This window comes from Alnus glutinosa, chromosome 3 (assembly GCF_958979055.1).
Source record: "Alnus glutinosa chromosome 3, dhAlnGlut1.1, whole genome shotgun sequence".
Taxonomy (NCBI): domain Eukaryota; kingdom Viridiplantae; phylum Streptophyta; class Magnoliopsida; order Fagales; family Betulaceae; genus Alnus; species Alnus glutinosa.
Window position 1 is genome coordinate 23,046,128 of NC_084888.1, and position 60,948 is coordinate 23,107,075.

Here is a 60,948-nt window from a genome sequence, read left to right on the forward strand (position 1 = left end):
ATTTTGGGCAGGCCTTTAACAACATCTTTGCCTGCAATTTTAAACGTATCGGAGAAATTGAGATGCCCTAACCTCTGGTGCCATAGCTCACTGTCATCTATGGTTGCTTTATTGCAGAAGATCTGAGGGTCTGCAGTCAAACTAGCAAGGCCGTAGCAATTGTCAGCAGTTCTTTCTCCTCTCATGAGCCATCTGCCACTGCTGTCAAATATATTACATTCCTTCTTGGAGAATTGCACCACCAAGTCATTATCACAGAACTGGCTGATGCTGAGGAGATTCGCCTTGAGCCCTTCAACATACAAGGCTTCTTGAGATGTTCCGAGGCCTGGGATGTCGATGATCCCTTTACCGATGACTCTGGATTAGCTCCCATCTCCATAGGTGATTCGCCCGCCTTTTCCCATCTGAACTTCTTTGAGCAGAGTCTTATCACCTGTCATGTGTTTAGAACAGCCACTATCCAAATACCACAAACAAGAATCAAGAATTTTTAGTGCAGTTTGAGAAACTAAGCAAAGATTATCTTCCTTTTTTACCCAGACTTGTTTGGAAGTTTTCCTATGTTTTCTAATCAGGACAGACTTTTGCTCATTAGGGGTGAGGTATGCTAACTTCTCACTAATGAGACTAACCTGATCACTTAATATGCTGACTTGTTCTTCAAGACCTGGTTCTTCTTTTCTAGGGATAAGACTTTTGTTCCAAGGTTGCTGAGACCTAATTTGGAAACAATTTGGGCGAATATGACCACTAATACCACAATGATGACACGTAGGTATAGATTGATTTGCCCTTTTATCCTTACTGACAGAATGAGTATGATTATGAGATATGACAGGCTTAGTAAACATGGTTCTATGCACATACATATCATGAGAAATAGAAGCAACATTGTCCATACTCAATTTAGACATGGTAGAAGTAAAAAAAAAATAACACTCAAGAATTTAATCTTCTCAGAGTGTACCAAGCTCTGATACCAATTGAAAATTGAAATTTGACTTCAAATATAAGTGTCAACAAAAATTAAGGCACAGCGGAAAGTAAATGACACAAAGATTTTTGTTGACGAAGTGGAAACTCAGTTAAGAGAAAAACCACTCCGGGGCAGCCAAACCCAGGAATTCCACTATTTAGAAGACAAAGCTAGATACAAGATAGTAACACTCGCATGTACCGATGCAGTGGTCGTACCTTGATCTCTGACGTGTAACCCAACACGAACGCTTCCCAACCAGGTTCACCTACTTGAAGGGGTCTTCAATGAAACTCCTTACCTTAGAGCCGACCTCTAAGATAGACTTCGATTTATAGCGCAACACACTTGAAAAAACGGCTCTAGAGGAAATAACACGTCTCTAAGCTCTAATGGAATTCACACCGAATTCTTGCAGCTCTAAGTGCCCAAGGACCCCTATTTATAGTCTGGGGGTCAGAATGGGCGTCAGGCAAAATAAGCTTGTGAGCCGTCCGGACGGTGGACCATGACCGTCCGGACGGACAACTGTGCGATAGAGTTTTCCAAAAATTCCGTGGAGAAATCTTTCTTGTATAAGACCATCTTCCGGACGGGATGGCTCGATCGTCCGGACGGACACACGTCCGCTACAAGTAATTTCCATAACAGGCTTCGCGCGTCCGGACCAAGGGGCAGGATCATCCAGACGGCTAAACTTCAACACGCAATTTCCATATCTGATGCGTGTGCGTCCGGACCATAAGGGGGAGACGTCAGACGGTTGAAGTCGAATCTTCAGTTACCATATACGATGCACCAGCGTCCGGACCACAGCTGTCAGATGTCTGGACGGTTCATTTTGAACTGCGATTCTTGCCTTACGGAGATACGCCTCTGGACGGTATACCACATCGTCCAGACGGTTGATTGATCTTCCCTTTCTTGGAACTTGGAAAGAATCAGTGAACCGTTCGAGAACTGATAGGCGTCCGGACGTGCTGCTGAAACGTCCAGACGGAGCAAGCTGGCACAGAAACTTCTCGATACAATGAAGTGTCCGGACGGAAGAAGCACGTCGTCCGGACGGATGATGCTAGACTATCTGGCGTCCGAACGGGATGACACATCGTTCGGACGGATGGAGCAGTAGACAGATGGGCGTCCTAACGGGATGACACATCATCCGGACGGCTGACAGGGAACTTTGAAATTCTTCTGACTTCACTCTGAACAGTGGAATCCCTGTTTGCAGCATCCTTACATATAAGTGATTTTGTCCAAACACAGAATGAGGCCAAAATACTAACATAAGATAATATTTTCATACGATCTACGCATAATAATATGATATAAGTATTATCAGTAAATAGTTAGGAATTAGGATAATTATGACTCATAATGAGTGCCAAATATTGTGTATTTGGACCCCTTGATTTACATTAGTTAGACCTTTAGCCCTGTTATTTTCTGATGCTGTGGTTAGTTTTTGTGTTTTTATGTTTTGTAGGTCAATAAGTGAGGAATGGCAAAATTCATGTGGAATTGCTTAGAAAATTCAGAAGTTCTGAAGAACTCGATCGATCGAACTTAAATTCGATCGATCGAATTTTGCCTGAAGTCGATCGATCGAAATTTCCCAGAACTTGCTTTTGTAAAAGCGCGCCAGAACACCTAATCAGGGGCTTCTCCATGACAAAAAGCAGTTCTCCCTCTGATTTTCGCAGTAGAACACACTGATTTTGTAGCCTTGGTTGTCTCTAGCAAGAGAGGAACCCTAGAGGGGGTTAGAGGAGTCATTTTACATGGTTTTCTAGCCCTAATTTCCTTCTATAAAAGCCATAGCCATGCCTCCTTGTTAGGGAGTTCAGAGAACAGTAGATAGGTTTAATTTCGTGCATTTTGTAGTGTATTCCAGTAGCTTTTGTTCTTAAACACTTTCTCTTTGTAAAGCTTTTCTTTTATTTCCATGTTTGTTCTTTATTTTCTTGTGGTGTTCTTAGTCATGGAAGGCTAGTAACCTCAACTAAGGTTGAGGATGAAACCTTTCCATTGATGACACTCACACTCTTGTTATACTACTTGCACATTTGATGATATATCATATTTGTTGTTCAAATTCCATTCATTTAAATGCTTTATCTTTTGCAATGAATGTGGTTGTTAGTAGATATAGGACATTTAATATGTTTCAACCGATGGATACATTGTTTTATCGATTTAAATGATGATATCCATTGTGATTTGTTCATTGAATGAATACATTGAATGATTTGATTTCTAATGGGTACTCTTTGTGATTTAGCTTTGAGTTGGATTCATTTAATGGTTCTAGAGATTGTGGTTAAGACATTTGAATGACATCCAAAGCTTAATGTTCTTTGGGTGTTCAAGTGGAAACCAAGAGTGTGAGTTGTTGGATTTGGTTTGGTAGATTCCTTAGCCTTAGTTCCTTTTAATTTGCATATTTCATTTCATCTCTTTTATTTAGTATTTTGTTCTTGAATCAATCCTCAAACCTTTGGAACTAGGTTAAAATGAGGTTGATTAAACAAGACACCAATATTTGACCATTTCCCTGTGGATTCCACACTATATTGCAAACGATTCGTGCGCTTGCGAGTACTCATTAAAACACACATCAAAAATTGGTTTTTGTTTGATTGATTTTGTTTTTCTACTAGTTAGATAGATTTTTGTTTCATTTTTTTTTTCTGTTGTTTAGCTTCTGTTCTGTATTCTAAAGTTCTTTCTTTGTTTCTCCCGGATCTATTCTGCAGCTTCTGCAACTTACTAGGTGCCCTGAAGAATCGATCGATCGAAAATATATTCGATCGATCGAAATAGACTTCGATTGAACAAACTTTCTACACAGCAGCAGCTCGGAACAAGGTGAGTATCTCTGTCCCAGTATTTCTTTTAGTCCATTTTGTTCATAATTTGTTTCTGTTCAATAGTATTTTGCAGTTTGTTTAATTTTCTTTTAGTTCATTATAATTTAGTTCAAATTCTGTGATGTTTGTGTTTCATATTACCCTCAATTTGTTTTATTTTGTTCTAACAAAAAGAAAAGAAAAGAGAGTTTCTGTTCTGTTTTTGTTCCTGTTTCTGTTTCTGTTCCTGCACAATTTCAAATATTCGATCGATCTACTACAATTTCGATTGATCGATTTTATATTCGATCGATCGACCTCAACTCAGAAGGCAGCTCCTGGATAAAATCAATAGCAGAAATTTTTACCAAAAATTCTTTTTGGTCCCAATTTGTAAGTATTCTTATTTTTACTTTTGCTGCTATCTTTGTGTAAATTGTATGCATTTTTGTTAGTCTTTACCTTTTTAGTTGTGTTAATTTTTCTTTTGATTTAAAAAATAAAAAAATAAAAAAAAATAAAAAAAGAAAAAAAAAAGCATTTTTTGCTAGTGAGGGTCTACTTAGCTATTTAAGGACAATGACAAGGCGAATTCTGGAAAGGACAGGTCTTGGGATTTAAGTGTGTCCAATGTGACCCCCCTCACCTACTTGGGAACTAGCCTAGATTGTACTTTAAAGAACTTTGTTCCCCATTAGCAAATTCTTTTCTTTATTTTTGTTTGTCTTTTGGTTAAACATTTGTGTATGCTTGGTGTATGCTTGGTAGAAGATCATTGAACCTAGACTTGACATCTTTAGATCCCGAAATTGAAAGAACTCTTAGGAGAAGTCTTAGAAATTATGTTGAGATGGGAGATAACTTGCATGCGAATGAGAATGAGAGGAATCGGGGAGAAAACGTTGATCATACTAGGACACTTAGGGATTTGTTTGCACCCGTTGCAACAAATTCTCCTTCATGTATAGTGTTACCCCCAACCAATGCCACTCACTTTGACCTCAAGCCTCATGTCATCCAACTCCTACCCGCATTCCATGGCTTGGACCTCGAAAATCCTTATAGCCATGTGAAGAAATTCAAAGACATCTGTGCCACCTTCAAATTTTAAAATTTTTCTGAAGAGTCTGTGCATCTTAGGCTTTTTCCTTTCTCACTCCATGATAGAGCCAAGGCATGGTTGGATTCAAACATGCCTGGTTCCATCACTTCTTGGGAGAACTTGCTAAACAAGTTCTACCACAAATTCTTCCCCATATCCAAAGTCAATGAGTGTAGGAAGGAGATAAGCTCATTTACTCAAGAAGAAGATGAGAAATTTTCTGAGAGTTGGGAGAGATTTCAAGATATGCTGATTAAGTGCCCTCCACATGGATACGAGAAGTGGAGACTCGTGCAATTTTTCTATCAAGGATTAACTCAATCCAACCGTAGCATGATCGAGTCGATGAACGGAGGCGCATTTCTGAGTTTGACGGGAGAAAAGGCGTATAGGACCTTAGATCAGTTATCCGACAATTCCCAACAGTGGGATTTTTCAAGCTGTCGAGATAAAACTGCTCGCATTCAGAAGAAGGGAGGCATCTACGAGGTTAAGGAGGATATAGAATTAAAAATGAAGATAGATGCCTTTACCAAAAAGGTCGAAGCCCTCGTTGTTAGCAAATCCATGAATGTTGCCAATCCATTCCATGTTGACTGTTGTTCCATCTGTGCTAGTCCCATGCACTTAGCACAGACTTGCCCATCATTGTCGGCTTTTGTCGAGTCACCTATGGAGAAAGTAAACGCTTTCAACGATTATCGGAAACAATCCAGTGGACCTTTCTCCGAATCATGCAATCCAGGGTGGCGGAACCACCCTAACTTTTCTTGGAAGCAGAACCAGCCTATGACTCAAGGGGGAGTTCCTCACCAATCCCATACTCAATACCCCCTGGATTTCATCAGCCGGTTCACCATCAAAGCCATCCATCCCAGCCAGCACCATCATACCAGGCCCCTACTCAAGCCCCTGCCTCTTCTTCACAGTCTTCTTTGGAAGACACTCTTAAGGCTTTCATCTAGCTTACAGGCCAATCCATCAATGACGTGAAGAATGCTACCATGGTGAACACTCAAGCTATTGCCAAGATGGAGACCCAGATCGGGCAAATTGCTAGTCACTTGGGGGAGAGAGAGAAGGGAAAGCTCCCTAGTCAGCTTGTGCCAAATCCAAAGTTGCAGTTCCATGAGGGAAGTTCATCAAATGCAGTGCATGGGCGACCATTCTTAGCTACGGCTAACGCCTTGATCAACTGTAGGACGGGGGCAATGAAGATCTCTTTCGGCAATATGACAGTGGAGCTGAACATCTTTGACATCAGCAAGAGGCCGAGGGAATGTGATGAGATCGGAAGTGCCTGCTTGATTGAGGAGATCATAGAGGAAGAATCAAGCACCAAAGACCCCCTGGAGGCATGCTTTGCTCAGTTCGGAGAAGATCTGGACTTGGATGAGTTACTTGAGCAAGCAAATGCCATTTTAGAGTTTGCTCCTCTGGTGAGCAAGGAAGAAGAGGAGGCAACAGTACCTGAGCCTCCTAAGAAGGAACTTAAGCCCCTGCCAGACAATCTTAAGTACAAGTTCCTAGGTCCAGCCAAAACTTTGCCTGTAATCATAGCTTCGGATCTACATGCTTCTCAGGAGGAGAAATTGTTAGACGTGTTGAGAGAGCATAAGGAAGCTATAGGCTGGACCATAGAAGATATTAAGGGAATCAGCCCCTCGGTGGTTATGCACAAGATACATCTGGAGGAAGACACCAAACCATCAAGGGAGCCACAGAGAAGGCTAAACCCGACCATGCAGGAAGTCGTCAGAGGAGAAGTAATCAAGTTATTGGATGCAGGAGTCATCTACCCAATCTCTGACAGCAAATGGGTGAGCCCCATTCATGTCGTGCCCAAGCGAGCTGGAGTAACGGTCGTGCAGAACAAGGAAGGCGAGTTGGTCCCAACTCGAGTACAGTCTGGATGGAGAGTCTGCATCGACTACCGCAAGCTGAACACCGCCACCAAGAAAGATCACTTTCCTCTTCCGTTCATTGATCAAATGGTGGAGCGGTTGGCCGGGCACGAGTATTACTATTTTTTGGATGGTTATTCTGGATATAACCAGGTCCTTGTGGACCCTGAAGACCAAGAGAAGACGACCTTCACTTTCCGTTCGGGACGTTCGCCTACCGACGCATGCCCTTTGGCTTTTGCAATGCACCCGCTACTTTTCAGAGGTACATGATCAGCATCTTTTTAGACATGGTGGAGCGTTTCCTAGAGGTATTTATGGACGACTTCTCGATTTTTGGGTCATCTTTTGAAAAGTGTTTGCACCACCTCACGTTAGTCTTGGTGAGGTGTAAAGAGAAGAACCTGGTACTCAATTGGGAGAAGTGCCATTTTATGGTACAGCAAGGAATTGTGCTCGGGCACGTCATCTCTCTTCGGAGGATAGAGGTAGACAAGGCGAAGGTAGACCTGATATCCAACCTTCCGCCCCCACGGACGGTGAAAGAGGTTCGCTCTTTTCTGGGCCATGCAGGATTTTATCGATGATTCATCCAGGACTTCAGTAAGATCGTCCGGCCCTTGTGCAAACTGTTGGTGAAGGAGGCCCCTTTCATTTTTGACGAGGACTGCAAGAAGGCATTTGGGGCCTTGAAGGCAATTCTGACGTCCACACCCATCATTCGGCCCCCGAGCTGGGGTACACCTTTCAAGATCATGTGTGACACGTCCGATTACGCCGTTGGAGCTGTGTTGGGGCAGCGCATTGACAAACTTCCCCACGTTATTTATTATGCAAGTCGAACTCTGAACGACGCCCAGCTGAATTATTCGACCACTGAGAAGGAGCTGCTGGCAGTCGTATTTGCTCTGAACAAGTTTCGATCCTACCTACTAGGATCGAAAGTCATCATCTACTCGGATCACGCGGCATTGAAGTATCTTTTCTCCAAAAAGGATGCTAAATCTCTCCTCATCCGGTGGATTTTGCTCTTACAAGAGTTCGACATTGAGATTCAGGACAAGAAGGGTTCCGAAAACGTGGTGGCTGATCATCTCTCGAGGATAACCGTGGACTTCACGGAAGAAGCCGTCCCCATTTCTGAGACCTTCCCCGATGAGCAGTTAATGCATATTGCTCATGCTCACTCACCATGGTTTGCTGACATAGTGAACTATCTTGTCACCGGTCAAATGCCTTTGCATTGGGGGCGGCAAGATAAGTCTAAATTCATGTCCGTGGTGAAGAATTTTTTCTGGGACGATCCTTACTTGTTCAAGTATTGTCCCGATCAGATCATTAGGAGATGCATTCCCGAGGCTGACCAATCCAGTGTCATCTCCTTCTGTCATGATCATGCCTGTGGAGGCCACTTCAGTGCAAAGAAGACCGCTGCAAAGATTTTGCAGTACGATTTTTACTGGTCGACCATCTTTCAAGACGCTCACACGTATTGTGTTTCATGTGAGCGCTGTCAGAAGCTAGGGAGGATTTCACGTCGAAATATGATGCCCTTCAACCCCATTCTTATTGTTGAGATTTTTGATGTGTGGGGCATCGATTTCATGGGACCTTTCCCACTCTCCTTCGGCTATCTGTACATTCTAGTTGCAATGGACTACGTGTCCAAATGGGTGGAGGCGGTTGCCTGCAAGACCAATGACCACAGAGTTGTGGTTCAGTTTTTAAAAGACACTATATTTGCTCGTTTTGGTACTCCTCGAGCAATTATTAGTGATGGTGTAAAGCATTTCTGCAACCGGGTCTTCGAGCAGCTGATGAAGAAATATTGCATCACGCACAAGGTTGCCACTCCCTATCACCCTCAGACGAGTGGACAAGTGGAGGTTTCAAACAGAGAGATCAAGAGGATTTTAGAGAAGACGGTGAACCCGTCAAGAAAAGATTGGTCTCTCCGATTGAACGATGCATTATGGCCGTACCAGACAGCTTTCAAGACGCCGATTGGCATGTCACCTTACTGTATCATGTACGGGAAAGCATGCCACCTGCCTGTGGAGTTGGAGCACAGAGCCTACTGGGCCATTAAGCAGCTGAATTTTGATCTCACAAAGGCGGGCTCACAGAAGAAGCTCCAACTCAATGAATTGGAAGAGCTGAGGAACGATGCTTATGATTGTGCTAGGATGTACAAAGCACGGATGAAGAAGGTTCACGACCAGAACATATTGAGGCGATTCTTTGAGCCCGGTCAAAAAGTCCTTCTTTACAATTCACGTATGCATCTGTTTCTAGGGAAGCTCCGATCTAGATGGACAGGCCCTTTCATAGTTCGATTAGTGTTTTTTTATGGGGCTATTGAGATTGAGGATCCAAAAAATGGTAGAACGTTCAAGGTGAACGGGCAACGACTGAAGCCATTTTTGGAGTTACAGAGCTCAGAGGTTGAGACGACCCTTTTAGAGGATCCGAGTTACTCGGAGTGATTGTCGTCAGGATGGAAAGTCTAGCTGAAGACTAAAAACTTAGCGCTTGTGGGAGGCAGCCCTCATCATTTTTCCTTATCATTTGATTTTATTTCTTGTGTTTTAGTTGTGATTTTTAGGACAGTGTCTGCCATTCAAGTTTGGGGGAGCGCTTCTCTTGCAGTGTGCCCAACTTACATCACCATTTCGGTATTGTATCTCTAGCCACATTAGGGACAATGTGTCATTCTAGTTTGGGGGTGGGGTAGACATTTCTGTCTATTTTCATTTAATGTTTGCTTTGTTAATAATTGTTAATATATATACCTTATTGTTAGTTGAGCATGGTTACATCTTACTATGGTTTGCATCTCATTTGTTTGTTTAACATGTTGAATTTTGCATATCATTAAAATCTGAGATCTTTTGACTCATCTTTGGATTAGAGAGACTTGACATGTTTAAATTGTTTATCACAAGCACATTAGCATTGTTTCTGTGGGGTATGAGATTTGAATTCAAAATTATATGCCTTGAGATTTGTAAGATGACTTATTGATGAAACCTTGGCTTATTGTATATATATATATATCAAAAAAAAAAAAATATCTGCTTAGAATAATATCACCAATTTGACTTCTCATTGAGTAACCGGGTCCCTTGCCTCATTAAGCATTGGGTGTTCGCATAAAAAGATGAAAATTTCAGCTTGGATGTTTGTTTGGCTAATTTGACTTCGTAGCCTTTTTGACTTGAGTAATTAAGCCCTTAGGGATGTTTTTACATCTAGTGCCCTAAAACCATCTGGTTTGGGAGTCACTGGCCCAACACTCGTTACATGGGTCAATTAGAAAGCTTAATGGAGTCAAGCATTGCACAGCCGACACAAAAATAATAAATAAATACTAATAAATGTAAGATAAGCCTTGGTTATTTGATGGAAGTCCTGCGAATTTTTGGATATATGTGCTTTGAGGAAAATCGAAACCCCATGACTCTATGTTATTCACACCTTACACTTTTGAACATGAGTTGTCTCAATTTTCCATCTATGAGTTGATCGATTTTTGATAACATGGTAATATGATATTCATTTTGTTAAATATACTCATGATGTGTGAACCATGTGTTTGAATGATGATTTTTGCTCAATTGATAATTCAGTACTTCAATGTTTGTGGGTATCATTTCTGACAAACCCTCACGAGACTTCACTCGTCCACTAGGGAGTCCTAGGGGTTTAAAAGGTTTGTTGCATATGCTAAATGCAATCGTTTCTCCCACGAAAGAGGATTTATGTTTCATGCTTTGATTTTGTTTTCCATTTTGTTTTTGCTAAGGGACTAGCAAAATGTAAGTTTGGGGGTATTTGATGAGTGCCAAATATTGTGTATTTGGACCCCTTGATTTACATTAGTTAGACCTTTAGCCCTGTTATTTTCTGATGCTGTGGTTAGTTTTTGTGTTTTTATGTTTTTATGTTTTGTAAGTCAATAAGTGAGGAATGACAAAATTCATGTGGAATTGCTTAGAAAATTCAGAAGTTCTGAAGAACTCGATCGATCGTCGATCGATCGAAATTTCCCAGAACTTACTTTTGCATAAGCGCGCCAGAACACCCAATCAGGGGCTTCTCCATGACAAAAAGCAGTTCTCCCTCTGATTTTCGCAGTAGAACACGCTGGTTTCGTGACCTTGGTTGTCTCTAGCAAGAGAGAAACCCTAGAGGGGGTTAGAGGAGTCATTTTACATGGTTTTCTAGCCCTAATTTCCTTCTATAAAAGTCATAGCCATGCCTCCTTGTTGGGGAGTTCAGAGAACAGTAGATAGGTTTAATTTCGTGCATTTTGTAGTGTATTCCAGTAGCTTTTGTTCTTAAACACTTTCTCTTTGTAAAGCTTTTCTTTTATTTCCATGTTTGTTCTTTATTTTCTTGTGGTGTTCTTAGTCATGGAAGGCTAGTAACCTCAACTAAGGTTGAGGATGAAACCTTTCCATTGATGACACTCACACTCTTGTTATACTACTTGCACATTTGATGATATATCATATTTGTTGTTCAAATTCCATTCATTTAAATGCTTTATCTTTTGCAATGAATGTGGTTGTTAGTAGATATAGGACATTTAATGTGTTTCAACCGATGGATACATTGTTTTATCGATTTGAATGATGATATCCATTGTGATTTGTTCATTGAATGGATACATTGGATGATTTGATTTCTAATGGGTACTCTTTGTGATTTATCTTTGAGTTGGATTCATTTAATGGTTCTAGAGATTGTGGTTAAGACATTTGAATGACATCCAAAGCTTAATGTTCTTTGGGTGTTCAAGTGGAAACCAAGAGTGTGAGTTGTTGGATTTGGTTTGGTAGATTCCTTAGCCTTAGTTCCTTTTAATTTGCATATTTCATTTCATCTCTTTTATTTAGTCTTTTGTTCTTGAATCAATCCTCAAAACTTTGGAACTAGGTTAAAATGAGGTTGATTAAACAAGACACCAATATTTCACCATTTCCCTGTGGATTCGACATTGCACTTGCACACACTATATTGCAAACGATTCGTGCACTTGCGAGTACTCATTAAAACACACATCAACTCATAATGATCATACTTATCATAGGTTATCTCATAAGTCGTATGATATGATATAATTCGTAATTTATAAAATATTATACACACACACATAAATTAAGCACAAGTATAAATTATAGTCACATAATGCCATATAAGTATAAAAATCATACTAATACAATGATTAAATATCTAAATACTTAGATACAATGGTTAAGTATGATTTAAGATTCTAAATATCTAACAATTCCTAATCATACTTAAATATAATAATTAGGTATGTAGATTACATACGTAAGTATGAATTCACATTAATCATATGATGTAATGACAATTCCGAAACTTAATCATACTATTCATATAAAATACTATTCATATAATCCCAAATTAAGCGATTAGAATTAGAATCACAAATGTGTTAATCATAATCACAAATTAAGTATTATCATTAGAATTTAGATCACATGATCATATGATCTAACATTATGTCATATCATCATTAGATCATATGATCGATCATGTGATCTGGGTATTACCATTAGACTAAAAAAAATATTATCATTAGATACATATGACCATATGATTATATAATAATTATCATTGTTAATGTTATTAACTTAATATATGTTAGTTAGTATTTATATTGACTATTATTACATTTTCTATTATTAGATACTTAAAAATCGTTAAATCTCATTATTTAAGATCCAAGATTAAATGATAATACTTTTTTTGTTCAAGATATCTAATATTTTATATTTTTTTGAGAATATCATGTAAACTATATGATGAAAATGTATTAATATCTATATTCTAATCTAACTTATGTGATACTTGGTCTAGGAAAAAAATTTATGTATAGCTTTTTCTTATATGCTACAATGGTTCAGGTTCGGAATATCCAGTGATTAGTGGGTTTTTAATAGTTAATACTTCTTATTAAATTTTATGGTAGTATGGCACTTACTATATAGCAATTTTATAACGTAAACATATGACTTAAATGCCAATCAGCCCAAATGCGCGTGGAGGAAAATTTGTTTCAAACTTTATCACACTGCCATGAATGGCAGCCCGACGTTCATGCTTACCGAGCATAAAACAAGTGCTTAAAATTTAATCTAAGTCGTTCAATTATTTTACTATCGATCTTGACCATTCGTTTCTACATATTGGTATACAGCTGTAACGAATCACCTTCAATTGAAATTATATTGTGCTTTAAATTTACATAAGCACACTCGTATAGCTATTATCAAATGTCTTATATTAAATCGTAAATCAGTGATTACAATTAATGGTCAAGATCACACGCAACACTGATTTTAGTTACAGATGCGCATATTATATTAAATTTCAAAAAGTTTCTTTCTCAATTTTGAATGGCACGTGGAACGATGTACTGAAAACCAAAGAAATCAAATGCTTTTTTTCAAGAGTGTTCTTAGTAGTGCAATGAAAAATTCTCTTCAGTCGTAGCCGTTGATTTTTAGTCCTAGTTACAATTGTAACGCTTGGCTTACACAGGAATTTAAACGATGTTTCTCACATACAGTCATACATCTCATTCAATGACTACGATTGAATATATATATACATCTCTACGCTTGAAATCATTGTATTAGTGACGTGGAGCAAGTCTCACCAAAGATACGTGTGTAGGAGATTTTTTTTTTCTCAAAACTTATCACTCTACCAAATTTCACCTCAACTGACTATAAATTTTTGTTTTGGTTGAATAATTGACTCTAACTTCGTCCCTTCTACGCACTCCCATCAAGCTTGCCTAACCGTTCTTCTTCTTTCTCTCATTTTCTTCTGCCGTTCAAGAAACTTACACAAAAAAATACCATGTTTACCCATTCTGCATCTATGATACACTTAACAATAATCTTATCGTCTTATTCTTTTCAATCATAGAGATGGAGCTTGTGATCGAGTTTCCTCACATGCACATACATCGGCGATCTGCGAAGAGGGAGTGTCTGGGCTGGGATGCTCTTCCTCAGGTTCCAAAGGCCAAAGGAATAATCTTTCCCCTACCATCCTTTAGATCTCTTAGAGGTTTCATTGTACTTGTTTAAATTTGATTTGTAAGTTTAATTGATTATAATTGTATAAATTTCTTTTGTAATTGTTTTTTGAGAAATTATCGTTAATTAATTTTGTTTCTTTTTATTTTTTAATTAAATAAAAAAAATTAAAGAATCTTACTCGGCTTGTAAATATCGAGTGGTCCCTAGGAACGATCGATCGATGTTGGCAGTAAGTGTAAGATTAGGGTTTCACATGTAGGATTAGGGTTTTTTTTTTTTTTTTCGATTTTTGACTAATATTATAGTATGACTTGCAGAAATGTAAATTTTAATCTTTTGATATGTCTAAGATTGGGAACGAGCATTGGCTCGGACTATGGCTTAGCAGTTTAACATTTTATTATGGGTTGTATGGTTCCTCCAGTCTGCTTGTTAGTTAAGATTGTTCTCCATAACATTTATCTCATTGATCACCATTTTGACATAGGGTGACCTAGGGCATGTTTGCTTTATGTCATTCTAAAAGGTGCCTATATTGATTTCACCTTGCTATTCAAATCATACATGATATTTTAATTGAAAATACCACCTCCCATTTTTAGTGTCATCATTACCCGATTATCAATCGTTTTGAGGTTGAGCTTTCTCATGTTGAACCTAAGCTCAAACCTATGGGTCCATTTTCTTATGCCACCATCCTTACGTCCATAGATTAGCGCCCATGCATTTTTGATCTAGTGAAGCAATTGCGTAGACTTATTTGTGAATGAGTTACTATTTTCAGTCCTTGTGCATTGTACAAGTTTGTTTGTGATTTTAGTAATTAAACATCAAGACTTTTGTTTTTTATCCTAGTTTTGTGGTTTTAATAGGCTTAGATGAGATGTTGTTTAACTTTTGGGAATTGTGATTGTAATTTTTGGGGGAAACAAAGGTTTTGTCACCGAATTGTCAAAGTGAGAGTTTGGTAGTTTTTAGGTTTGTTAATTTGGTACCCAAAACACTTAGTAGTAATTTAGACTAAGTATAGACAAGTTTTGTACTTAAGATTTTTCATAAAACAGAAGTGATGCATTCAGTTCGAATGAGGTATGTTTGAAGTCCAAACGAACTACTTTGAAGAACTCTCCTAAGTGAAGTCAGTACTGCTCATTCTAATGCAAGTTCGAAGGAGTTATTAGTTGGAAGTGTTTCTCAAATCAGGTGGCGATGTGCATGCAAGTTCGAACAAGCTATGTTCAAAGGAAATTGAAGTTCAGAGTAACTACACAATGCAGCTCATTCTAAGACTCGTTGTTCGCTATCAAGTTTGAACGAGCTTCTCATAGAATGGCTTGTTCCAAAGCTCGTTTGTAGAAGGTTCGAACTAGAGTTGTTTTGAAGAAATTGGAAGGTTGGCAGTGTTGCTCGTTCTAAATCTTATTTGTAGTAAGTTCCAACGAGATGTATTTTTGAAGGGTTCCAAGACTGGCAGTATGGCTCATTCTAAGTGGTATTTGCAATCCAGTTCGAACAAAGATAATACAGAACAAGATGTTTCAAGCTCGTCCAAAGTCAAGTCCGAACGCGCCTCTACAGTAAACCTTGTTTTTCACTCAAAATGTACTGAAACCCTAAGCAAATTCAAACGAGATGTGACCAAGTTTGAATGTTGACTTGAAATCTGCATTAAATCAGATTTCAATTTTCTTCTTTGAGCTCAAGTTTTACAAGTCTATTTAAGGACTTCTCATGCACGATTTTTCATAGACCAAGAGGCCTTAGTTCATTGTGCTAGAGATGATTTCTTTATTCTTGAGCATTCATGATCAACCTTTATTAGAGTTTCGTTGGTTAAACCACACAAACCTTTTTTTACACAAAAAGCCTTCATTCATCGGAGTTTTGAGATTGTAAGAGAAAGCTCAATAGAATAATTGCCCAATTGTTGTGGCAGTAGGAGCAAGGGGGTTGTTTGCTTGATACAAGGGAGTGTTTGTTACATAAATTTTATATTATTTGGTAATTGTTTGTACTGTGATGCATGATTTTTAAATTTGTTATAATTTATATTCCACATTAATTTTGTATAACGCCTATTCATCCCCTCATTTAGGTATTATTGTTAAGAGTCATTGGGCACAATATTGAAAGCTTAAAGAAGGTACCATACTGCTCGTTAATCTAGTACGTACATAACTATATATATATATATAAGTAAAACTAATTAGCTGATCAACTCAATTGGTCAGTAATTAATACAGACGGAGACATGTTACATGCATATCACGTGTACATCTTTTGCACACCACTTTTTTAAATCAACCATTAGATCTGTAGGACTTACGTGTGAATTCTTGTGGGTCCTACAAATCCAATAATTAATTTAAAAAAAATGATGTACAAAAAATATAAAAATATGCAAAAATCATTTTTTGAGCTCAAAATACTCATTTTGTGGGGAAGAGTGGCTTGATTTGTTGTTGTACGTCACTTGCCACACCTTTAAGACACCATCAAGACTTCCAGTACAAATTGTGCAGGCATCCTCAGTGTCGACTTCTTGAAATGCAGTGACACACCTAATCGGCCCTCTGTGACCCACCAAGATTGCAAGACACGTGTGGTGCCCATCTTGTGCTCTAACCCAAACCCTACTGGTTAAGTCAGCTGATCCACTAACAACATAGTCACCCACAGTGGCTAGGCACATTACCGCGTGGGTGTGACCCTGGAGCGCCCCACCGTATTGGTATTGCCCTGAGAACTTGCCCTTGACCCAATAGTGTATGTAACCATCTGTGCACCCACCGTACAAGAACCCGCCGTCTTGGGTTAGGGCTAGGGTTTTTACTGGCGAGCACCTGGCCGGGAGGGTCACGGTGAGTGAATGTGGCTGCTGGTCCCCTCCGTGAAAGTTGTGGCGCCACACCTTCACAGTGGTGTCATCGGACGCAGTGAAGAGTACCCCGTCGTCGGCCACAATGATGGCATTGATTGGCTCCGGATGGGCGTTGATGGTTCCAATGCATTTGAGGTCTGAAATTCGCCATAGTTTCACTGTTTTATCCAGGGAAGCCGAATACATTACGTCGTCTGATACATTGACAGCTAGGGATGTTATGGGTCCTGTATGCTTCATCTGCTATATTTTTTGATAAAATAAATTATTTTCTTTTTCTAAATATTAATAACAAGGTATATATATATATATATAGATTTCAGATGATCGATCTGGGAAATTAAAGGCAGATGAAGTGGGTCCAAGCTATTAATAGTGCACCATCTACTATTTTTAGCAACAACACAATTTCTGGAGCTAAAGTAAATTTGGAGCTTCAATCTTATCTTCCTAAAATAATAAGCACTTAAGGTACACCAATATGTACATATGGATTGATTATAAAGTGGGTCGGACGGGGGACATGCATTCTTATATATATACTATATATTACTAGTTAGCCATCAATAGAATAATGGAGGTAATTAACTTGAGCCGATCCATCGATCGATAGAGTTAACGTACTGTTGTCGGCTGGTACGGTACACAATTTGTGGACTTATTAATAATTCTTTTACCAATATTTCTAAAGAAAAATGAATAAATAATAAATATAACTCCTAAAATCATATAATTAAGATTTTGGTCACAACTCAGTTGTGCTATTTAGATATATAACTTTTCACATAACCTATATGCATATATATATGTACACAAAAAAAGAGTTTGGGTAAATATTGATGATATATACCCACTAAAAATTAATTAGGCAATCCGGCCAATTAAACATTTCTTATCGTGACGTACAGGATACGTACTTGGGTGCCTGAATTTCCACGCATGGTTGGTAGATATATTAACCAGTGAGATCGACCTAGAGTTATATGATAGAAGAAGAAATTAAAAAGGCTTTTAGATTTCTCTCGCACTATATATGCATGCTTCCTACGTACACATTTTCTAAAGAAAAATTAACCCTTTTATACAATTGTCACTTTTACACGAGCAATTATAATTTTGAAAAAAAAAAAAAAAAGGAGAGAAAAGACAATATATAGACTAGTTGACATGATGATCGATCCAACTAACACCGACAATAAAATAAATAAAGCCATAAATGTAAATTAATAAAGTAAAACTGATGAACCATTACCATTTTATCTTTGCCAGCAATATAGCTCCGGACAAAACTTCCGGTGGTGGGGATGGTGGCCAATCGGATGTGCTTCCAGGCGCCATGCCATGTTCTGCGCCACACACGAATCTTGGCATCACCATAGGCTACATAAACTCTTTCATTGGAGACCTGTAGCGCAACCACCATGCAAGCCTTGGTCTTGAGCTGCCCACACTCGATGAACTCCGAGAGTCTCCAAATCCTTACTATGTTGGTATCGGAGCCAGTGTAGGCGAAGCCGTTGGACACGGCAATGGACAAGATCTGGCCGTCCTTTTTGAGGACCGAAGAGACGCAGCGGTAGGCAGAGGAGGGGACGTCGGTGGGCGTGTGAGAAGAGTGGAGAGGGGAGGAAAGTGGTGAAGTATGGAGGCTCTGGGAGAGTACTGTCGAGCCACTTAGGCGAGGTGGGGTGTTGGGGAAGTTTGAGAAGGAGGCTTCTTTGGTGGAAATGCTTCTTGAGAACTTGTTTTGGGTGGTGGTTGTTCCTCTTATTGCAAAAGACAGGTTTGGAGGGGAGTCTCGTGATGATGCCATCTCTCTCTCTCTCTCTCTCTCAATGCAAATTAGAGAGGGCTGGTGGTGTAATGTTTCCTTTGTGGGGTAATTATGTGTATAAATGCATCTCCCCTTGGGATGCATAATGTGTAATATATGGTTTGGGTAGGATGTATAAATGCAGTACTACTAGTTCCACTTTTTCCTACCCTACCCTACCCTAGCCCCTTTTCTTTTTTTTAATTTTTTTTTGGGGAGGGGAGGGGAGCAAGAAAAAGGATTTCCTAGCCTATAATTAGGGATTTCAATTCGACAATTCCCTTTGCTCCCTACCCAAGGTGCATGAGAGGCGTCCTGGAAATAAAGCTTTTGTAAGTGGAAATATCTAAATTTATTATGTCAAGCTATTATTTGTAGTGACCCAGATTTTAAGATATAAAATATAAATATCTTAAAATAAAATTTAAAGTCTAATGTCAAATAATATAAAGATTATATGAATATTTATAGAATTAAATATTTACTAATATGAACTTATAGGATTATATATCCATTGGTATTAGAGACACGTTTACAGTTTCAAATTAATTAGACAAGATTATTGGACCTTAAACTATAAATCGAAATAAAAATAATTATCTGGAGATAGGTGCTCAAGCACCAAAACCGGCGCTCGATCTCATGGGCAATCGATCGCCATAGTTTTGCAGATTGCAGATAAACTGAACACCTGTCTTTGTTTTTGAAAAATATCTCTTATTTCCAATCCTTTACAACAGTTGAATGCGATCAAAATAAGCTAATCTCCATCGTCCAAATGTAACGACCTAGGAAAAAGCGCTAGCCACATATGCCCTATGACCCCAAAAAGACTAGTCAATTTGGAGCTTTCCTAGAATCCCTTATAAATCCCAGTTTCACCTAGTAACTAGGCAATGTGGGACTTAGCAGCCATTAGTATCTTTATAAACCACTCACTCTATGTGAGCTATTCATCTCTTTCCAATATGGGACCGAGGTGTTACACAAAATCCGTTTAAATTGAGAGATACCCCTTCGGTTTAACACGCACCATCCCCTTCTTCTTCCTCTCTCTGCTTCTCTCTTGAAAAGAAGCTGCAAACCCCCTCTCTTCTTCTTTGTTTCTCTGTTGCAGCAGTAGCAGAATTCCCTTCTGTTCCTTGTTTCTCTTTCATGTAAAGCATAAGCTCTCCCTATGTGTCTCAGTTTAAATCAAAAAACCAGAAATCTCTCCCTTCCTCCATCACTCGGTCTACACCCAAAAACAAAGGAGGATTTCCTCTCTTTCTCGGTCTCCTCCTCTGCTGTTTTTGCTGCAAAACCAAACTCTCAAACTCTCTGTCTTTATCTCAAACAGCAGATCCTCTGCATCTCACTTGGTAGCAACTCTCTTTGGAAAACAAGAAAAGAATTTGAAAGCTCTCAAGCAAGTTCTCTCTCTTGCTCTCCCTCTCTTTCTCTGGTACAGAAAAGAAAAAGAAAAGAAATACAAAGAAACCTCCCTCAACTCTCCTCTCTTTCCTCTCAGGATAGCAGAAGGAATATAGAAAACTCTCACTTTAAACTCTTTGTGTGTCGACCAACCCTCTGTTTTTAAGAGAAAAATACAAAACAGAGCTCTCCAAAAATCTACTCTCTCACGGCTCCTCTCTGTCTCGGCTTAGGAATAAAAGAATACAGAAGAACAACAATAGAAAGAAAAGGAAAAATAAGAAAAGAAAAGAACCCATTATCTCCCTTTTTGCTGGTTCAGTTTTTCTATAAGAGAAAAGAGAGTTTTCAATCTTTGTCTCTCATTTGGCCTGGCTGTGTGCAGATGCAAAAGGGTGCAATTCCAGCCCCTCTTTCTTAAAGTATTTGGTAAGCTTTTAATTAAGCTTTGGTTTATGATTTTATGAGATATTTGATTATTAAGTTATCTAATATTTTAAGTTGTGTTTTAAACAGAGTATTTTAAGTGGCGTATTTAAATAATAAAACAAGTTGTTGTGATGCCTGAATAAAAATGAATATTTTATAAAAGCGTCGTTGTAATGCCCAAATAAAAATAAAGTATTTTATAAAAATACTACTCAAAGTTTTAGAAATAAAGTATTTCTAAAGCATTGGCTATGCTAATGCTATAATTCTGTCAAAGTAATTATTTATACGTCGATATGCCACCCGTATATTTTAAAAGTGTTACAAACGCTATTTTTACTAAGGGTTAAAGTTGTGTGATTCTTGACTGATCGTGACTAAAATAAGTCATATGTTGGCTTAAACCTATTTTGATATCACACTGTTTCAGTTAAAATAACTAAAACAGAACATGCCTTAGTATTACCTAATTAAAGATTCAGTTATTTTGGGTTGTAAAACTCTATAATGGATTCAATGAGTTTTAGTGGTGTCTATAATCTAGTTTTAATAGATTAATAACCGAATTGAAGCGGTATATATATATATATATGGTTGTATTTATACCTATTTTATTTAAGGGTATTGTGGACGTTAATTAATAAATACAGTAATATTATCCACATGAAATATACGGTAATATAATCGGTCTATTTTATATGCCATCATAATGTCTATGCAGCATTAGAAAATTATATTAAGTTATCAGAAGCAATATTTGGAAAATATGTTAAGTGAGTTAGAAGTCAAAAGTGATAAGAATAATTAAAGGGGTAATTACATTTTCCTCCCATCAACTACCAGTCATTGTCAACATGCCACCATGAACTGACACATCGACCAAAAGAGAGTATCCAACTACCAACTTTATATATTTTGCCCCCTTCTGACAGTCAAACCTGTTATGTTGGACGGTTAAAGGGTCATGTGCGCCTCACATGCCATTTTAATAATTTTTCTTCTCATTTTGCCCTCATTCCCTTAGTCCTCTCACTCTCTGATCTCTCTTTCTCGCTTGCTCTCTCTCTCTCATCATATTTCTCACTTGCTCTCTCTCATCTCTGCAACTATCGCTTTCCCTCTCTTATCTCCCACTGGGCCTCTCCTCCATCGTCATGGTTGTTCACCAGCTATCCACATTTGGTACCTCATGGAGCTGCTATGGCAGAACACGGTCAGGTGGTGATGCATAGCCAGAACCAGAGGTCGACGAGAAGATCTCCACTATTCACCTTAGACCAGTGAGCCTCCTGCATTGGCCTGCATGCACCAGATTATCATTTCCACCTTGTCCGCAGAGGCATAACAAGGATTTAGGTTCTTTCACTTAGCAAGCCAACGGTGCAGAGGTTAGTGTTGGTGACTTGGAGGCCGCAGGCCGGGCAACATTGCCACGGCCATGGTTTGATCCCATGCTTCTCTAAGTATGCTCCTACATTACCACAACTTCCACAATCCAATCTCTCTTTCAGTTTGTCAACAAACTTACTTCTTGCTTCCATTGTTGACAACTTGTGAAGGTTTGAAAAAGTGAGGCCATTATTAATTAATAAGTGTTAGTTTTTGATTGGCAGCATTCTGTTGACAAAATCACTGTTATGCAATGTTGCTGCTTTCACAGGGATGCCGTATATTTCAAAGTCTTCAGATATTCAAAGTTTATTTCTCTGATGTGGAAAGAGTTGTATTATGGCAAGTTGCAAGTGTCACAAGCTTCATTAAGGCTATTTCAGTGTTCAAGGAAGATTCTGTGCAGATTTCAACTCAGAGAAGTCAGATCCCAAACAACCGTCCGGACGATGTGGTGTTCCCGTCCGGACGATGTGGTGTTCCCGTCCGGATGCTCATCAGTTAGCAACATCCGTCCGGACGATGAGAACTTTCCGTCCAGACGTCCATCAGTGTCTAAAAACTTCGAACTGTCAAGATTACATCCGTTCGGACGTAATGGCAAATCGTCCGGCTGCTATTAAGAGTTCGAGAAGAATCCAGTGTTCAAGTGCATCCATCCAGACGACATGGCAATACCGTCCAGACGCCATCCAATGTTCAACAAGTAATAGGGTTTCTGTCTCAAACACAGATATGGGAAGACAGCTGCAAACCGTCCGGACGATGTGGTGTTCCTGTCCGAATGCTATCCTTGGTAAGGCAAGTCGTGTCGTAGAAGTGCAACCGTCTGGATGCTAGGGCAACATCGTCAGGATGTGGCCTTGTTATGGAAGCTTTCAGCACTATTTTGGAAAGGCGGTTGCAGTTGACTATCCAGACGCTTGGTCAAGCCGTCCGGACGCCCTCTAGTATTTTGATCATAACTTTCTGCTCAAATATCGGATTGGGATGAAATTGGTGCCATTGAAAAGCTAACGAAAAATGATATAACTGGACAATCCGGACAGCCAAGAGAAACATCCAGACGCGTGCCCAAAAATGTCTGAACGCGCGCCCAGATTCCGAATCCTTGTTGGTATAGGCCTCCTTATTTGAGTTGAAATAGGATTTCTTTAAGCCTATAAATAGGGGGCTCTAGGCTTGTAATTTGCATAAATTCAGTATCGAATTTCATAGTGCTTTGAGAGGGTGTTTAGGGATAATCGAAGATCTGCTAGCTCTCAAGTCGTTGCCGGTGTGTGCTCGTTGTTCGCGTGAAGTCTATCTTAGGGGTCGGCCTTAAGGTAAAGGAATCGGCGTTAAGGTAAAGAAATCCATCAAAAATCCCTTCAGGTAGAAGATCTGGTTGGGAAGTGTTCACGATGGGCTTTGTGTCAGAGTTAAAGGTATGACTACTGCATAAGGGTATGTGAGTACGAGTGTCTTGTAACTAGCTTTGTTTTTGGATAGTGGATTTCCTGGGTTTGGTTGCCCCGGAATGGTTTTTCTCTTCACAGAGTTTTCACTTCATAACAAATATCTTATCTTATTTAAATTCTGCATTTAAAATATTTTGTTGTACACAAACACACACACTTGGTTAAATCAAATGTCAATATTTTATTAATAATTGGTATCAGAGCATGTTACACTTGTGTTTTAGATTTATTTCTTGAGTGTGATCCATGACTTCTTCTAACATAAATCTTCCTAAGTTCTCTAAAGATGATTTTTATGATTTCTCTAAAGATACCCTTTTGATAGGTAAACTCTTTAAGAAATCCAATAGAGAACTCAAGAAGATAAAGCAAGAAAAAGAGTCTCTGTTTTTACAATTATCTGAATCACATGTTTTGATTGACTCTTTGAAATCTGAGACTACCATGCTTTTTGATACTATTGATGCACTAGAGAATAAATTAAAAGAATCAGAGGATCTCTTGAAAAAATTCTCTAGTAATAATTTGAAAAGCATGCTTTGTATTCATACAGATATTTCTAACAAGCCTGATTTAATTGTTAATGATTTAAGTACTTCTAGTTCACATGATTCTAATCCTGAATTAGATTCTATTGATATTAAACCTGTGATAGAAGATACAGCTTGTTTAGATAATTCTTGCTTAACTAATCATGTGATGCCTAACTCCAAGGAATCAGGAATACAAGGTAAGTTTATTCCTAAGTGTCATAATTGTGGGAAGATTGGTCATATTATGCCAAATTATTATTTGTTGAAATTTCACGGGCCTTAGATTAAGCAGGATGCTCTGAGAAAAAGTGAAGTTGAAGATTCTTCCTCATCAAAATATATCCCTTCGCATAGGAGACATATAAAAGGTAAGAGCAATATTGTTTGTAAGAATCCTAACCATATTTTTGCAGAGAAAGTCAAGCAGCATTCCAACAAAAAAAGTCTGCCCACCTATCATCACTGCGGCATCATCGGTTACATCCGACCCAAATGTCCACAGCTCCAAGCTCAGAAGAAGTAGGATCAGAGGAAGTTGCCTACTAAGACCACATCAGGTACTCTACCTTCGGCAGGACATTAGGTTCCATGGCATCAACGGCAACAACAACGGTCTGTTCCGAAGAACACATCAAGGCACTACAAGAAAAAGCCGCAAAAGCCCGATAGCAACCATGCCTATGAAAGGTTGCTGAGCTTGTTACAAGGGATGTTGAGGAGAATGGACACTAAGAGCAATACCCAATCACATCTATCACGGGTATACCAGGGTTGGGTCAGAAAGGATGAGACCATTCACCCCTTGAGGGGGAGTGGACTCACCTAGTATAGGTGCAGTCTCACCATGCCTAGGATTTTGGTTCCTAAATCCTAGTGCATACCAGATATGTTTGCATTGCATTGATTGTCATATCTTATATATCCTATTTTTGCCTTGCATTCTGTTTGAGGAACCACCTTTTCTATCCCTAGATTTTATCTTGGTTGCTTTGAGAATTTTCTACAGGTACATTCTAGGGATGACAGAGAAAGCATGTCACTGCTTTTCTGTCTTGATATAGTCCAACCTCTCTCCCTGAGGTCATGTTTGCTCTTATCTTACATGCTTGGACTAAACAGTCTTCTTCTCTGTGTAAGCATGTTTTTGTTGTTTTTCTATTTTATTGTTTTCAACCAAAAAAAAAATGGAGGAGAAGATGCAGAATTTTTATTTTTATTTTAGAGTTGCTTTTCAGATATTGTATGTGTTTTTGCTTGATATCTCAATTCATTGTGCATTAATTGAATATGCTTATATATGATTGAGAGTTTATGTCTGATATTTGCGAAGTTTTCTTGTATATCTTAATTCTAGATAGTTGCTTTTCTCATGCGATGAAAAATTGTGCACTATCCAAAGCTCCCCTAAGGCATTTTTTTCTCTCTGACTTTTAGCTTCTGGAAATTCTAATGAGAGATATTTTTTTTGCTAATATGGTCAAATTGACCAACTTACTAGTTGAACCTAGAACCCATAAATTCTGGCATTCTTTCTAGGTTGCAGCACCAAGTGATAAAAAGCATTCAAAACTGAAAAAAAAAAAAAAAAAAAAAAAAAAAAAAAAAAAAATACGGATAAATAAAAAGATCCACTGCTTTTGTGCTATAAATCCGTTCTTGAACTTGTCCCTATAGAAACAATCAATGACCAAATCACTGCAGAAATAGACGGTCACTAAAGGATGAAGTAAAAGAAAAGTGCTGCAGCTTAGGGGGAGTGTATCAGATGAGGGTGGCTAGGCCCTAGTAAAATAAGGTTTGACTTTTGACTGATCTAACATTGATTTTCTCTCTTATTTAGAAAATCTGGTTGCTTTAAGTCATAACAGTGAACATCATATCTTATTGAGAAAGCTTTCACACACACACATGCATTACATGAGTTAAGTTTACGATTGAAAAATTTCTATCTACAGGGAAATGTTTGTGCTTATTGCCTCTTAACTCTTAATTATATCTTGGTATATTTTTGAAATGCTATTTGACTGTTTTATCAGTTATTTATACATGCGTGTTCAGAAGCTAACGTTAGGAAATTTTTCTGCATATTTCCCTCTGTTTTTTAGTTTCTAGTGTGAAGCATTCGGACGGACATGCTCTTGCGTCTGGACGCGCTCAGTTCTGTCGATCTCTTATCTGACAGCATGCCGTCCAAACGAGTATGTACCACGTCCAAACGTGAGCTTTTTGTTTTCTTTGCCAAACACACACAGTACTTTTTACATGTTCTATCATGTTGTGTTGTGTGTGCTTTCTCTCGAACTAATCCCGAGGTTTTGGCATTCTCTACACATCTTTTCTCATTCCCAAGTATTTCCTTTGACTTTCCTTATTCTCTTAAGCTTTGGTTCTTTTTAGAATATTGGAATCTTTAATTGATTATGATTTGAGAGATTGTGCATAACTATCTTTTTCTATCTTTCTGCTGGATGGATATTACTAATTTGTGTTTTTTGAATTGCTATATCTACTTTTGTATTTCTTTATGCATCCAATTGATAGCCATCATAATACCACATTCTTTTTGAAACTAACATGATCTAATATTTCCTTGTGGTGTTAATTTTGGATAGATTTCTGTTTAAATATTTTCAGGAATATGTTGTCCGGTGGCTGCCAGCATAGTGTCAGACAGAGGGCTCTTTGGAAAATAAATCAATGTTGAAATCATATGTTCCAGAAATCTCAAATTTTAGATGAGCTCATTCCCCCTACTCAATCAGAGTCTTCTGTAACCTTTTCCTCTAAGATCTGCACCAACTAGAGATTCAGTGGTGAATCTTCTTTATCATCTTGCAAACCACTTGTCTAGAGGATTTCTTTCTACGGATGATCAGTTTCGGGCAAAAAGACTCAATTGACTGAAACTTTTCAGTCTATAGTTTCCCGACTTTAGGAGCTAGAAGCCGAAGTAGTTCAAATCCAGCTTTTTATACGGTTTTCTCTTCGTTACTTGATTTCAATGGATCAACAGGATTTGGTACTTGGAGGATTTTTGTTCCTCTCTTTTAGGCCACTTGCAGACTCTTCTCTAGTTTCCTATTGTTTTGGATTTTAGAACGTTTTTGTCTGTGGATTTTATATACTCTATTTACCCTTGTTTTGTTGAGACATCAAAGGGGAGTATTTTAATACTGTGGTCTTTCTATACTATGTTTACCCTTTGTCCCTTTGAGACAAAAAGGGGGAGTATATGTTAGTTTTTGGACCGGGAATGTATTTTTAACCGGTCTAGTGATTTTTGTCCCAGAATGGCCAAAATGGGAGTTTGTTAGTTTTTGGTTGGCAGCATTCTGTTGACAAAATCACTATTATGTAATGTTGCTGCTTTCACAGGGATACCGTATATTTTAGAGTCTTCAGATATTCAGATTTTATTTCTCTGATGTGGAAAATGCCGTATTATGACAAGTTGCAAGTGTCACAAGCTTTATGAAGGCTATTTCAGTGTTCAAGGAAGATTATGTGCAGATTCCAACTCAGAGAAGTCGAATCCCAAGCAACCGTCCGAACGATTTGGTGTTCCCGTCCGGACGCTCATCAGTTAGCAAAATCCATCCGGACGACGAGAACTTTCTGTCCGGACGCCCATCAGTGTCTAGAAACTTCGAACTGTCAAGATTGCATCCGTCCGGACGTAATGGCAAATCGTCCGGCCGCTATTAAGAGTTCGAGAAGAATTCAGTGTCCCAAGTGCATCCATCCGGACGACGTGGCAATACTGTCCGGAAACCATTCAGTGTTCGACAAGTAATAGGGTTTCTGTCTCAGACACATATATGGGAAGATAGCTGCAAACCGTCCGGACGATGTGGTGTTCCCGTCCGGACGCTATCCTTGGTAAGGCAAGTCGTGCAGCAGAAATGCAACCGCCCAGGGCAACACCGTTCGGACACTAGGGCAACACCGTCTGGACGCGGCCTTGTTATGGAAGCTTTCAGCGCTATTTTGGAAATGCGGTTGCAGTTGACTGTCCAGACGCTTGGCCATGCCGTCTGGACGTCCTCCAGTATTTTAGTCATAACTTTCTGCTCAAATATCGGATTAGGATGAAATTAGTGTCATTGGAAAGCTAACAAAAAATGTTACAACTTGACCATCTAGATGGCCAAGAGAAACGTCCAGACATGCGCCCAAAAACATCCAGACGAGCGTTAGAGTCCGAATCCTTGTTGGTATAGGTCTCCTTATTGGAGTTGAAATAAGATTTCTTTAAGGGGGCTCTAGGCTTGTAATTTGCATGAATTCAGTATCAAATTCCATAGTACTTTGAGAGGGTGTTTAGGGAGAATCGAAGATCCGCTAGCTCTTAAGCCGTTGCCGGTGTGTGCTCGTTGTTCGTGTGAAGTCTATGTTAGGGGTCGGCCCTAAAGTAAAGGAATCCATCAAAAACCCTTCAGGTAGAACATCTGGTTGGGAAGCGTTCACGATGGGCTTCGTGTCAGAGTTAAATGTATAACTATTACATAAGGGTATGTGAGTACGAGTGTCTTGTAACTAACTTTGTTTTTGAATAGTGAATTTTCTAGGTTTGGTTGCTCCGGAGTGATTTTTCTCTTCACAGAGTTTCCACTTTAACATATATCTTGTCTTATTTAAATTTCGCATTTAAGATTTTTTTTGCACACAAACAAACACACTTGGTTAAATTAGAAGTCAATATTTTATTAACAATAAGCTATGGTGGAGGGTCTGGTGGCGTTGAAAAGGAGCTTGGATGAGCAAATGGAAACGTTACGTACTGAACGAGCTGATTTCCTTTCCATTTCCTTTCCATTCTTAATCATAAAAAAAATTGGACAAAAGGTGGAAGAAACACTAAAAAGGGCATTCTTCTTCTACTACTACTTGTTCAAAGATTAAAGCTTTCTATATATACGGACCATTGAGTGTATACTTCATTGCGTCACGTTTGTTCTGTAACAGAGCCTTGTTAAGATACATACAAGAGGCATGTCCAAAATCTCACTACTAGTTCAAGTTGACAGCTCACCTGTGGAAGGCCCTCGGTAGAAAGAATAAAGACAAAAAAAAAAAAGTATAAATAATATAGTGGTGGCATATCACTGTGACATATCACTCATTTTTAAGATCTCATTCTTGGTTTTCCTTCTCAAAATTACGTGACTTTTGTGTGTTAACAAATAACAACTTCTTGTTCCAAAAAAAAAAAGTACGAAAAACAAATTTCAGTTAACAAAAACAGAAAACACTAGAAAACAACGTTAGAATTAATAGTCAAAAATATACGTGACTTTTGTGTGTACTTGACATGGCTCCCTGAAAAATATATATATAAAAGCATTCTTCAGTGCAGTATGTATCTACGACGATGTACGTATGAATCTATGATACATATTGTTGATGCAAATATTGGTCCGGTGACGTGGCATCATCAGATATGTCCATTCCTCTATGTTTCGGCATGCGAAACAGCAAAGACCCGCCGGGGTTGGCCGGCAAAGCCTCCTCTGATGCTCAAGTCAGTCAAGTGTCTGTGTATATATGAGAGAGAAAAGGAGAGAGAGCTTAAGAGGGTAATCGATCCTACTTCTAAAATAGTTCATATACTACCTTTTTATATCACATACACGAGCGTATCCCCTTTTTTATGACCCTGTATGATATATGTCCACTTTGTCATTATCAAGCGTGAGGCTTTATGTAGACATCTAATATCATTTCTGACTTGATTTGTCTAGTCTAATAAATATTCAAGGCTGAATCATCTGGCCAAGTCTCAAGGTTTGAGGACTAATCCGGAGTCCGAAGTCCGAAATCTAAACTGAGGGGCTAATCCGACCCCACTCTAAATAGGGGACAAATATTTCCCCAACACATATATACAAGGAAAAATGAGAGGATCGAAACTAATTACGTACCTTCGGTAAATGTGATCTTCTTGATGGTTCCAGGCCCTCCATTTCCTTCAATATTCTCAGCACATGATCGAAACTAATTACGTACCTACTGACTTCAAGATAACTAAGCACATGATTATTATGTGCCTTTGGTAGCTGTAAACTAAGAGGCTAGTTGTAATGCATGCTGCTAAATAAAAGATTATTTCTTAACAGAGAATTACCAATATAGACAACTTTTTCTTCCCCAGGACGAACAATTTTCACCACACGATCACAGCGCACGAACAATTTTTAGCCTTACAGATCTCATGGACAACCTCTCTCATACTCTGTTACACTCTATTTATGGGAACTGAAACAGAGGAAGTTGCCAACTGTTGATTGTACTTCATCTTCTTGCTTGCTGTGGATATTACATCCCCCAAAATGAAGGACGTGAATCTCCTATGTTTATATAGGTTTCGGCGAACGTGTTTCTGTATACGTGTGTGTGTGTGTGTGCATGTGCAGTAAAGTATAGAATAGAGGATTTGGTTGAGTTTATTCTGAACAAAAAAATTCCAGTATGCACATGATATGGATTCTCCTATGTTCAAGTCTTTCTCAGAGGCCAACGTGACTTAACTTCCTCTAAGATCTGCTTCAACACGTTGCTCTACTTTCAACTCTGGTGAATAATTATTAGTTCCCTGAATAGTTGGGAAGCACAGAATCAAGAAAACTGAACAATGTCTATCATTTCAAATCTGAAGCAAAAATGGGCTTCCGTGAGAGAACCCATCATGACCAGCCCCAGTCCCACCATTTCCTTATGGAACCGCCTGCATATTCTCCCATGGACGACACATACTTGGACTTGCAGAATGCCCACAAAGTTGCGGGGGAAGCTATGGGCTGGATCTTAGAGTGATGGAACAGAAGGGTGACCAAGGAAGAAGATGACGACGTGGCCATTGTCAACATGGATATTTTTTAATATTTTTTGTTGAGAATCGTTTAACAACATAAGGGCAAAAGTGGGAGAAAAAAGTGTTAAATGACACATGATGCGCACATGACGTGTTGAACGTCCAAAATAACGTCTCTGACTGACGGAAGGGGGGAAAACTTGTAAACATGGTAGTTGAATGCTTTCTTTTGGTCGATGTGTCAGTTCATGGGGGCATGTTGCCAATGGCTGGTAGTTGATGGGGAAAAAAGTAATTACCCCATAATTAAATAACCTTCTTAATTAACGTACTGTGTTAATTTGTTATCGCATGAATATAAATGTGCTGTTAACAATTGTGTGGAAACTCTTTTAGAAGCAAAGAACTGTAAGTATAAAAGTACTTACTAAGAGTGATACTGATTTCCATAGCTTATTTAATTATATGCATTTGTTTAATTATATGACTAAGTATTTTTAAAATACTTATTAAGAGTGATACTGGGTTCCATAATATGGTGACTTATGCTTTATTTAATTACATGGTGATATTGGTTTCTAAAGTTTGTGATCTCTGCTATATTTAATTATATGTGATTTGTTTGGAACTCTGCATATTTTACTGTTATGAGATATGAACCTGTTACAAGCAAGACCGGGGGTTAGAGGCCCACATCATCCATAAATGATAAGACCAGAAATGGTTAGAGGCCCACGGCATTTACAAATGATAAGACCGTAATATGAGTTAGAGGCTCACTGCATCTATAAATAATAAAATCGTATCATGGGTTAAAGGCCCAAGGCATCTTGAAATAAGCAAGACTTGTACTATGAATGAGACTGTGCATATAGAACTGTTAATGAGACTTGCATATAGAACTATTAATGAAACTGTGCATAAAAAACTGTTATATGTTTTAAATGAATCAGTAGTCATTATATTATTGAAAACAGTTGACTCATTTGATTATAGTATGGGATTGTGGTGATAACCACAATCACATAAATGAATATGTAGATATGGAAGGAGTGGAGTACCAGTACAGTTTGGATCTTTTACCAACCCCGATATATATGGATGAGGCTAACTACCGCGTCTTTAGTGTGATGGACTACCCTGATTAGCCTATCTCTTTGTATATATGCTAGACTTGTTGTTTACATATTTCTTTAATATGTAATATTTTATATCATGGTTCATATAAAGTTAAAACAATGGTTACGTATTATTAGTGATGCATGTGGCACATATGTTAATGCTTTGTTTGTACTTATTATGTGACAACGCAAAATTAAATTAATTATATATTAAGGTAATTTAGTCAACACTAATGTGTTATGTCCCAAGTTTTTAAGAAAAAAATATATTCCGCTGCCAAATCTCAACTTTGATGACATCGTAATATCATGTGTAAATCGGAAATTTTTACTTATGCTTTTTGTAAAAAGCAAGGCATTACACTACTACTACCTTATAATAATGCAGCAGAATACTTGTAATAAATATTTGCTTTCTTTCTAACATTATATACTCATTAAGAAAATGGTCGACATCTAAGCAAGCATGTAGATCTACATCAATATCCTCTCCTGCAAGATCTATGTAACGATGGATTACCGCAATTGAATTCACGATTACACAGGTAGATATATGAGTCCACAATCTCAGCAAATATAATAGAAACTGACATTTTTAAAATATATGATAAGAGCCTTTATTCTTTTGAAAATCACTCTAACTTGTATTTCCTAAGCAGCTAGGGTTTTTAAGAATAATTTTATCAAAAGTCATAACTACTTGGTAAATCACATAGAATAGAGAGGATTTATACACACTTCATATCCCAATATAGGAAGCAGTGAAAAAAGTTAGATATCATGTCATTTCATGCAACATGCAATATACACATGCATGATCAAATCTCATATAACTTTAAACTTCTCGCAACATAAGCAATATTTATCAATACTCAGTCAAATATCATGTCATTTCATGCAACAATATACACATGCATGATCAAATCTCATAAAGCCTTTAAACTTCTCGCAACATAAGTAATATTTATCAATACTCAGTCAAATAGCAATGGAAAAGTAGAACAAGAGTTTTTCTCTCCCTTATTCAGTGGATTCAGTACGGTGCAATATAATAGTACAGTGCATTTAACTAGTAAGAGTAAACTGAATTACCACAGTATAGTAGTACGAGAGTTTCCTCAATCTCAATAAAAACAGCAACATGAATGAGTTTCATCATGTCAAAACAAGAGTTTAATTTCCTCTTTTCAATAGATGAATAAGAGTTTAATTAACTCATTTTCAATGGATTACATTGGTAAATATTAGGTAGTAGTAGTAGTAGTATATATATATATATATGTCTTTTTTCAAAAGCATCTTCTGTCTAAAACCATAATCCCTTTTTGCAAATGATTTTACTCTTTAAATCATGTCAAGCATATTTATAAATCATCAGAGAAGTCATTATCATAAATATGCATTCATAAAATATTTATATCTAAAAACCTTAGTAATTATTATAGTTATCAATCTCTTCTTGCACTACCAAACACTACATTTAATCGTGTGACTACGTATAGTCTATATTTATATTTTGAAACTATTATCTAATCCAATGATTATTATTCTTATACTTTGATTTTACTTGATTAGTACAATGACGTGTCTACGTGCGTAAACATATCGCATACATGAAAAATATTACTTAGGTGTGATTCTACTACACTAGGCATATTTTTATAGCCTTCTAATAATTTTAGCATTACAACCGTATATCTAAAATATTATTATACCACTCGAACATAATAACAGTATATTTAAAATATTGTAATGCTACTTAAGCATTATAACGAAACATATTTTCATACGAACATTACTACGGCATTAGTATAATATTTATCTTTTTTTTTTAAAAAAAAAAAAAAAAAAAAAATCTATTTGGACATCAGCAATGCGCTATCATATTATTCCTAATTGTATTTAGGCATTACAACAACACTATTGTAACATTTTAGCAACAATTAAATATAATAACTATATTTAAATATTCAATTAAACTTGCATGAGCTATTTAAGCATCTAAACAACATAATTTAACCTTAAAGTTTTGAAATTATTAAAGGTAAGGCTTAAAGAATTATATCGAGTGATTTCCTCAAAAATGTACTTCTCGGGCTTCCTGAGTACTTCCCCACTCTCAAGACTAACTTAAGAACTCTCTCGCTTTCTTAGAAATCTCACTTGAAATTAAGGAGAAATGAAAGAAATATGTGTGACCTATTTATAGAATTCTTGGAACCATAGGTATGCCACACGTGTCCAAGGAGGAGTACCCAGAATTGTGCCACGTCACCTGCTCACATGGCAGGGCCGGTTGGTAGTAGCCTCTAGTGATGCTAATGTGGCATGATGACGTCGTCATACTTGGCAACCCATCAAAAGTGATGTCACAATGACGTCACTACTTACATCACTTGTAACACTCAGGAAATTCAGTCTCGTGAAATAATTATGGAACGATATTTTAATGATAAAAAGAAATTATCATATAGTTTTTATATGTGTCTTAGACGTGTCATAAAAATTATGAATAATTCGGGTTACGTTTTGAGGTCGTTTAAGGAGCAAAGTGACTTTTAGACCATAAATTTTAAAGAGTAATGATTGAATACCACCTAAAAATACAATTTTTCACCACCTTGCCTATGTGGCAAGGTGGTCCCCTATCTTAATTTATTTTTAAAAAATAAAAAAATTCAAAAAGTAGTGGGGGACCACCTTTCTACATAGACAATGTGGTAAAAAGTTGTATCTTTGAATGGTATTCAATCATTACTCAATTTTAAATGTGTGAGAGAATGGTCAAAAGAATCCCAAACGCTTTGTGTGAGATATGAAAATGACTGCCTCATAGTCATCTATCTTCTTGTAAAATCTCAGATCGATCATATCGAAGTACGTTAAGGGGGTCAAAATCGGCTTATAGAGCATCAGACCTCGTTGCCACTCACAGATTGCCAAGTTTACCCTAGCTAGGGGTGCTACCAGTTGGCCCTAGTGCCACATGGCACTCTCTCCATTTAGTTTTTGGTGCACACTTGTCCCAACCTCATAGCTCCAAAAATCTATAAATAGGACATGTCTTTCAAACTTCATTTCTTACATTTCAATGCAATTCTAAGAGAGAAATAGTTTTCAAACGATATAGTAGCGTCATTGTGATGCCCAAATGCAATTGGATATAACATAATAGCATTGATGAAATGCCCAATTTATGTTGAATATATTTATACATCGAATATACTAATGTCGTTATAATTCTCAAACTATGTTAAATATATTTAGGCATTGAATATGCTAGTGTCGTTATAATGTTCAAATTATGTTAAATATATTTAGTAATTAACTATACTAATGTTGTAGTAATGCCCGTATAAAAATACATAGAAATGCTATACTAATGTTGTAGTAATTACAAATGTGATGGAAGTTAAGAGGATTAAGTAAGGTTTTCTCAAAACAAGTATTTGACCCTCTTTGAAATATGAGACGTGCTATACATCATCCCCAGGTCGTCTAACATCCTCTCAATTTTATTTTATTTTTTGATAAGTAAGAAAAGTTTTATTAGAAAAAGCGTAAGGCGCCCCTAAGCATACATAGAGTATACGCAGAAACAATCAAAATTAACCCACAGAAAGCACTCAAACAAAACCCTAAAGCCCAAAAGAAGCACTCGAGAATATAGCCCACAAAAGAATCCAACAAAACTCACAAGGAAATAAATCCTCCCACTTTTTAAAGTTGTAAAATGGATTCATGGGGTCATGTGTCCGCTCATGACTCCAAAGATTTAATAATAATTTTGTAAAATCATCGAAAAAAAAATGAATCATTTCTCTATTATGCTTTGAGCATATATATATTATTACTCTTTCCAATTTCTATCTAAATTCCATTGGTACCCCCAACAAATTCAACAAAGCAAGCGCATGACTCCCCGATCTCACTCTCGCAACTCACACCAGCACACCCCCACCACGACCACCATGCCCAGCAACATGCTGGAGCGGGTCCTCTCGTTGCGCCGCGCCGGGCCGCAGCACGGGGAAGAAGGCTCCGGTGATAACGACGACGGAACGGCCGACGAGTCGAAGACCAAGAAGCAGCAGCAACTCCCGCTGACAACCCGAGCGGCCCACTACTTGACTAGAATGGGTCCAATGGGGCCCTGCCTGGCGTTCCTCTGCCTCACCTTCCTCGCAATCCTCTCCTTGCTAATCTTCCACTCTCGCCCCTTCGTTTGCGTCTCCTCCTACTACAACCCAGTTTCCCGCTCCGGATTCTTCGGGCTCGACGGCCTCGAATCAGACTTCGGATCCCTCGGCGTGCCCTGGTGTAAGCCTTTTTCATTACCCGGATCTCATCCATTAGATTTAAATTTCGTATCTTTTGGTTTTAGATTTCGTGTGTCTAGGGTGTGTATTGTTTCAGATCCCGGTTTTCTTATGCTTGATTCGGATTAGGGTGCGACTAATTGGGGTTGGGGACTCTGTTTGGTTTTTGAGAATTCGCGAGATAATATAGCGGAAATGAAAATGGGGGTTTAGTTGTGAATTACTTTTGGTTGCTGGGAACTTGGAGGAATTTGAAAAGTTTGGAATAGGCATTGAAGTTTCTTATAAGCGAATTTCAAAGGAAGATGACAGTGCTATGTGTTGCTTGTTTGAATTATACCTTAGATTTCAGGACATAGATTCTCTCATATCTATGGCGTTAGTGAAATTTCAATCATAAGGTGTTAGTGGCTGTGATCTTACCAGTAGAAATAGGTCTGGTCCAACCATGAGTGCACATCAGTCCCGTTATTGTGCTGCAGGATCATGGCAATACGTTTGGTAAGGCTGAGATTTTTCTAAGAGTTGTGTTGTGCATATGAACATGGGAAGATCCAAATCCTTCTTTCAGTTTGAAATCCTTGGTTTTTGTTGAGTTTTATTGTCAATAATTGTGATTCTTATATTCTTGTCCTTGGCAAAAGGCAGATCGAAACATGGAAAAACAGTCGAATGGACGTCTAAGGATTTGCTTAAAGGCTTGGAAGAGTTTGTACCTATATATGAAGCACGGCCAATTAAAAACAATATGCATGGAATGGGTTTTGATCACAGCTTTGGGCTTTGGTTCATTGTTCGATGGCTGAAGCCAGATTTGATGATTGAGAGTGGTGCTTTCAAGGGGCATTCCACCTGGGTTTTGCGGCAAGCGATGCCAAACACGTCCATTGTGTCACTTTCGCCCCGGCATCCCGAGAAGTATCTTAAGAAAGGCCCTGCTTATGTTGATGGAAACTGCACATACTTTGCTGGAAAGGACTTTGTGGATTTTGGAAGTGTTGACTGGGGAAGTGAGATGAAGAAACATGGGATTACTGATCTCAGTCGAGTTCTTATTTTTTTTGATGACCATCAGGATGAATTGAAAAGGTAATCACTGAATTCAACAAACACATTTATCCCTCAATTCTTTACTGCCCTACACTGGAACCATAATTCTTCTTTTGCATGCTCTGATTAGCAGAATAAAGCAGGCTCTGAAAGCTGGCTTCCGACATCTTGTTTTTGAGGATAACTATGACACTGGAACCGGAGATCATTATTCCTTAAGGCAGATTTGTGACCAAATTTATATAAGAGGTGCTTCCTCTCTCCTCTTTACCTTATATCTTTTCACTTATGTAGCCATCTCTACTGCATATGCCTTCTGTATCACGGTATGCACATTGCTTTTGCCTTGTCTAAACTAAAAGAAAGTTTTTCTTTCTTTTATTCTAAAAAAGTTAGATGAGGTTGTCATATTGAATGCAATATCGATGCCTAACTAATAAAAGGTTTTTTCATATTAGAGGAACGATTGTGTTATTGAGGAGTTTATAACAAACAATTTTGGATGATTTTCTACCAAGTAGGTTCAAGTGCATTGTCTTATATATATATATATATATATATATATATATATAAAGAGCACAGAGGAGCGCAACCCAAGTACACATGAAGTATTCAAGAGCAATCCCAACTAGAGAGAAGGGGAAGAGAATAAATTCAAAAAATCTAGAAAAATAGAGAAGTGGGAACTATTGAAAGAAGCCATCTAAATTTAAACGTAAAGGCTTTTAACTCAAGCATAGTTCTCTCACAGTCTTCAAAGCTTTGAGCATTGCACTCCCTCAAAATGCACCACATTTAACATAGAGGAACCATCCGCCAAACTTCTAAAATGTAGTGATTTACAGCCTGACCTCTCCAACATGCCATCAGCTCCAACACCCGCTGGGGCATGGCCCACTCTATCTCAAAAGACTAAAAATTGAAGCCTACAAGTCTCTAACCCCCTCGCAGTGGAGCAAAAGGTAGAAGATGATCAATAGATTCCTCGTTCATCTTGCACATACAACACTAGTCTGTCACTATGACGTGCCTCGTTCTTAAAGTTTTTGTTAAAATCTTCTCTAAAGCTGTTGTCCAAAGACAAAATGGCACCTTCGAAGGAGCATTATTTCTCCAAATACTCTTCCAAGGAAAGGGGAAGGAGTTGGTGGGGGGACTAAACGCATGATAGAAAGATTTGACATCAAACTTCCGCCTTTTGGATGGATCCAACAAATTTTATCCTCATTGCCTCCTCTCAAGTTGAGAGAGTACAACAGATTAAAGAACGAAGAAATCAACACCACCAATCATGGACATATCTGATAAAAATAATACTCCATTGTAAAGCGTTTTTAGAAAAATGCAACAAATTTGCTGCCAAAGCTTCCTTACAACGAGAAATACTAAATAAATCAGGGAAAGCTAATGAATTTCCATATGCCAACCTCCAAAGACCTAGAAACTGTTTCAGAACACCACTTTCTGCACATGCAGTCATATTTAACTTCTACAATCAATCTTCACAATGCTTCACTCTCCGTGGCATAATGCCATAACCTCTTTCCCAAAAGGGCTAAGTTAAACATAAGCAGGTTTCTAATCCCCAAACCCCATGAGGAAATCGAACTACAAATTTTAGTCCAATTAACAAGATGGAATTTAAACTCCTCACCTACTCTGCCCCACAAGAAATCCCGCTAAAGTTTTTACAATATGATTGGTCACGCAAACAAGGATGGGGAAGAGGGACAAATGGTAAGTAGGCAAATTAGAAAGAGTTCTTTTTATCAATGTAACCCTACCACCTTTTTACAAATAAAGTCGCTTCCAATAAGTCAACTGACATTCCATCTTCTCAATAATACCATCCCAGATTGATTTTGCCTTGAAAGAAGCCCCCAAAGGTAGAGTAAAATACTTTATAGGTGGAGAGGACACCACACAACCAAGGATGTGGATCGGGCCTCCAACATTTTTCACAGCACTAATAGGGACCGACTCTGATTTGGCGAAATTAATTTAAAACCCTAGTACAACTTCAAAGCATAAGAAAAGGCAGTGCAAGTGACAGCGATGATCTGTATTCGCCTCGCAAAAGCTCAAAGTGTCATCCGCCAAAAGGAGATGAGACGAGAAGCTCATTATTATTCCTAGACCCCACCAAAAAGCTTCATAAAAGCCTTTTGTCCATAGTAGCGGACGCCATCCTACTCAAAGCCTCCATGACAACGACAAAAGCAGGGGGATATAAGATCACCTTATCTCAGGCCATGAGAGCTCTTAAAAAAGCCAAAGGGAGTTCCATTAATCAAAACGAAGGTTCATCAAAAATAAAAAATTAAGCAAAACAGAGAACCACATTCTTGAGATACAATGATCAATCCACTCGCACCATTTCTCCCCAAAGCCACATCTCCTTAACATGTACAACATGAAACTCCGATTAACATGATCATAAGCCTTTTTTTAGATCCAGTTTACAAAGCACACTTGAAACTAATGATCTAATTCTATTGTCTAGGTATTTATTAGCAATAAAGACTGAGTCTAAGATCTATCGGCCCCTTACAAAAGCATTCTAAGTCTTGGAAATAACCTTATCCAACATCGTTTTCAGCATGTTAGCTAGGACTGAAAATTATTTTATAAACACCACCCAATAGACTGACTAATAGGATGAATATCCTTATTGTCAACCACCCCTGCTTTCTTGGGAAGAAGAGCAATAAAAGTGTTATTGAGCCTTTTTTTCAAACTTACCTTGAGCATTGAACTCATGAAAGACGTTTATGAAATCATCTTTAAGAACCTCCAACAAGTCTGAAAGAAGGCCAAAGAAAAACTCTCAAGGTCCGGGGCCTTATCACCGTTTTAACGCTTTCACCGCCTTAAAGACCTCACTCTCCTCAAAAGCTCTTTCCAACCACAGCATCCTCAGCACCAATGAAATCAAAAGGAAGGCCATCCAATTTAGGCCGCCGACCAAACTGTTCAGAGTAAAAACTATTGTAAAATTGCAGAATTTGCTCTATTATTTCTGCTGTATCTGAAGAAACAAAACCGTTAACCACTAAAGATTCAACGGTGTTATTTATTCTGTTCGAGTTGGTCACACGTTGTAAAAAAATCTGTACTCTTATCACCCTCTCTCAACCAAGGTGCCCTCAATTTCTGTTTTCAACTCGCTTCTTCCAAGAAAGTAGGCCTCTACAAAGCACTAATAATCTATCTTTCTCAACTTCTCTCTATCAGAGATCAAGTCCCTAAAGACTGTCCAAAAGATGCATTTTCTGCTTCTAAATATTATTAAACACCTTCTTAAACACCTCTCTTTACCCTAGTTTTACCTATCAAAAAAATATTATTAAACACCTCCTCTTTACATATTTTTAAATCAGTCTTTAGAGCTTTCAGTTTACATGCTAGGATATTTTTAAATCAGTCTTGAAATACCTTTTGCTCCTAGCAACATCACCATAATCTTGCAATAAGGCGAAGTGGTTTGACAAAATTCTAGGGAGTCTCCTCTGAGAAACATCTGGAAATTGGGCTTTCAAGTTGGGAGAAAGAAGAAACCTATCAATTTAGGACCACAATGGACGATTTTGGTTATTAGACCACATGAAATTTTCGCCTACAAGAGGAATATCCATTATGCCTTGCTCAAAAATGAATTTGGAGAACTCCAACATGGCTGGGAGAAATTGGTATCGCTCAATCTCGCACTCGAGAAGTGGATGATGTTGAAATCACCTAAAATGCACTAAGCTAAATTCCACCAATTAATCAACCCAGCTAGTTCATCTCAAAGCAATCTTCTATCATAGTCCACATTAGGACTATAAACTCCCGCAAAAGCCCACTCAAAATTGTCAGCGCCATGTCTAAAGGAGCAAGCAACAGTGAATAACTCCACATAGTTTTTTCCACCACCTTCCTATCCCACATTAATAAGATCCTCCAAAAGCCCCTCTAGAACCCAAATAACGCCAATACACATGCTGACAACCCCACAAACTACACACAACAGCCATTGACAAAAGTTTCGATTTAGTTCCTGCAATCGTCCTTGCTCTCAGGTAACTCTCTTTCGGTGGGTGGACCGGTGGGTCCTGCAGTTTCTCCGGATCTGGTGGTTCTGATGTCTGTTGTGACTATCGGCGAGTTGATGGAAGTCATGTCGCCGGCCAGGGTACAACCGGAGCTGAAGCAGGCGGTGAGTAAGAGCAAGGTCGACGGTCCGGCAGATCTTTCTCAAGAGCCGACAAATATACTTTGTGCGATGTCTGAAGGTAGGGATCGGATGTCAAGGCTTTTTGGTCCATGCTCAGGAGGTGTCGGGGGAGGTTCATTTGCTTGGCAAGGGAATTTTTCAGGGGAGCTGGTTGTCTCTGGGTTGAACGGGTGGGAGTTGCCGTTGAAGCCCCTTCAGAACTATCTTTTTATGCAGGCAAAGGATGGTGTGGGGAACTCAAACAGCCAACCAACTGGGTGCTCAGATTTGGTTGTGTTTCAAGAGGGTGATCAACCTAAGGCAGTGGCAGATAGTGGGAAGGTTCTCTATGACGTGGATGTGGGGGAAAGAGAAGGTAGGGTGCGATCGGTGTCTCCTCTAAATTCCTATACTAATTCAGAGGGGGATCTCTCAGGTTACTCTGATTGGGTCATTCAGCGTGCAAATGAGATTTATCTCATTTTAGGGATATCGTTCGAGGGTCATAAGTTACAATTGCTGGATTTCTTGTCTTTTATTGAAGCGGACCGTCTGAGGAGGGAGCTCTGTCTTGTGGGGGGAAGAAAGGAAAAAGGGAGGTTAAGAATTTGGAGTGTTCCATTAACTACGATGCTAGAGGCTCATGCTCAAGCCGCGGGAAAAGGAAGACGAGAGGGCATCCAGTTGTGTTATGAAGCCAAGAATTCTGTCTTGGAATGTGAGGGGGCTGAATAAGAGAGAAAAACGCCTAAGGATTAGTAACTTGCTCAGGGATTGGAAGGCAGATATTATTTGCTTCCAAGAAACTAAGTTTCATGGTATTTCGAGTAGCTTTGTGCGCAATCTCTGGGGCTGCAATCATGTCGATTGGTGTTGTCTAGACTCCAGTGGGGCCTCAGGGGGCATTTTGATTATGTGGGATAATAGGGTGGTGGAGAAAGTTGATGTGTGTTTGGGGGATTTCACTCTTGCAGTTTCCTTTAGGAATGTAGTGGATCGTTTCGTTTGGGCTTTTGCAGGTGTTTACGGTCCGAATTCTGATATGGATAGGAGTCTGCTTTGGGATGAGTTGGCTGGGATCCTTAGTTGGTGGAGCTTGCCGTGGTGTATAGGAGGTGATTTCAATGCTGCTCGTTTCCCTAGTGAAAGGTCTGGTGAGGGCAATAGGCCTGCTATGAGAGAGTTCTCTGATTTTATCTTTGAGCTGGGTCTCATGGATTTTCCTCTCGTTGGGGGTGCTTTTACTTGGTCACACACTTTTGATCCCCCTGTTTGGTCTAGGATTGATCGTTTTTTAGTCTCCCCTGATTGGGAAGCTCGGTTTCCTGTGTCGTCTCAAAAGAGGCTTCCTCGCCTTTATTCAGACCACTTTCCGATTCTTCTTGATTGTGATGATTTCTCTAGGGGGAACAGGTCATTCAAATTTGAGAACATGTGGCTTAAAGCAGAAGGTTTTTGGGGAAGGTGAAACAATGGTGGGATTCTTACTCGTTCCAAGGTACCTCTAGTTTTGCTTTTGCTTGTAAGCTAAAGGCTCTGAAGAAGGATTTGAAGATTTGGAATGAAGAGGTTTTTGGTAAGGTAGATAGGAACTAGAGGAAGTTGTTTGAAGATCTTTAGGCTTTTGATGCTATTGAAGGAAGTAGGGCTTTAGTTGAGGAGGAGCTTCAGAAGAAGACAGAGATAGAGAGGTGTTCTCTTTTGGAGGAGGTGAGCTGGCGGCAGAAATCAAGAGTCTTGTGGTTAAAAGAAGGGGATAAGTGTTCTAAATTCTTCCACTCCATAGCAAACTCAAACAGAAGGTACAACTCTATTGACTCATTATGGATTGGAGATACTCTTACTTCTAATAAGTCAGATATTGGCGATCACGTGGTTGAGTTCTACCAAAAGCTCTTTCATGAGCTGAGTAGGTGGAGGCCTAGGGTGGATGGTATTTCTTTTGATTCTATTTTAGATTCTAATGCTAGCTGGTTGGAGAGAGCGTTCGAAGAGGAGGAGGTCAAGAAGGTAGTGTCAGCTATGAATGGTGATAAGGCACCGGGTCCCGATGGCATTTCTATGGCCTTCTTCCAAGCGTGCTGGGATGTCGTGAGAGTGGACATTATGAAGGTTTTTGATGAGTTTCATGCCAGAGGTTTGTTTGAGAAGAGCTTGAATGCTTCGTTTATTTCTCTTATTCCGAAGGTTCCAGGGGCCAACTCCATCAAAGATTTCCGGCCTATTAGTTTGGTGAGAGGTATCTACAAGATTATTGCTAAAGTTCTAGCAAACAGATTGAAGTCAGTCTTGAAGAAGGTCATCTCCAAATCTCAGAGCGCTTTTATCAAAGCGAGGCAAATTCTTGATCCGATTCTTATTGCTAATGAATGCATTGATAGTAGGCTTAGATCAGGGGTGCCAGGCATCATTTGCAAGATGGACTTGGAGAAAGCATACGATCATGTTAACTGGGATTTTCTTTTGTATATGTTGAGGAGGTGTGGCTTTGGGGAAAAGTGGTGTAGGTGGATCGCTCATTGTATCTCAACTGTGCGGTTTTCAGTGTTAATCAATGTTTCCCCTTTTGGTTTTTTCAGTAGCTCCCGAGACAAGGGGATCCTTTGTCACCCCTTTTGTTTGTTTTTGTGATGGAAGCCTTGAGCCGTATGATCTTAGTTGGAGTTAGGGGGGGGGGGGGGGTAGGTGACGTATATTTTTCGCATCTTCTGTTTGCAGATGATACTTTGATTTTTTGTAGTGCTCATTCTTCTCAGTTGCGGAGTCTGCGGAGTCTCTTCCTCCTGTTTGAAGCAGCTTCGGGTCTGAAGGGTAATTTGACAAAGTCAAATTTAATTCTAGTGGGGCATGTTGATCAAGCGGAAAGGCTAGCCGACATTTTAGGGTGTGGGTTTGCCACTTTCCCGGTTAAGTATCTTTGTCTTCCTTTGGGGGCTTCCTATAAGTCCACTCATATTTGGAACGAGGTTGTTGAGAAGATTGAACATCGTTTGGCTAGTTGGAAAATGATGTATCTCTCTAAGGGTGGTAGAGTAACCCTTTTTTTTTTTATAAGTAATGATAGTTTTATTGAAAGCGTAAGGCGCCCCTACGTACACTAGAAGTATACAACAGGAAACACCTAACTAGAAAGCGAAAAAGAAGCAAGAAGGTGTTAGAGTAACCCTTATTAGGAGTACCCTTGCCAATGTGCCTACTTACTTTTTGTCTCTGTTCCATCTCCCGAGGAGTGTTGCTGCTCGTTTAGAGAAGCTTCAATGGGATTTTCTTTGGGGTGGATTGGGTGAAGAATCTAAAATTCACTTGGTGAGGTGGTCGAAAGTTTGTTCCCCAATTTCAAATGGAGGGTTGGGTATTCGGAATTTATTGTTGTTCAACCATGCTTTGTTAGGTAAATATGGTTGTGGCAGTATGGGATAGAGAGAGAAGCTTGGTGGAGAGTTGCAGTAGATGCCAAGTTTGATAGTTTGTGGGGTGGGTGGTGTTCTCGCGAGCCGGTTGGTGCTCATGGGGTGGGGCTGTGGAAGAATATCAAGAAAAGGTGGGGGATTTTCTTTGGTCTCTCTAGATTGGAGGTGGGGGATGGGCTAGGACAAAATTTTGGCATGATCTGTGGTGCGGGGATAGGGTGTTGAAGGAAGCATTTCCTATTCTTTTTGGTATAGCTCGGATGAAGGATGCCGTTGCAGATAATATGGAGGTTTTGGGCGGCTCTATACAGTGGAATGTGAGCTTTGTTAGAGAGGCACATGATTGGGAAAAGGTGTCTTTGCATCCTTCTTTCATGTGTTGCATTTAGCCAGGGTGAGTAGAGATCGTGCTGATAGGCTTAGGTGGGTCCCTTCCAAGAAAGGGGTGTTCAAGGTTAAGTCCTATTTCAGCTCCTTGGCCGGCTGTGAGGGTAGTCATTTCCCTTGGAAGAGTGTGTGGAGGACTCAGGCTCCTTCGAGGGCGGCGTTCTTCGCGTGGTCGGTAGCCCTTGGAAAGATTCTTACAGCGGATAATCTTAGGAAGCGAAAGATCATTATTATGGATAGATGCTACTTGTGCAAAAGATACGGGGAAACTGTAGACCATCTTCTTCTTCATTGTGATGTGGCTACTAATTTGTGGAATCATGTCTTTTCTAGGTTTGGTATGTCTTGGGTTATGCCGAGGAGAGTTGTCGATTTATTCCCATGTTGGTGGAAGGCGGGTAGGTCAAGGAGTGCTGCAGTTTGGAAGATGGTGCCTATTTGCATTCTTTGGTGTGTTTGGAAGGAGAGAAATTTTAGGTGTTTTGAAGACTTGGAGAATTCCATGAAGAATTTTGTTGCTTCGTTTTTTCATACGTTGTATCTTTGGACGGAGGCTTTTTTGTCTCCCGTGTGTATTAACTTTTCTGATTTTCTTGTTCGTTTTTCTTTGCCTTCTTAGGCGTTTCCTTGTGTATACTTTCAGTGTACTTAGAGGGGCGCCTTACACTTTTATAAAATTTCATTTACTTATATAAAAAAAAAAAAAAAAACAATGTCAGCCTTCCATTCTCTGAGCAAGTTCCTGACCCTCATCCTTTTATTCCTCTCAGTCAGTCCTCGCACTTTCCAAGTGTATCATAGGTGAAATCCAAAACTATAGTAAACAAAACCTTCTCCCAACTATTGGAGTAGGCGAGAGATATATTTATATATTTGTTATTCTCCACCATTATTCTTTAGCAATGGGTATTTATTTGTAAGTGATAGGGCATTTAGTCTTCTTCGTATGGCCTTAATTTACTGTCTTGTTGGCATGATTGTCTCAGAATTTGAATGGTCAACTTTTTGGTGGTTTGAAAGATCTAATTTTCCGTGTTTAGTTGAAGTACGAAAGGACTTGGGAAGCAAAAAGTTAGTCTCATCTTCAGATGTAACTACTGTATTTTTATTTTATTTTAATATTATATACTTGCCATGAAATTGTAGCTAGAAAGGTTTTATAGGTTTGGTTGTGGTACTCATGTTTGTGTCCTTGTGAAGTTCTCTTCAATGGGATTTTTAGTTCTGTTGATTATGAACTTGTGGTTAACTTGCTCACTGCCTCAAGAAATACACCCATGTAAGTCGATTGTTTTGTTAATTTAGGAGGTGGCCATAGCTGTTTTAAGGACAGTGATGAAGCTCGGATTAGATCGAAAAGGAAGAAATTCTGGGAGAAAGCAGTGGATATAGAAGAAGTTTGTGGGCCGGGTGAAGCATGGTGGGGTGTTAGAGGGTACATGCGGGATAACTTCAACCACAGTAATCAGCCAATCTCCTATGCCCAACACTTTCAGAACAGCCGTTTTGTGGAATCAATTCTTGACGTTTACTGGGAACTCCCTCCCGTGGCCGGACCATCTCTCACTCATCAAACAAGATATGATCCTGCCCGTGCACCCAGTCCTCTTGTTGAAGACGGCCGATATGGCTTGTTCCAGCGGCTTGGTCTAACCAGGCTAGACACTTCTGTATTTAACGGGTATACTCAGATGGTTTATCTTCAGATATCTAAACAAGAGTTTTAGAGCGGTGTAGATGAGAATGCATTTTTTTGTTTTCCCATAGCTATTTATATGAGAATGCATTTTCCTTCTGGTTCTCGCGCTTTCCACCATATATTTGTCTATTCAATTTTTAGAAGCCCTTTTAAAGAACTTTTTTGTGTACTTTCCAAAAGATAACTTTTTCATGTAAACACAATTTAGTAGTTCACCTGACCATCAGCTTTCTCACTTCTTAGTGCTTTCATTTATCTTATCACCAATTCTTTGCAATTTTATCACGTGCCAAGCTGGTAGTGCAGAAATGAGCCACAGCAACATGTGTTTCACATTATGTCCAACTTGCAATAGCATAAGATGGCTTTTGTGGGAAAATTCAAACCACAATGATACCATTTGAAAAGATATAAGAACCCACGATGAGTCAGTGCACAAGTCTTGTTAAAAGCTTTGGGAAAATAAATTAAAAACGTGGCCATTGAGTTTTGTTGTGTTCAAAAATTGGTCTTTAGGTTTTCAGGAAAAAACAAAAAACCTAATTTGCTGACATAATTTTTGTCTCTTCAGTAATTTGGATTGAGATTCTCTATAATTATTTGTTCAAATTTGAGAGAATTCAGGCAGGTGATTGTGAGAGAATAACCTGATCAAATAAAAATTGTGCTGTCCAATTACTTATCAAGTCAAGTGGGTCTCATCCTTTACAGCCAAAGATCCATCAACAGAAGTCAAATTCTAGCGGCGAATGAGAATAGGGGATGTAGCTTGTTGAATTCCCAAAAACGGCAAGACTATATCAATCTTTGAGGCCGTGGGCCGCCAGGAAAAAAACTTCTAATTGTGGGGGTGATCCTCCCGGTGAACTACATGAATAGACAGGTCGATCAAATGCTGCCATGGGGCAGCTTCACTAATTCATATCTCTCCAATAAATTCTCATAAGTAGTCTCTCACGATTACCAGTTCAAATTCTTTTAAATTTGGACAAATAATTGTAGAGAATCCTGATCCCAATAATTTGGATGGAAAATTGACAGATGAGTTGGTTTTTAAAGTGATGAAAATTCTGGTAATGATTCTTTTCCTTTAAAAAAAAAAAAAAAAAAAAAAAATCCCTGAAAGACCTTGAACGATCCAAAACCTAAGGATCAATTTTTATTTTTCCTTAAGCTTTTACCTTGAATTGATTGTCATTGTCTAATTTCTTTCACTTAAAAATTATACAGGAATTGCTGCTCGTAATAAAGAATTTCAGAGAGAGAGAGAGAAAAAGAATGAAGTTTCCTTTATCATCTGCAATAGCAAACTTACGTCAAAATATCACAAAAGTTCATAATCCAAAGGGAAAATTACTCTTAATCTACTTTTGTAAAGACATTTTCAAATTACCATTTGTGATACTTAACTTATTCAAACTTTCATTTTGTAGTAAGTTACACAATCCATTAGATTTTGGCTTTTAAATGGACGGTTACATGCATATGTAGAATTGACTTAAAATACTCAAATTGCTCTTCTATAAATTAAAAAAAAAAAAAAAAAAATTTGCATGCGTTGATTACTTGTACAATATTTTGGTGCAATTTTGTAATCCAAAACCTGATTCAAGCAGTTTTATCATAGCATTTAAGTTTAAATTTCTTCCATTTTCTCAGATTGAATCCTAGAGGGCAAATGGATTACTGGGTGGGAAGTCCAGAGCAAGAAATGGGAACTCCCAACTATTGCTAGATTTTTCTCAGTGTGAAATATACAAACGTCAAGCAACCCATTTACACAGCAATTGGAATTCAGCGATACATAATAGAGAAAATAAAAGAGAATATAGAATAATCTGTCTGTCTCCAGTGGAAATCTTCTACCTTACAGGAAAATTTTCCAATCTATTAACTACACAAAAAGCTAATACATTTCAGATACATACACATATAGGACTCTATAACAAAACACCAAGATAAAAAAAAGTTCTTACAAAGCTTTCAATGCCCCAGGAAACGCCTCCCTTTCACAACAGCTATGGCTCTTGCACTTCTCCATGGCCCTTGGCGCTGAAATGAAGCAGATGTGTTAGATCATTTTGAGAAGAATTACATTGTGAATACCCAATGCTTAAACAAAGAGCTATGTTGGAAGAGCATACTATATTCAACTAACAAACCATCTCATTCTGAATGTATATTATAGTAGGACAGACCTAACCCAATTGCCTCTGAACCTTTCATGATCCTCAGCCTCCTACAGGAGTCGGTGAACATTCTGTGATAACAGAACAACAAAACAGTAAGAAAGGAATATATTTGCGGCTGAAAATGATAAAATGATAAACTCTGATAACCCTTTTGTAAGAAATCAGATCGGAAAATTCAGATCAAGTATAGAGAACACAATGCCATAATTCATGTCAGATAATTCCAAGTAATTAATCCTCAATCGTCATGGACAATCAGATCATATCATCTGTTAAACAGAGTTACTAGGGATCAAATGAATCCATAGTTCTGCCCAGAAAATAAATAAATAAATAAATCCATGGTTCACTTTTGTGTTTACCCCACCATTGCAATAGATAATAGCAATAGCAGATCTAGGTTGATCTATTCAATCACCTGGAGTCAATTTTATTAAAGAAACCATGCAATTTGGTATGACATGCCAGATCACATTAAGAAATCATCTATGGTTTTGGACAGAACATTCCAAATCACGCATAAGCACAACCAAAGAAAAAAAGAAATCACATATATGAGGATAGCACTTACTCCCAGGGGACATCACCAACAAGCATCCAATCACCATCCTTGTCCTCATATGTCAGCACATATTCGGAACCATGGAGAAGATCCTTCAAGCGACTCTCATTCAGACCATCTCTTCCGCGAAGTCCATGAGAACTGCACTGCCCTGAATCATGGTTGTTCACGAATTTGCGTAAATACTTTTATGATATATATTCCTATAGTTTCAAATGCAACTGGTGTGTAAATATGTCATCATGCAAACTTGAGTAAACACCCCTAAATACATCCTAGAAGTGGCAGCCTTGATTTCCTAAATTCAACCATCACCAACAACGACCCAGAAAATTCAACATGCATGTAATAAAATTCACTTCTACTTCAAATGTTATTATGTGTTCCTATGTGTTTGTGTGTGTGTGTGTGTGTGAGAGAGAGAGAGAGAGAGAGAGAGAGTACCAATTGTAAAGCAGCTGAACATCTTCTCGAGAGCTGATGAGATTTCCTTATAATTGTTGTAGATTTTGAGATCAACCTTCCTTAGGTATGGAGCACCATCCATGCTAACTTTTACATAAAGACATCCAAATCCAGTTTTGCCTTCAGCATCACTATTTTTTGCCAAGTTTGAGGTCATGGTGTTCTTTCGGAATGATCGAATTGGTGGCCATCCTACTACCTGCGCCCTGTTGCGCGAATTTTAGGCTTAGTGATTCACCCCCATGAAGTAGTACTCATTTAAGAACTCGTCACATAGATTAAATTCAAAAATATAAAACAAGAAAGTGAAAACGATCAATGACTTGGAGATAGACTCTTTATTCCTTCAGAACTAACACTAACATAGACTCCTCATTTAAGGGGTAACTCGATGTACTGAGAGATAAGATAAAGAAGAGATGATTCTCAACTCCTCCCACTTCACCACGTTGTGTGTGTTACACTTGCTGCAAGGAGGGCGCTTGTTGAGAAAGAAAACATGCCACTCCTGGAATGGCCACCACATAAGCGTTTGAAAAGCTTAGAACCCAAAGTTGTACCCGAGTCACTTCTTGCTTTCGTCTTGAGGACAAGGACGTTTTTAAAGGGTTAGGAGTGTTACAATCCTCTACTACTTAGGATTAGAACTCCATTAAAGATTATGTTTCTAGAGTCTCTAGCTGCGTAATGTTTTAATGGGTCTCAAACATTTCAATTTAGTAGAGTTAGTAGTTGTCAAATAAAGGTCATCTTCTGAGATGTTCCGAAATGTGGTTATAGCATAGCATATATGTAAGTCTTTGATTGTAGGTTGTCTTATCTTAGGAGTCTTATTGTTGGATTTAAGTCTATCTAATGATTGTTTGAGCGCTAATAAAAGATATATAGAGAATTTATTTCCGAACTTAATATTTAGGTTTGAAACAGCATCCACAGTAGTTTTTGAGAGATGATATAGCTGAACAGAATTCTCCAAACAAATCACCTATGCTGGAGACTTGGGCAGGAAAATTTGAGTAATCAGATGAGAGTACGGTAAAACGCAAAAAACCAAAAGCATCTTAGTTGAAAACATTCTGTGAAGGCTAGGACGAATAGAAGAATCTACCAAGTGCATGTCAAAACCGCTAATCTTCTATATTAAAGGGGAAAAACACCATCTACTGTTAAATAAGAACCAACACAACAATTGAAAAGGAAAAAAGAAAAAGTAAATAAGCAAATGGATACAAAAGTTGAAGCCGATACCAGCCGATATTAACGGCTCTATTAGAAGCCTAGAATTAAACATTCAGTCCCCATTTTAACAAAAAAGGTAAATCAGATTGGGTCTAATGAAACAATTAATGTAAGGTGAGGTTTTCACCTTCTTTTGAGAAATCCAATACAACATAAAACTAAAATCCATATCTTCAACTTTTCCTTAAAATTTTAGCAATCAATTTTGGACAAATACAACCCAACAAGGAGAAACACAATTAACATTTACAGGAGAAAGGGAAGCTCACTTTGCAGCAGGAACCTGAGGCTTCTTCTCCTGAACTGGCTTTAGAGATTGAGGAACAGAGGCAGCCTCTTTCATGTTTGGTGTTGCAGACGGACATGAGTTTTGGGTATTGTGCTTACCCTCTAAACCACCAAGAGGCTTCCCACCATTCCCACCTCCAGGAGAGAACAAATCAACCTCAGATCCATTACCGAGAGAGAAAACCCATTTCCCAGAAGAGCCATCAATGGCATCAGAGAAACCCCTCTTAGCCCCAGAGACAGGGTTCTTTAGAGGGCTTAGAGAATAACCATTATTCCTATCCTCCAAGTCTTTGCCAAAAAGAGAGACCCCAGGTCCTGGTTTTCTCTCTGGGGATTCAGACCCAGGCAAACCAAGTCTGAGCTCAGTCTCCATGAGGTTGAGAGCAGAACTCTTCTCATCCTCTGTGGAGAGGGTAGAGGAAGTAGAAGATGAAAGCATGTCGGAGCTTCTTTCCATTGGAGAAGTCTCTGTTAAGCCTATATAATTATGTTCCAGTGGTATAGACATCAATGCAAGAAACAAAAATATATAACTCGAGGAAAAGCCTGAGAAGTATATGGACAAGGAAGAAGATGGGGACAATGGGTTTGATAATTTGAACAGAGGAGAGAGAAAGAGTGGGGGATGAACAACACTCTGTGAGAGGGTTTGGATTTTTTATTTTTTTTTTATGCAGAAAAGAAGAAGCTTCTTTGGCCTCTCTCTCTCTCTCTCTCTCTCTCTCTCTCTCTCTCTCTATATATATATATATATATACACACACACACACAAAAGAAATTCCAACACTTCTTTGGCCTCTCTCTCTCTCTCTCTCTCTCTCTCTCTCTCTCTCTCTCTATATATATATATATATATATATATATATATATATATACACACACACACAAAAGAAATTCCAACATTTCTTTGTTGTTTTTTGTTTGGAATTCTTAACCCCTTCTTTATTGCAGCAATTCCAGCAAATGATTCTAAAGTGATGAATATGAGAGATTCAGAGATCTCTCAATTATAACACACAATTTATGCTCCCAAGTCTTGTGGGTTGTGAGCTCTTGCTTTTTCACCATTGAGGTGTCTCATAGATTTCTTTTTTTATGGTAAAGAGGGTGAATGAAAAATTCTATGCCCTCAAGATTTGTTCTATATTATACCATTGTCTCTCCACTCATGTGATAATGTTCATCCGCCCTTAATTTTTATTTTCATTTTTAATATGCAATGTGAACGAGATAAGAGTATAGTATGTATCAAATTTAATAGTTGTCCATCAACCTTAATTTTTTTTTTTTTTATATATATTTTTTTATAAGAAATACTGATCCAAAACTTATGGACATTGTCTCATTGAGAAATGCTAGAACTCATTTTAGTGTCTTTATATGGTCATTCTATGCTGACATAGCATCCTGTTTTTAATAAATACTATAACTTGATTTCTCTCTCCTATTTTTATTAAAAAAAACACAGGGTGTCATATTAGTAAAGAATGACCTTAGAAGGACAATAGAAGGAATTATAGCATTCCTCTTGCCACATTAATCCAATAAAATAAGAATAAAATGAAAGTGTAATATTTAACAATGCTCTCTTCACAGCTTATTTTAGAGTTTTACTACCCAAAGGAGAGAGGAACAAAAGTATATCTATCAAGTTTTATAATTCAAATACCAAACCCCTTACACTGAATCATGTCTCACAAAAAAAAAAAAAAAATTGAATAATTAATTTTTAGGAACACTAATCTCATAACCAAATGGGATCCTTTTCTCCTTTAAAAAGAGAATATTCGACACTGAAATAATTTTAAAGTGATAAAGTAAATAAATTAATCAATCACAAGAGACTAAGTTGACAAAATTGATTTCCAAGGGATAGCTTAATCGGCTGGGGACCATATCTCATGAAGCGGAGGTCACTAGTTTGAATCTTCACTTCCCCTTCTTGCGTGGACATATAAAAAAAAAAAAAAAAAAAAAAAAAAAAAAAAAAAAATTGACAAAATTGAACAAGGTTAAAATGGAAGAATCTCCTATCACCAATAATAATAAGAATAATGATTCAATGCTATCAAAATATACAATTTTTCACCACCTTGCCTATGTGGCAAGACAGTCCCCCACTACTTTTTGAGTTTTTTTATTTTTTAAAAATAAATTAAGATGGAGGGACCACCTTTCCACATAAACAAGGTGATGAAAAATTGTATATTTAAGTGGTAGTGAATCATTACTCTAATAATAAAGTAAATAAAAGAAAGCGGATGTTAAAAGGGCAAGGAGCAGAAGAGTCGGTAACCGCCTTTGTGTGCACCGACAGGTTTCTGTTTATTCCGGGCAGCCTTTTAGGAAGTGTTCCCTTCAGCCTTCAGTATTCACCATTTAGCCCACACCGTGCAACTCGGAATGGGATAAAAGAGAGAGAAAGTAACGGACAACTGTCTTTGTTGTTGAGTTCGACACCTGACAAAATTCCATATCTTTCAAGATTTTCTTCTCTCTACAAATACAAAACGTGTATAAACAAATAAATAAATAAATAATAAACCTGACATAATGTACACAAATTCTCAACTTAAAATAAATACTATCTATTTTATTTTTTATTTTTAAAAAAATATTGAAAGTATAAAAGAGAATGATTTCTCATTTGGCAAAATATTATAGCCAACAGGTGTTTTCTTCAAATTAGGTTAAAGGAATTTCTTTAAATTTCGTCTATAATAATGCTATATGTCTTTTTTATGTTTGAGAATCATATATTTTTTAAATAACAAGAATAGAGTTGGAAGAAATTTTATTAAAAAAACATGTGTTTCTTCTAATGCTCCATTTGTTTGAGGGTAAAATATTTATGTATTTTTCGGTGTTTGGTGCGGCCGAAAATGATGGTTAGCAAAAATTATTTTTAATTTGACTGAAAAAACCTCTTTAATTTTTGAAAAACAATGTACGGTTTTAAAAATCATAAATTGTTTTCTGAATTTAAACTCTTCATTCTTACACGAACATTCGTGGGAATTCGCCACCATCGGATATTAGTTTGTTGGCGGTCCGAATTTGCACCAAAGATTTCGGATTTTGGGATCCGGCCACCGGAATCCGAAAGACACTGGCTGCTAGATTTTAGCCACTATTGTCAGAATCCGGCCAGTCGGTGCTAGAATCTGGACATTTGCTTCGAATTTCGGCCACCATAACTAAATTCTGGCGATTTTGACTGGAATCTAAGACAGTACAGCCGGATTCTGGTCAGTGCGGTTTCTTGCCTCGTTGCCGGAATCTGGCAATAGTAGCTGGATTTCGGCTAGTTTCCTCAAAATTCGGCGCAAATGGCCAGATTTCGATGAAACTGACCGAAATTTTGTCAGTTGGCGATGAAATCTGGCCAGTGCAACCAAATTCCAACCACAATTGTTGGAATTTCGTTACCGGTGGTTTTTCGCTGTTAGTAATTTTTCTGGCAAACGAAACACTAAAAATTATTTTTTAAAACAAATAATTTCTTTAAAAATATTTAACGACGAAAAATATTTTACGTAGAAGATCATGCATTTACGATGCATTAAGAAGAAAAAGAAAAGCAACATATGAAACTGAATTTTTTTTTTTTTTAAATAAAATCTGTGAGACAAAATTAACGTCAAAATTAGAAACCACAAACTTAGCAAAATATTAGGTAAAAGTAGAAAGAAAATATTAATATATTATTATTATTCATGGTATGACTCCTCGACAACTTTACTCATTGTTTTTACTGTCTCGTGCTGTGTGGTGTCGGGTGAATCTTCGTTTTCACCACGCCCGTATCTGCCGTAATTATTGTGTAATCCAAAATTGGGAACGCGTGCAACCGATCTCAGACGGTCCATCACGTGTACGGTAACAAAACGGTCTAGATCCGTCCACGTCATTGTTGGCGGTGGCTGGGGGACACAAGAAGTCACCCAACGGCGTTCAGTCGTTCAGTTGTTGGTCGTTGCCTGTCGGAGTTGACGGAAGTAAACAGTCATTCATTCATGACCCATTGGTCATTCACCATGTTGACCGGTCCACTCAACCGGCAATCGTGACCGTTGACCACAGGTCTCTTACTAAGCTTGAATGTTGGTGTCTTCCCTGCACTTATTTTTCAACACTTGTGTACCTTTTGTTCTTTGCCATCTTCTTTAATGCTTCAATTTTCTCAAAATAATGTATGGGCTCTCAAATTAATCCAAATTCACCATATATCCCAAATTCAGTGTGAATGACAAGTTTTTTTTTTTTTTCTTTTCTTTTTATGTTCTTCACAAATATCCTTTCCGGGATCTTAAATGCATAAAATATTCAATCTGCAATTTATACATAGGGTATGAGTCTATTAGTACTTTATATATCATTAAGAGCTTATTTATAGTCAAAGAAGTAGAGTCAAATCTGAATTAGGTTTTCTATTCTCACTTAACTTAAGAGTGTTTGAAATTTAGAGAAATGATAAATAGGGAACGTTTGACCATCCCTTGTCCGTCTCTTAATATTAAAAAAACATATTTTATTAAAAAAATAAAAAAATGTATAAAGGATAAATGAAAAAAAAATGTATAATATATTTTTTTAATATTAAAAGACGGACAGAGGACGATCAAACATCTCATATCTATCATTTCTTTGAAATTTGATTTGGTCTGAAAGTCCTATATTCTTATTCAACTGAAAGTTGAACTGTTGACTTATTAGACTCGGATTAAGAATTTAAAGATTATTCCCAACACAATATATTTTGCTAAAATCTAAGCATAGTTAAGTATTCATGTTTCTTGTTGGCAGGAGAATTAACATGAGTGAAACCAAAGGTCTCATCCATGCCCCTAGCTAGCATACATGACATTATCTCTCCATGTACCACTTGGTCGCCATGTGAAACACGTATTCCCACTGTTAGATGTCATTATATTCCCTCCCATTAGAGACAGGAAAGAAGCCAAAACCATCGTGATAATAACTAATAATAAGACAAAAAAAAAAAAAAAAAAAAAAAAAAAAAAAAAAAAAACAGTTGCTTTCAAAGACCGATTTGTGTTAGGGTAATTTTCGATACAATGTAAACAACAAGAAAAAAGTATGCTCTATGCTATGCCTAAAATATATAGTCTATAGTTTATACTTGTATGAGTTTATTTAATGGCAAAGATATATAGTCAAACTTGAATTAAGTTTTTCACTTCCACTTAAATTAAGTGTAGCTGAAGTTTGATTTGGTATAAAAATATGAGTTTCTTACATATCAGTTTAAGTGACACAAGTTGTTTTTAAAGATAGTAAATGTTGTTTCTTGGATGATAAAAAAATTAAAAAAAATTAAAAAAAAAAGAATAATAAAAAAAAGAAGATTTTTTAAGATGGATAACAAATATCGGGTAAAGAGGTAATGATTTTAGTTTGAAATTTGAAATTGATATATATATATATAGTGGAAGCTTCGTATAGATCCATAGTCGATGATAGAGAAGCGGTCTCTGATATTTGCGCTCAAATTGAAACGAAGAAAGACACGGAGTTTACAAAAAGAATATATATATATATGTATATACTCATGATCACCTTTTCTTTTCTTTTTTTTATATTAATAATATATATTTTTGCAAGTGCTCTACAAAATGTAATGATAGGATATTTTTGTCGATAATTAGTGGAGCAATACAGAAATAATTGATTGCATCACTTGTAAAGTGGTGACACCCATATATATCCTTAATAGTTAAAAGTGGCGCGTTATTTAAAATTGTTAATCTTGTTTAGCAGGCTGCTTCCTTGCTAAATGCTAATCTATTCTAATCTCTATCTCTATATATATATATATGTTATATATATATGTTTGGTAGGATTTTAAAGTGTGTGCATACCGCCGCTTACGAGATTCTGTCGCATCCACACAAAAAAAAAAAGAAAAAAAGAAGTGAACCAATCGCCAATTCAGAAAGAAATTTTCATGTTAATTGTTGTTAATCATGCTTTTAGAGAGATGTTCATTGGTTTATTTTAATTAATGTTAGGACAATTTTCAGTACGGTGTAAACAGCACTGCATGTTTTTTGATGTTTTTCACGCTTTCTTAAGAGAAAAATATGCTCTTTATATGCATCAAATATTGAGAGAAAAATTATATCCCCATTTAATTGTGAATTAGACCATAGACTAAATTTTTCAAAGAATTTTTATTAGACCCGAATCAGATCTACGTACTACTTCAATTTGACTTGAAGTATGATTATTCCCGATAATTAATAATGATGGTTTGACCATGAATTAAGAGAGTTTACAACTTGATTGAGTAAGCATGGGGCCGGGGTGTCCCAGGTGCTCCCCACGCTAATTAGTACTTCGCAATCGCGCGTGAAGGAATAACTAGTGCTCTATTAATCTCCCTTGTTATTCATTTGTACGTGCCTCAAAAGGTTTTATTTAACTAAATGCTTGTTATTGCATGTAACTAATTAAAATGATCACGAATAATATATTAATTATTAAATATAATATATAAAATTCATAGATGAATCTTTCCCATAGGCAAGACGTAGCCGTTTAATTTTGACTAGCTAGGAGCATTAATAGCCGTCCGATGCACATGATCACTAGGTACTCTCACTAGTGTCCATCTTCGTCATATGTATGCTTTTAAGGATGTCATTGTTTGTGGGGTGGGGATTGCTACAGTGAGAGCATGCACAAGGGATACACTTGTTCCTCGATCAACAATATTTGTCTTCACTTTTGCTTTAAAAGATTAAAGATGTGGGGGCCTCAAACGTACCAAGTGTTTGATAAACAAGACGATTAATTATTGAAATTTTGAGTAATTTTTTAAATGCTCAAATACTGTACGTATAAAAGTCATTTACTGGTGCCCATAAATTCAAACACTTTTTTAGAATTCAGATGGAATATTTCTTGCTTATTATATACAACCAAACTACAAGGAAGGATGCAATAATGTAATTTGTATTTGAAGTTTTATATAAATGTCGATGAGAACTAATACAGATTCTGCTTAGCATTTCATTTGGTTTCCCATTCCCAGCAGCATCCTCAAAGCCGACGTACAAGATTAATTCATGATTCTTCATATTACATGTGGTTTGCCTTTGTATTGGGAGAACATCGAGGAATATGGGCCGGGGATGGTCCGCCAGAAATAGCTCTGACGTTCAAGTTAGTCTCTTTGTGAGAAAGAGTAATGAACTTTAATGAATAAAACTTATTAGGGAGAGAGAGAGTTTTGAACCCTTTTTATCTGGACTTCCTCCTCCTTTTATAAGAGTTTAAAAGCTTGTATTTGGATCTAACTTAATCCCTTGGTCTTTGGGATTGAGTTATTTATGTTGAGCTTTTCCTTATCCCTGGATATATGGGATTTGATGATTTATTGGGGTAGGACTCTTAATTGGATGGAGAGGGTTCCTAGAGTTTCGAGAGTCCTTGAGACTTATGTGTACATGGGTCTTTAGCTTTCTTGGGCCTTTTGACTGTTGGGTCATGTCTGGACTTTCTCGATGGGCCAAAAGGCCTAGTCGGCCCAATCCCTAACAGTTACGTCTCAATTCCTTTATCTGAGGTGTTCGCGAAGATAATGAGGATTTATTAACTATGGGATTTGTGCCGACTCTAGGGATTCTTGTGTCCATTGCTCTTCAATTATGTTGGCTTAGTTTGTTTCGAACGTTTGAAGTTCTTTGGCACGTGTGGCACTTATCTACTGGCTTGCCTTCAAATCGGATGAAGGAGATGCTTTGGCACACATGGCATTTATGGGACATGAAACTGGGTGCACGTCTTTTGAGATGGTACCATATATGTCAGATGCGCCACACCACGGTTGTACATTTGTCTTTTGCGTTACATTCTTTGGTTCTCATCTTCTTCAACCTTCAGATTTCCTTTTCCCTTTGATTTTCTTGCTGTTTCGATTCCATTGGCTTGCCTTCACCCAACAACTTTCCTCAGTTTTACTTCCTTAGAATAGTATTTTTTAGGGTTTGTATTTCGCACATTCTCCAGTTTGATTATTTCACCGGTCTGAACAATCTGATGAACGATTATCTTTGTTTTCTCCTTCCTATTCTTGAACTTGCTATGCCTCATCTTCGTTTGAGCACTTCTTATTTGCTGGTTCGTAACAAGTGTTCTAGTATTCCCCGGCTTTTGGTTCTAAGAATTCTATATATTATGGATCTGGAAAATCCCTTTTCCCCTTCTGATCATTCTAATGGCCATCCCGTATCTTCAATTGCTGATGCTCCGAAGGGCCCTATTCCATCTAACGCATTTCACACGAGTTATTGAAACATATGAAATATGAATATATGAATATATGAGCCATATATTCTTGGACAGATCCAAATGTCTATTTTCTTATGAATTTTATGGCTTGTAAAAATAATTTTTCTAGAGAAAGTTATTGCAGTTTTAGTAGACAAAGGTTAAGCTGTGCGTGGTCAACATGGAAGACCCATTTTTGGAAAGATCCATCTCCAAATCAATTTTGGATTTGTTTGTTGTAGAATTGGTAGACCTATATTTTTGAAAAGATCCAACTGCAAATCAATTTTGGATTTGTTTGCAGCAAAATGGTGAAGTTTGCAGACTCATTCTTGAAAAGATCCAATTCCAAATCAATTTTGGATACGTTTGCTGCAAAGTCGGTAGACCTGTATTTTTGGAAAGATCATAATCCAACTCCAACTTGATTTTGGATTTATAGGCTATATGAAATCATCTAGGATTGTTACTAAACTCTATAAATATTTCTCTAAGTTCTTCAAAAAAAAAAAACACACACACACACACACACACAGGCTTTGGGAGGGGAATCGGTGGTTAGATGGGTTTTAGTTTTTCTTTCTTCCTTTCTTTATTTTCTGTATGTATATACTTTTAGTTTGAATTAGTTGTGGTTAATTACTCTTGTTGGGGCTCGATTGAAGCCTTAATCATGTTTCTTTAAGGTTTTGATTTGCCTTGCTACAACTATTTGTGATTCTTAATTGATTATTTCTGATTTTCATGAATTCCTCGCATGTTTATGCTTGATCATCATATGCATGTAGTATGGATTTTTTATTTGTGTCAATTTGGTTGGCTGAGTCCTGGTCATAATAGAGTAACAAAAGAACCCCATCACAAGTTCTTGGATTAATCAACATGAAGACAACTGAAATAGATGTCATGTTCCAGCCTAAGTGTGTTTGCCAACTTTCATAGTTTTATGCTTTCTTGAAGAACAATTAGTAGATGCCATGCTAAATCCTTCTAGAAAGAAAAGAGTTAGAGTAGATGTCATGCCTAACTCGTTGCTTAGGGAGATCAATAGCTTTAGGAGTAGATGTCATGCCCT

General features: G+C 37.8%; 3 protein-coding genes across 4 annotated transcripts; 1 reads left to right on the top strand and 2 right to left on the bottom strand.

Annotated features, from left to right (window-relative positions):
- Nucleotides 1-15,331: 15,331 nt before the first annotated feature.
- On the bottom strand, nucleotides 15,332-18,629 carry LOC133863268 (protein JINGUBANG-like). The gene is made up of 3 exons (XM_062299225.1): nucleotides 18,053-18,629; nucleotides 16,340-17,040; nucleotides 15,332-15,404 (listed from the first exon to the last, which is right to left on the bottom strand). Exons 1-3 carry the CDS (start codon nucleotides 18,611-18,613, stop codon nucleotides 15,332-15,334), a joined length of 1,335 nt encoding a protein of 444 aa, XP_062155209.1. The 5' UTR covers nucleotides 18,614-18,629.
- A 17,024-nt stretch (nucleotides 18,630-35,653) lies between these two features.
- Nucleotides 35,654-46,932, top strand: LOC133863572 (uncharacterized). Its single transcript, XM_062299572.1, has 4 exons — nucleotides 35,654-36,089; nucleotides 36,733-37,177; nucleotides 37,272-37,387; nucleotides 46,436-46,932. Exons 1-4 carry the CDS (start codon nucleotides 35,684-35,686, stop codon nucleotides 46,855-46,857), a joined length of 1,389 nt encoding a protein of 462 aa, XP_062155556.1. The 5' UTR covers nucleotides 35,654-35,683; the 3' UTR covers nucleotides 46,858-46,932.
- Nucleotides 46,933-48,616: 1,684 nt separating this feature from the next.
- On the bottom strand, nucleotides 48,617-52,294 carry LOC133864268 (auxin-responsive protein IAA27-like). Of its 2 annotated transcripts, none has more exons than XM_062300550.1 (5): nucleotides 51,557-52,294; nucleotides 50,028-50,254; nucleotides 49,593-49,734; nucleotides 48,974-49,089; nucleotides 48,617-48,881 (listed from the first exon to the last, which is right to left on the bottom strand). In XM_062300550.1, exons 1-4 carry the CDS (start codon nucleotides 52,084-52,086, stop codon nucleotides 48,996-48,998), a joined length of 993 nt encoding a protein of 330 aa, XP_062156534.1. In that variant the 5' UTR covers nucleotides 52,087-52,294; the 3' UTR covers nucleotides 48,617-48,881; nucleotides 48,974-48,995. The 2 variants fall into 2 exon arrangements, with proteins under 2 accessions (XP_062156534.1, XP_062156533.1); XM_062300549.1 differs by having other exon boundaries at nucleotides 49,028-49,089; nucleotides 51,557-52,291.
- Nucleotides 52,295-60,948: the final 8,654 nt, after the last annotated feature.

Bases quoted from the DNA above. Each gene is read 5' to 3' on its own strand.
- LOC133863572 (XM_062299572.1), top strand. From the start codon at position 35,684: ATGACTCCCCGATCTCACTCTCGCAACTCACACCAGCACACCCCCACC. The intron at 36,090-36,732 runs GTAAGCCTTTTT...CCTTGGCAAAAG, and splicing joins ATCCCTCGGCGTGCCCTGGT to GCAGATCGAAACATGGAAAA. The intron at 37,388-46,435 runs GTGCTTCCTCTC...TTGTTAATTTAG, and splicing joins TGACCAAATTTATATAAGAG to GAGGTGGCCATAGCTGTTTT.
- LOC133864268 (XM_062300549.1), bottom strand. From the start codon at position 52,086: ATGTCTATACCACTGGAACATAATTATATAGGCTTAACAGAGACTTCT. The intron at 50,255-51,556 runs GTGAGCTTCCCT...TTCGCGCAACAG, and splicing joins CCTCAGGTTCCTGCTGCAAA to GGCGCAGGTAGTAGGATGGC. The intron at 49,735-50,027 runs GTACTCTCTCTC...ACCATGATTCAG, and splicing joins GTTCAGCTGCTTTACAATTG to GGCAGTGCAGTTCTCATGGA.
- LOC133863268 (XM_062299225.1), bottom strand. From the start codon at position 18,613: ATGGCATCATCACGAGACTCCCCTCCAAACCTGTCTTTTGCAATAAGA. The intron at 17,041-18,052 runs GTAATGGTTCAT...AAAATATAGCAG, and splicing joins TTGCTGGCAAAGATAAAATG to ATGAAGCATACAGGACCCAT. The intron at 15,405-16,339 runs GCTCAAAAAATG...AATACCACTTAG, and splicing joins CCACAAAATGAGTATTTTGA to AATGAGCCATACTGCCAGTC.